Source organism: Pseudophryne corroboree, chromosome 10, assembly GCF_028390025.1.
Source record: "Pseudophryne corroboree isolate aPseCor3 chromosome 10, aPseCor3.hap2, whole genome shotgun sequence".
Classification (NCBI taxonomy): domain Eukaryota; kingdom Metazoa; phylum Chordata; class Amphibia; order Anura; family Myobatrachidae; genus Pseudophryne; species Pseudophryne corroboree.
Window position 1 is genome coordinate 199187326 of NC_086453.1, and position 72089 is coordinate 199259414.

At 47.3% G+C, this 72089-nt stretch overlaps 1 protein-coding gene and 1 non-coding gene across 2 annotated transcripts; both read right to left on the minus strand.

The window, feature by feature from the left end:
- Positions 1 to 10530: 10530 nt before the first annotated feature.
- Positions 10531 to 10649, minus strand: LOC134967963 (U5 spliceosomal RNA). Its single transcript, XR_010189282.1, has one exon. It is a non-coding gene; the product is annotated as a U5 spliceosomal RNA (small nuclear RNA).
- A 1947-nt stretch (positions 10650 to 12596) lies between these two features.
- Positions 12597 to 50970, minus strand: CCNL2 (cyclin L2). The gene is made up of 11 exons (XM_063943020.1): positions 50563 to 50970; positions 37273 to 37347; positions 36382 to 36491; positions 35637 to 35757; positions 34947 to 35011; positions 33147 to 33246; positions 32948 to 33052; positions 32730 to 32871; positions 27002 to 27107; positions 14278 to 14370; positions 12597 to 13706 (listed from the first exon to the last, which is right to left on the minus strand). The coding sequence occupies exons 1-11, from the start codon at positions 50779 to 50781 to the stop codon at positions 13355 to 13357; spliced, it is 1488 nt and encodes a 495-aa protein (XP_063799090.1). The 5' UTR covers positions 50782 to 50970; the 3' UTR covers positions 12597 to 13354.
- Between the last annotated feature and the right edge of the window lie 21119 nt (positions 50971 to 72089).

Below are 72089 nucleotides of genomic sequence, written 5' to 3' on the forward strand. Positions count from 1 at the left end.
ACCACCTTAGGGAGAAACTGAGGTCGAGTCCTCAATTCCGCCCTGTCCGAATGGAAAATCAGATAAGGGCTTTTACAGGATAAAGCCGCCAATTCTGACACGCGCCTGGCCCAGGCCAGGGCCAACAGCATGACCACTTTCCATGTGAGATATTTTTAACTCCACAGATTTAAGTGGTTCAAACCAATGTGACTTTTGGAACCCAAACTACATTGAGATCCCAAATTGCCACTGGAGGCACAAAAGGAGGCTGTATATGCAGTACCCCTTTTACAAACGTCTAAACTTCAGGGACTGAAGCTAGTTCTTTTTTGGAAGAAAATTGACACGGCCGAAATCTGAACCTTAATGGACCCCAATTTCAGGCCCATAGACACTCCTGTTTGCAGGAAATGTAGGAATCGACCCAGTTGAATTTCCTCCGTCGGGCCTTACTGGCCTCGCACTACGCAACATATTTTCGCCAATTGCGGTGATAATGTTTTTGCGGTTACATCCTTCCTGGCTTTAGATCAGGATATGGATGACTTCATCCGGAATGCCTTTTTTCCTTCAGGATCCGGTGTTCAACCGGCATGCCGTCAAACGCAGCCGCGGTAAGTCTTGGAACAGACAGGGTCCTTGCTGGAGCAGGTCCCTTCTTAGAGGTAGAGGCCACGGATCCTCCGTGAGCATCTCTTGAAGTTCCGGTTACCAAGTCCTTCTTGGCCAATCCGGAGCCACGAATATAGTGCTTTCTCCTCTCCATCTTATCAATCTCAGTACCTTGGGTATGAGAGGCAGAGGAGGGAACACATACACTGACTGGTACACCCACGGTGTTACCAGAGCGTCTACAACTATTGTCTGAGGGTCTCTTGACCTGGCGCAATACCTGTCGAGTTTTTTATCATGTGGAAGACTTCTGGGTGAAGTCCCCACTCTCCCGGGTGGAGGTCGTGCTGAGGAAGTCTGCTTCCCAGTTGTCCACTCCCGGAATGAATACTGTTGACAGTGCTATCACATGATTTTCCGCCCAGCGAAGAATCCCTGCAGCTTCTGCCATTGCCCTCCTGCTTCTTGTGCCACCCTGTCTGTTTACGTGGGTGACTGCCATGATGTTGTCCGACTGGATCAACACCGGCTGACCTTGAAGCAGAGGTCTTGCTAAGCTTAGAGCATTGTAAATGGCCCTTAGCTTCAGGATATTTATGTGAAGTGATGTATCCAGGCTTGACCCTAAGCCCTGGATATTCCTTCCCTGTGTGACTGCTCCCCAGCCTCGCAGGCTGGCATCCGTGGTCACCAGGACCCAGTCCTGAATGCCGAATCTGCGGCCCTCTAGAAGATGAGCACTCTGCAACCACCACAGGATGGATACCCTTGTCCTTGGTGACAGGGTTATCCGCTGATGCATCTGAAAATGCGACCCGGACCATTTGTCCAGTAGGTTTCACTGGAAAGTTCTTGCGTGGAATCTAACGAATGGGATTGCTTCGTAGGAAGCCACCATTTTTACCCAGAACCCTTGTGCATTGATGCACTGAGACTTGGTTCGGTTTTAGGAGGTTCCTGACTAGCTCGGATAACTCCCTGGCTTTCTCTTCCGGGAGAAACACCTTTTTTTTTTTTCTGGACTGTGTCCAGGAACATCCCTAGGAAACAGAAGACAAGTCGTCGGAACCAGCTGCGATTTTGGAATATTGAGAATCCAATCGTGCTGCCGCAACACTACCTGAGATAGTGCTACACCGACTTCCAACTGTTCCCTGGATCTTACCCTTATCAGGGAATCGTCCAAGTAAGGGATAACTAAAATTCCCTTCCTTCGAAGGGATATCATTTCGGCCATTACCTTGGTAAAGACCCGGGGTGCCGTGGACCATCCCTACGGCAGCGTCTGAACTGATAGTGACAGTTCTGTACCATAACCTGAGGTACCCTTGGTGAGAAGGGTAAATTTTGACATGAAGGTAAGCATCCTTGATGTCCCGAGACATCATGTAGTCCCCTTCTTCCAGGTTCGCAATCACTGCTCTGAGTGACTCAATCTTGAATTTGAACCTCTGTATGTAAGTGTTCAAAGATTTTAGATTTTAGAATCGGTCTCACCGAGCCGTCTGGCTTCGGTACCACAATAGTGTGGAATAATACCCCGTTCCCTGTTGCAGGAGGGGTACCTTGATTATCACCTGCTGGGAATACAGCTTGTGAATGGCTTCCAAAACTGCCTCCCTGTCAGAGGGAGACGTCGGTAAAGCCGACTTTTGGAAACGGTGAGGGGGAGACGTCTCGAATTCCAATATGTACCCTTGAGATATTACCTGAAGGATCCAGGGGTCTACTTGCGAGTGAGCCCACTGCGCACTGAAATTCATTGAGAACGGGCCCCCACCGTGCCTGAGCTTGTAAGGCCCTAGCGTCATACTGAGGGCTTTGCAGAGGCGGGAAAGGGTTTCTGTTCCTGGGAACTGGGTAATCTCTTCAGCCTTTTTCCTCTCCCTCTGTCACGAGCAGAAAAGAGGAACCTTTTGTCCGCTTGCCAACAAAGGACTGCGCCTGATAATACGGCGTCTTATTTTGAGAGGCGACCTGGGGTACAAACGTGGATTTCCCAGTTGTTGCCGTGGCCACCAGGTCTAAAAGACCGACCCCAAATGTCCCCTTTCAAAGGCAATACTTCCAAATGCCGTTTGGAATCCGCATCACCTGACCATTTTACTGGTAGAATTGGACAACGCACTTATACCTGATGCCAGTCGGCAAATATTCCGCTGTGCATCATGCATATATAGAAATGCATCTTTTAAATGCTCTATAGGCAATAATATACTATCCTTATCTAGGATATCAATATTTCCAGTCAGGGAATCCGACCATGCCAACCCAGCACTGCACCTCCAGGCTGAGGCGATTGCTGGTCGCAGTATAACACCAGTATGTGTGTGAATACATTTTTGGATACCCTCCTGCTTTCTATCAGCAGGATCCTTAAGGGCGGCCATCTCATGAGAGGGTAGAGCCCTTGTTCTTACAAGCGTGTGAGCGCCTTATCCCCCCTAGGGGGTGTTTCCCAACACACCCTAACCTCTGGCGGGAAAGGGTATACAGCCAATACTTTTTAAGAAATTATCAATTGTTATCGGGGGGAAACCCACGCATCATCACACACCTCATTTTATTTCTCAGATTCAGGAAAACTACAGGTAGTTTTTCCCTCACCGAACATAATACCCCTTTTTGGTGGTACTCGTATTATCAGAAATGTATAAAACATTTTCCATTGTCTCAATCATGTAACGTGTGGCCCTACTGGAAATCACGGTTGTCTCTTCACCGTCGACACAGGAGTCAGTATCCGTGTCGGCGTCTATATCTGCCATCTGAGGTAACGGGCGCTTTAGAGCCACTGACGGCCTATGAGACGTCTGGACAGGCACAAGCTGAGTAGCCGGCTGTCTCATGTCAACCACTGTTTTTTTATACAGAGCTGACACTGTCACGTAATTTTAGACAGTACATCCACTCAGGTGTCGACCCCCTAGGTGGTGACATCACTGTTACAGACACTCTGCTCCGTCTCCACATCATTTTTCTCCTCATACATGTCGACACAAACGTACCGACACAGCACACACACAGGGAATGCTCTGATAGAGGACAGGACCCCACTAGCCCTTTGGGGAGACAGAGGGAGAGTATGCCAGCACACACCAGAGCGCTATATATCTATATATATACATATATATACATATACATATATATATATATATATATATATATATACAGGGGTAACCTTATATATGTATGTATATGTATATATAAGTGTTTTTCCCCTTATAGCTGCTGTACGTTTTAATACTGCGCCTAATTAGTGCCCCCCTCTCTTTTTTTTTTTAACCCTTTCTGTAGTGTAGTGACTGCAGGGAAGAGCCAGGGAGCTTCCCTCCAACTGAGCTGTGAGGGAAAATGGCGCCAGTGTGCTGAGGAGATAGGCTCCGCCCCCTTTTCGGCGGCCTTATCTCCCGTTTTTCTGTATATTCTGGCAGTGGTTAAATGCATCCATATAGCCCAGGAGCTATATGTGATGTATTTTTTGCCATGTAAGGTATTTTTATCATGTTTTATTGCGTCTCAGGGCGCCCCCCCCAGCGCCCTGCACCCTCAGTGACCGGAGTATGAAGTGTGCTGAGAGCAATGGCGCACAGCTGCAGTGCTGTGCGCTACCTTATTGAAGACAGGAACGTCTTCTGCCGCCGATTTTTCCGGACCTCTTCGCTCTTCTGGCTCTGTAAGGGGGCCGGCGGCGCGGCTCCGGGACCCATCCAGGCTGGGCCTGTGATCGTCCCTCTGGAGCTAATGTCCAGTAGCCAAGAAGCCCAATCCACTCTGCACGCAGGTGAGTTCGCTTCTTCTCCCCTTAGTCCCTCGATGCAGTGAGCCTGTTGCCAGCAGGTCTCACTGAAAATAACAAACCTAAACTAAAACTTTCACTAAGAAGCTCAGGAGAGCCCCTAGTGTGCACCCTTCTCGTCGGGCACAGAAATCTGAGGCTTGGAGGAGGGTCATAGGGGGGAGGAGCCAGTGCACACCAGTTAGTCCTAAAGCTTTCTTTAGATGTGCCCAGTCTCCTGCGGAGCCGCTATTCCCCATGGTCCTTACGGAGTCCCCAGCATCCACTTAGGACGTTAGAGAAATTTATTTTTATGCCAAAGGTACAACAATTGCAGCCCAGGGTGCCCCCCCCCCCCCCCAGCGCCCGGAGTGTGTAAGTGTGCTGGGAGCAATGGCGCACAGCTGCGGTGCTGTGCGCTACCTTAATGAAGACAGGAGTCTTCAGCCGCCGATTTAGTAGTCTTCTAGCTTCTGTTCTTCTGGCTCTGCAAGGGGGACGGCGGCGCGGCTCCGGACGATCGAGGACAGGTGCCTGTGTTCGAACCCTCTGGAGCTAATGGTGTCCAGTAGCCTAAGAAGCACAAGCTAGCTGCAAGCAGGTAGGTTTGCTTCTCTCCCCTTAGTCCCACGTAGCAGTGAGTCTGTTGCCAGCAGAAGCTCACTGAAAATAAAAAACCTAATAAATACTTTCTTTACTAGTAAGCTCAGGAGAGCCCACTAGGAGCACCCAGCTCTGGCCAGGCGCAGATTCTAACTGAGGTCTGGAGGAGGGGCATAGAGGGAGGAGCCAGTGCACACCAGATAGTACCTAATCTTTTCTTTAGAGTGCCCAGTCTCCTGCGGAGCCCGTCTATTCCCCATGGTCTTTACAGAGTTCCCAGCATCCACTAGGATGTCAGAGAAAAAGTGTCGGTATGCAGGCGCCGGTATACTGTGCGCCGGGATCCCGACATTCGTCATACTGAAGACCACCCTTAATTTCCGACTTCTAAATTCACTACTTACTTTAATCCTGTAGTTGGGCTTTCGATTGTGGGCATTGTTTTGTGTCCATACCAGCGGCAGGTGGTGTGCATTTGTTGGAAAGGCTGCATCTCCTGATGTGTGTCTCCCTCAAGTGGCTGTCAGCAAATGCATGCTAGACACCCCATTCCTAGCGGATTGTGGCATCACGGAACACGCATCAGAATAGGCATGCTAGAGCACGGGTCTTCAACCTGCGGCCCTCCAGCTGCTGTGGAACTACACATCCCAGTTTTCCAAACTCCTCCATCATAGTCCAGGATTTAAGGATATTAGTGGTCACTCTAAGCTTCTTTCCCAGGGCGCTGCACCCTGCCCCTTTGAGTGACAGAATGCGCCCTGCACGTTTGTGCCCGCCCTGCTAAGGACTGCCTTCTCCCCGTCCCGCTGTCATTTCCACTCCTCCCCCTGCCTTACTGATTGGCTGCTCCTGCACGCTGACCCTATCAGAGCCTGCGGTGTCTCCGGCCAGTCCTCCAGCATGGTTTGATTCCCCCTCACCATGGCGCTGCGCGCTGACCTGGGCTCCGCCGTCAGCATCAAGAAACTGGCCCCACTGACCCGGCACAGCACCCTCCTCTGCAACGGTGAGTGCCACTCTGCATCTGTCCTGTGCCCATCCTTCCCTCCTAGTGCTCTCTCCCTGGTGCCGTGTGCCTCAGTGCTCTCTCCCTGGTGCAATGTGCATAACGTGCTCTGCCTAGCGCAGTGTGTATAGGAGGTTCTATCTGGTGCAATGTGTATAAGCGGCACTATTGTGGTATAACGTGATTTGGTACTATTATGTGATCACGCCCCTTCCCCACAAAACGCCCCTAAATTTTTGCTGCGCACTGTCCATGCTTTCACCTATAGGAATGGGAGCACCAAGCATTATAGTATGTACCTAATTTTGCCCTTCTAACGTAAAAATGTGCCCTCACGAATGAAAAATGTGCCCTGCCGTTAAAAAAATCCTAGAGTGAACACTAGATATTCATGCTGGAGTCTAGAGTTCAGTATACTTAACAGAGATACTAATTAAGGAACCTGTGCTTAAGCATTGGTATCCTTAAGACATGGACTGTTATGGCAGAGTTTTGGAAACTCTAGCTTAGAAGTCTGATGGACCAGGGCAATGGTGGATGCTCAGTTGTGCCAACATATACTTAGGTTTCAATTATTTAGAATTTTTAATGAAGGATTAATTATTATTCCTGTGACAGTCTGTGCATAGCTTCCATCAGCTCTTCTAGTGTCCACAGGACACAACTTAGGCTTTTCTAAACCACCACTTGATAAGATATGCTAACCCAGCCTATAATAATAGGATTTTGGTACTTACCAGGTAAATCCTTTTCTTTGAATCCATAGGGGGCACTGGAGTACTCTTGGGATATGGACGGGCGTAGCCGAACAAAGGCACTGAATATTCAAATTTAGGACTCTCCCCCCCTCCATATCCCCGAGTACCTCAGTGTACTTTGTCAGTGTTTTTTACTGAGCGAACAGGATATAGAGAGGTTGACAATGGAGAATACCTATAACATAACGGACAACAACAAAGTTGACCCATAACCTTATTGTCAACTAAACAGTTGACACCTTAACCGATAGAACCTTATAATTTGAACCAATCGGTGAAAATGTGTTACCACAAGCTCCTCTGAGCTTAATATAAACCAAGTAAAACTTGTGACCCTAAGCTCCCTTGAGCTTAAAACAACCCAGGTAAAACTGCTCTGGGTGGGCGTCCAGTGCCCCCTATGGATTCAAAGAAAAGGATTTACCTGGTAAGTACCAAAATCCTATTTTCTTTATCATCCACTAGGGGTCACTGGAGTACTCTTGGGACGTACCAAAGCTTCCCTCGTGGGCGGGAGAGCTGTTTGATACTTGTAACAGTAGGCAGACCAAAGCTAGATGCTGATGGCGCCACCATTATAACGTGTAAACGTGCACAAACGTGGTGCACTGAAGGCTATGTAGCCGCGTCGTAGACGCTCCCCGACCCGCTGGGTCTGACATTCCCACAGAACCTGTGGGATGAGCTATTACTGACGTAGGCGATTGTAACTTAGCCTTAAAGGAACCCTGACTTGTAGTCATTATTATTATTCAACTGGATAATGTCTGCTGAGAAACTGGTTAACCCCAGTTGGCAGTATCATAGAGAACAAACAACGTATTCATATCACGTACTGTAGACGTTCGGGACATATATAAACGCGTAATGCGTGTACCACATTCAGAATTCTAGAATAGAATGTGCTGTCCACACAGGAACCACTATTGGTATATAGATGTGAAGGATACGAAAGCGGAATTCGTCGGAAGATCTGCTTTGTCATGAGAAAACTCAAATACGGTGGCTTGGAATACAAAGCACCCAAATATGAAAACTAAACCCTTGCCGAAGCCAAGGCTAGAAGAAAAATGTTTTCCAAAGTGAGAAACTTAATCCCCATTTGTTGTAAGGGTTCAAAATATGAAAACTGTAAGAAATCTGAACTCAACCTCAAGTCGCCTGGCGCTGTAGGTGAGATAAATAGAGTCTGAACTTTGGTGACACCTTGTATAATGGTGTGTACAGACGCAATAAAGACAAACGTCTTTGAAGATAAGTTTACTACACAGATACCTGCACCCTCCGTGCAAGTAAACGCAGTTTTCCATACCACCCCGTTTAACAAAATACGGGTAACTTCGAAGGATGATGTCGGAAACTTCCGAGGTTTACGACTTATGTAAGCACACGAAATTTTGTAATAATGAGCTGCCTTAAGCGGTCTACTAGCTGGTAACATGGTTGGTATAACCGATATTTTAATGCTCTATTTCTTAAGAGGGCGGTTTGAACCCTCACCCCATCAACCGCAGCTGCGGTACATAGGTAATAGGCACCTAGGTAACTATGGGTAAAAGAACGTTCCCTGATGTAACAGGTTGGACGTATTATGAGCGCCCCAAGATCGTGTGCAAGTATTCCTTGGAATTTCGAGAAACAACTTCTCCGACACACATGAGATACCATCAGTATGACTGTGACGAACTGTCTTATGATCCGTTTTGACAACGGAGAGAGCAGCGGAAAATGGTGGAGCCAGATACACGATGCTGTCTTTTGTAATTGTGGCGAGATGCCATCATGTATACCTGAGGGTAACTCCCTTCTGTGGACTCACATATGAAACACCTCTGGATTTAATGTCCAGTTTTCAGGATCCCAATTCTGACGGGTGAGATCATCTGTCTAACAGATGTCCACTCACGGAATAATCTCTTGACATTTTCACATAATAGTGTTCTGAGCCATTGAGGATTGGAGTTACCTGCCGCATTGCCATGCGGCTTTTTTCTCTGTATGCAACTGCCGTTGCGTTGTTTGACTGCCCGTGGTCAGACTGAAAGCGAAGCATGTAGTGCATTGTAAAATTCACGTAGTTCCAGAACATTTATCGACAGCAATCTATCGTGTTTTAGAACCTCTGTCGCTGATCTTTTGTAAACTACAACTCCTGAACCTCTGCGACTCTCGTCCAGAGTATTATACACCCTCGGCCCTCTGTGGGAACGGCGAGTGAAGGGCGGCGACCTAAAGCGCTTTAAAACGCATTATTATCTTAACTAGGTGAATACACCAATGTACCGTTAGTGTGCGTGATTTGCACTAATTACTAGATGTACATTTGTTCTTGCTGGTGTAGTAGGTAAATGCTTTGATTTACTGTATTTATAATATTACCTAGGATTTGAGATCGTTTAGACGGAATTGTATTTTGAACGTGATCTGCCACCGCAGTATACCTTAGTAGCTCAAGTTAGAGGAACTTTGTTGAGACAGAGTTCTTATGAGCAGATCATCTAAGATAGAGAAACTCTGTTGCGACAGAGTTCTTATGTGAGATGAACTATCATCTTCCAACATCACTTTGGTAAATACCAGAGTATAAGAAACGGTAGACCTGAAATGGTTAATGGTTGTGGCGATCTGCAAACGCTAAACCTGTGATGAGCAAACCGGAATGGATATATATGCATTGTGAAGATCAAGTGCAAAATATGCAATTTTGTGGCTCCAATATGCCAATACTAACCGCAGCAAATCCATTTTCAACCTGCAGTAAGTGACTTGCTGATTGAAACTGCGACGGAGCTGTATGGTTTTGTTACCCCAAACAGAGGGGAATAAACAACCCTGACTCTGTTGTTGTACTACTGCCTGTATTATAAAGACAGCTGAAACCCAGCAGAGACCAAATGGCCACCTGCCAAACCGTTCGACTGAGGCAGTCATGTTCTTCATGAGTTGAAGTTTGGAAACCCCTCCAAAAGTAACATTTAAAGACACGCTTCCACAATTGGAAAAGAGGTCATGAAACTACTGGCTTGCTGACCGTAGCGTCCTGTCGTTACAAAGCGTGAGTGTTTTGTACCAACGCCTTGAAAAACTGAAGTCTAAAGGGATTAAATGCCGGGCCAAGTATTCTGTTTTGATACTGAATGCGGTAATGGCTGAATAACAAATTTAGGACCAACAAGCTGTGGCCTTGTCGTGCTGAACTAGCGACAATGAAAAGTGAGATTCGCAGTACCGTCGTTAAAAGAAGCTGCAGAGTATATCTGTAAAGCTTCTTCTAACAGAAATCTCATTGTTTCCATACATAGTCTAGTGACCCAAATGTTTCTTGGGCCTTTATAATGTTTGACACAGACGCATTTAGCAATGGCGTATGGCGTCATCTTGGAAACGATTAAATAGTGGTCAAAGTGTACTAAGTGTAAAAATGGAGACATTGACTCACTGTAATTTAGCAATGTATGTTGGCAACAACCCTGCACTATCTGAGTGCTGGTTTAATGTAGCCTTCTCACTCGTAGTTATCGGTGTGAGATTTGACATAGAATCGTGCATTATATTATAAGATCAGTTAAATAAACACTGTGATACCCAAAGGAAAATTGGCCCTTTGGAAAGACTGTCTTTTGTTAGAGCTGGCGGAATAACTTCCGAGACTCCTATGTTTATTTGAATTGCCAATGCTTAAAATAGGTTTAAAATTATTTTTGGTCTGCGCTAGAGCCTTACTCGCTATGCAGACAGACACCACAATAGGCAACGGACAGACATTGCACGCCTATGACGTTATTATGTCATATATATATATTTTATTGCTGAACAGCATATTTATATTAAACTCCTGGTTGTTTCTCTCTACGGAAATCTTTAGTAAAAAACGAAAGATTTATTCGCTGTGAAGAGAAACCAGTAATCTTTATGAAAAGCAGTTGATATTCATATGAAACCCGAACCAAATTCCTACTAACACCCCTGCGCCTTCTGGTGGCTTAGAGATGTAGGGCAGGAATGTTCTAGAATTATGTAGAAATACAGTTTACATGGCTAACTTATGCTGACCAAAAAATTCCTACTAACACCCCTGCGCCTCTGGTGGCTCAGAGATGTAGGGCAGGAATGTTCCAGAATTACAAACTGGAAAACAACAGGAAGAATGTTTAAAATGGCCCCTTTGCCATGCCGACTGTGATAATCACAGAACAAATTACAACTGTTCCCGTGTTAATCTAGACTATTATACAGTATAATCACAGGCCGGGTACAACACATGCTCTATGAATAAATAAATATATATATTCCAGATTAATATATTTATACAGCATGAATATAGGCTCAATAGCCTTTTTACAATGTTAATAACAGCCATTAATATATAGGCTCAAAAGCCTATTTCCATTATATATATGCTGAAAAGCCTATTACACTGCCCTCACAGACAGTAATATAGATACATTTATATATATTTAATATATATAGGCTCAAAAGCCTATTTACAACACACATAGGCTCTCAAAAACCTATTTCCATTATATATATATGCTCAAAAGCCTATTATACTGCCATCACAGACAGTAATATAGATTAATATATATATTTATTTAATATATCTATATATAGGCTCAAACCTATGTACAATATATATATATATATAGGCTCAAAAGCCTATTACTGTCAGGACTTCTTTTACCTGCCAGCTCTCTTCCCCCCACCGTCTCTGTACTGAGACTGCTGCGGCGGCCGACAGCCTCTGAGAAGAAATCATCCCTGCACTGAGGTCTGCTGTGGCCGTTGGGAGGGCTCCTGAGTAGGGAGATCAGCTGCGTGCCTGGAGCGCTTCTACCGCTGGCTAAACCCGGACAGAGCGGCTATAAGTATTATCCCCCTGCTCTGCTGCCTTTGAGTGAGGAGAGCAGCCACGTGTTGCCGAACGGAGCGCTCTGCGTAGCGGCTGGGCATAGCGCGTCTGAGCTCCCCCTGCTGTGCAGCCGGACGGAGCTCAGTATAAGCGCGAGGCACTTAACCCCCTCATAGCGGGGCGGCAGCCTGCGCTGACCGCCCCGTTCCCCAGCCTACCTTTGCGACGCTGTAACTCCTGGCTGTGACGGGGCTTCTTGTGTGTAAGCTCCGTTTCAGTGAAGTGAGTCATGGCTGTGACGGGCTTCTTCTGTGTAAGCTCCGTCCAGTCTTCATTGATGTGACTCATGCTGTTCCAGTGTGAGTCATTCTGTAGTCCTGGCTGCAACGGGGCTTCTTTGTGTAAGCTCCGTTCAGCTCTGTAGTCCTGGCTGTGACGGGGCTTCTATGTGTAAGCTCCGTTCCAGTCAGCGTCCCAGTGATCTATGGCTGCGACGGGCTTCTTCTGTGCAAGGCCGTCCAGCTCTCTAGTCCTGGCTGCTCTTTTAGAAGCAGTGGGCTGTCTGTGGCTGTGAGGGTGCTCTTTGTGAGGACCGACACGCCATGCTGTCTGTGGCTGTGAGGGTGCTCTTTGTGAGGACCGACACGCCATGCGCTGTCCCTGCAGCGGCACTATCCCGGACCCATGTTTTTCCAGAAACTGGGAAGGGATGTGTAAAATTAAAAATGAAAAATAAAAATGAAAAATAAAAATCCAAGTGTGGGTATACCACAAGCCTATGTTCGTGCTGTGAGCACCGAAAAAACACTGACAAAGTACACTGAGGTACTCGGGGATATGGAGGGGGGGAGAGTCCTAAATTTGAATATTCAGTGCCTTTGTTCGGCTACGCCCGTCCATATCCCAAGAGTACTCCAGTGACCCCTAGTGGATGATAAAGAAAACCTACCTGTCCCTGTAGTGTAAGGAAGAAACATGCAGGGGGAAAAAAAAAATATATAAAAATATACAAAATCCAATACTTTAATGAAATAAAGAATACAGCTCCGATATACCAATAAAACTGATACAGACTGGCTGTGGTTTGTTTTCATACATTTGTTAAACAGGCAGAATGACACTTTACTACCATTCTTTGAGTTATGAAATATCCTGAGTAGAATTGCATGTGTTGTAATTCATAATAGACAAAACATATGCAATACGAAATGTCTCGTGGTTGCTCGCGTCCAGCACGGGCAATGAAAAGATATAAAATTTATTGTACAGAACAGTCCAAACACATCACTAATTCTTACAGAACTTCCTGCACAAGTCTTCATTCTCCATATGTAACATGTAGCTATTTACAAGCCTCCACAATCCTAAGGCAATGTCCCAACAGGAAGAAAAAACAAACAAACAAAAAAAAAAAAAAACTATGTATAGTATGACCTAATATAGGCCTGCATTACATACAAGACTGATTTACATTTATAATGTACTGACTGAACCACTGTCATGCTGCAATGCGAGCAAACGCAAGTTTTTCTCCATAAAACCACATCTAGCAAATGTAGGTTGTGAACACTAGCGTTACTCAGATATTGCATCAGTCAACAAGTTCAAAAAAGAAAAGCTAAAATCTTTATTATTCGGTCTGGGAGCTGCAAATTCCGGGAATTAGCACCAAGCAATGTAATCTGACTGGTGGATGGGAGGGAAAAAAAAAAAACCCCGGCTGCTGAAGAGTGTCAAGTCCAAATTGTTATAGTAGTGCCACCTTATCGCCGGTGATGGCTATGCCCAGGGTAATCACGGTCATAGTTCCGATGCCTCACTCGGTCGTAAGATCGTGAGCGCTCTCTACGATGTTCCCGAGAGTAGTAGCGACTTTTCTTCTTGTATTTACCAGAGTCTGGACTCCCATGTGAGCGGCTGTGAGCTGGGGAAGAGCTCCTGCTATGGGACCTTCTTTTGTGTCCTGTATATTTATAGTCATTGCTCTTTCCGTACATGTGGCCTTTTGAGCTTTTGTACAAGCCATGATTTGGTTTTCGAGGCGGTGAATCACTGCGGCTTCTAGAGTGACTGCGGGATTTCGTTCCGCTAGATGTAGAGTAGCTTTCACTTTTTCTGAAATAAAAATAAAAATATATATTATAATATATATCTTACCTATTCACTTTATACATATGATGGTGGGGAGGGCAAGCACTGACACAATGGTCAACTCCCATAGATGGCCCAGATATAAAAGAAAGGTGAACACACTTATTTGAACCTATTTGCATTAAGTACAATGTCGCCAGTCTCACACCCCCCCTTTCACACACAGCCTTTCGACCCTGGTCTTTGCTGGGACTTGCAGCTCGACCCAGGGCTCAGCTATTTGTGAACAGACTTGACTCCCGGGTGACCTGTAATATGAATGGCATTACCAGGATTATGCTTAAAAAGGAACAGATTGGCATGGACAGTAGCGCTCAAAGATGACCTTATTTCCAAGTATCCACTGTAAGCCATAAGACCCGGGTTCGGTGGGAATGGTGACAACCTGGGAATAACGCAGTCCACAATCCATGTCTAAAAGGGGGTAAAGTACTAAAACCCCAGGGCCCGAGCAAGGGTTTGCGTGGAAGGGGTATTACGGTCAAGCCTCAATTTAACTGTTCAGGAATATACAGTTTCAATATATTAAACTCACCTCCTTTTTGGAGACACTGATCGAGAGTGGGAACGCGAATAGCTATGGTCCCTGCTTCCACTGCCACTTATGCTCTCCCTTCCTTTCTTAATTCTGAAATGAGAGCATCTATTTAACATCAAGTCAGTAATAATAATTAGATGTCACCACTTGACCCTGAAAAATTCAACTTTGCTAAGTTGGGGTCATGACACAAATTAAGGTCCAGATGTACTAAGCGTTAAAAAGTGATAAAGTGGAGTGTGATAAAGTACCAGCCAATCAGCTCCCAACTGCCATGTTACAAGCAGTGTTTGAAAAATGTGGTGCAGATTTATTAAGCCTGGTGAAGTGATAAAGTGGCATGTGAAAGTACCAGCCAATCAGCTTCTAACTTCCATGTCACAGGCTGGGTTTAAAAAATGACAGGAGCTGACTGGTTGGTGTGTTATCACCTTCCACTTTATCACTTCACCTGGCATAACCAATCTGCCCCTGAGTTAGGAGCTTGCTGGTTATCACTCTCCACTTTACCACTTTTCAAGGCTTCATCCATCTAGCCTACAGCATACAATGCTCCCAGGGCATACTCTGGAGTTTCATCAATGGTACACAGACAGACGAGTAGCAGTCTATTGAAGAACATACATACAGGATTACATTATAATGTGCTCTTAAAATGTGGAAAAACTCATATCACCTATGAGAAACCATATGTACATAGAATAATGAAAGATGAGAGGAGATTTATGGTAAGAATTTACCTTTGTTAAATCTTTCTGCGAGGTACACTGGATTCCACAAGGAATGACATTGGGGTGTAGAGTCAAATCTTGATCCGAGGCACCAACAGGCTAAAAGCTTTGACTGTTCCCAGGATGCATAGCGCCGCCTCATTTATATTCCCGTCTCCAGGCACTGGAGCTCAGTTTTGTTAACCAATCCAATGCAGTAGCAGGTAAAAGACAACAGTTAGTAGCCACATTCTCAAGACAGGAGAAGGTACCAGCGGCTAATGCCATACAAACCCAAAGAAGCCAAGTGCGTCAGGGTGGGCGCCCTGTGGAATCCAGTGTACCTTGCAGAAAGATTTAACAAAGGCAAGTTCTTACCTTAAATCTCCTTTTCGGCAGCAGGGTACACTGATTCCACAGGGAATTACATCGGGGATGTCTTAAAGCAGGTCCTTATGGGAGGGGATGCACTGTAGCGGGCACAAGAACCCGGCGTCCTGGGAGGCGGAAGTATCAAAGGCATAGAACCTTATGAAGGTGTTCACTGAGGACCACGTAGCCGCCTTGCACAATTGTTCAAGGGTCGCACCATGGTGGGCCGCCCAAGAAGGTCCGACAGTAGAATGGGCTTTGATGGAAGCAGGAACTGGAAGGCCAGCCTGTACATAAGCATGTGCAATCACCATTCTAATCCATCTGGCCAAAGTCTGCTTGTTAGCAGGCCAGCCATGTTTGTGGAAAAAAAAAAAAAAATCAGATCTCCTAAGCGATGCTGTTCTCTTCACATAAATACGGAGAGCCCGTACCACATCCAAAAGACCGCTCTTTGGAAGGTAACCAAGAGATTGTGGTTCCAGCCTTTACCTCTCCAGATTTAAGGTGGAAAGACGACGCCACCTTAGGCAGATAACCAGGGTGAGTTAAGAACCACCCGGTCACAGTGGGAAAAAATAAAATAAAATAAAATCGGACAAGGCAACCAAGTATGAAACCCGTCTAGCAGAGGAAAAAGCCAACAAAAACAAGACCTTAAGAGTAGGCCACGTAAGGTCCACAGACTCGAGATGTTCAAACAGAGACTCTAAGGCATCCAGAACAGACAAATACCAAGGAGCCACAGGAGGAACTACATAGGGAGGTTGAATCCGTAAAACACCCTGACTGCCTGATGTTCATACATTCAGAGTAGCAATTTTTCTCTGAAAGCATATCGACAAGGCAGAAATATGAACCTTGAGGGAGGCCAGACGAAGGCCTAAGTCCAGGCCCTGTTGCAGTACTGTACTTGTATGCATAATTCTTAGCTGCACACAGGTGAAGTAAGAATTCTAGACCCTATGATAAATCCAAGCAGAAGCCAGTTTACGGGCCTTCAACATAGTTTGAATGACCGCCTCAGAAAATCCTTTGGCCCTCAGAACTGAAGCTTCAAGAGCCACGCAGTCAAAGCCAGTCGGACCAGATCCTGGTAGACACAAGGGCCCTGAATGAGGTCTGGGCGTTGTGGAAGTAGAAGAGGACACTATCAAGAGACCCTGTAGGTCTGAGAACCAAAGCAGTCTGGGCCACGCTGGAGCGATGAGAAGTAGTATTCCTCCTTCTTGCTTGAACTTCCGTATTACCCTGGGCAGGAATGACACCGGAGGAAACACGTATGGCAGCCAAAAGTTCCATGGATTTGCCAGCGAGTCCACGAATGCTGCTTGTCCCTGCTTTGAAGACTGGAACCTTGTGATTGTGTCGAAATGCCATCAGGTCTACATCTGGTAGGCCCCACTTGTCCACTAGGAGTTTAAAGACTTCTGGATGAAGGCTCCACTCTCCAGCGTGTATGTCCTGTCGACTGAGGAAGTCCGCTTCCCAGTTGAGGACCCCCAGAATGAACACTGCTGATATGGCTGGCAGATGGCGTTCCGCCCAAAGTAGAATCTTTGACACTTCCATCATTGCCATGCGGCTTCGAGTACCGCCTTGATGATTTATGGACGCCACCGTGGTGGCGTTGTCCAACTGTACTTGAACAGGCCTGTTCTGTACCAGAGGCAGGGCCAGTTTCAGGCATTGAACACTGCCCGCAACTCCTGAATGTTTATCGGAAGAGGAGATTCCTCCCTGGTCCACCAACCCTGAATAGAGTGTTGCTCCAACACCACGCCCCAACCCCACAGACTGGCATCAGTCGTTACAAGGACCCAGTTGGAGATCCAGAAGGGATAACCCCTGCTCAATTGCTGGTCCTGTAGCCACCAGGTCAGTGACAGGCGAACCTCCGGAGTCAAGGAGATATTGCGAGTCCTGACCCAGTGAGGCAGGCCGTCACAATTGGAAAATAAGATTTTACTTACCGATAAATCTATTTCTCGGAGTCCGTAGTGGATGCTGGGGTTCCTGAAAGGACCATGGGGAATAGCGGCTCCGCAGGAGACAGGGCACAAAAAGTAAAGCTTTTCCGATCAGGTGGTGTGCACTGGCTCCTCCCCCTATGACCCTCCTCCAGACTCCAGTTAGGTACTGTGCCCGGACGAGCGTACACAATAAGGGAGGATTTTGAATCCCGGGTAAGACTCATACCAGCCACACCAATCACACCGTACAACTTGTGATCTAAACCCAGTTAACAGTATGATAACAGCGGAGCCTCTGAAAGATGGCTTCCTTTAACAATAACCCGAATTAGTTAACAATAACTATGTACAACTTATGCAGATAATCCGCACTTGGGATGGGCGCCCAGCATCCACTACGGACTCCGAGAAATAGATTTATCGGTAAGTAAAATCTTATTTTCTCTATCGTCCTAGTGGATGCTGGGGTTCCTGAAAGGACCATGGGGATTATACCAAAGCTCCCAAACGGGCGGGAGAGTGCGGATGACTCTGCAGCACCGAATGAGAGAACTCCAGGTCCTCCTTAGCCAGAGTATCAAATTTGTAAAATTTTACAAACGTGTTCTCCCCTGACCACGTAGCTGCTCGGCAAAGTTGTAATGCCGAGACCCCTCGGGCAGCCGCCCAAGATGAGCCCACCTTCCTTGTGGAGTGGGCCTTTACAGATTTAGGCTGTGGCAAGTCTGCCACAGAATGTGCAAGTTGGATTGTGCTACAGATCCAACGAGCAATCGTCTGCTTAGACGCAGGAGCACCCATCTTGTTGGGTGCATACAATATAAACAACGAGTCAGATTTTCTGACTCCAGCTGTCCTTGCAATATATATTTTTAATGCTCTGACAACGTCCAGTAACTTGGAGTCCTCCAAGTCACTTGTAGCCGCAGGCACTACAATAGGCTGGTTCAGATGAAATGCTGACACCACCTTAGGGAGAAAATGCGGACGAGTCCGCAGTTCTGCCCTGTCCGAATGGAAAATCAGATATGGGCTTTTGTAAGATAAAGCTGCCAATTCTGACACTCTCCTGGCAGAAGCCAGGGCTAGAAGCATGGTCACTTTCCATGTGAGATATTTCAAATCCACCTTTTTTAGTGGTTCAAACCAATGAGATTTTAGGAAGTCCAAAACCACATTTAGATCCCACGGTGCCACTGGAGGCACCACAGGAGGCTGAATATGCAGCACTCCCTTAACAAAGGTCTGGACTTCAGGGACTGAAGCCAATTCTTTTTGAAAGAAAATCGACAGGGCCGAAATTTGAACCTTAATAGATCCCAATTTGAGACCCATTGACAATCCTGATTGCAGGAAATGTAGGAATCGACCCAGTTGAAATTCCTCCGTCGGAGCACTCCGATCTTCGCACCACGCAACATATTTTCGCCAAATTCGGTGATAATGTTGCACGGTTACTTCCTTCCTTGCTTTAATCAAAGTAGGAATGACTTCTTCCGGCATGCCTCTTTCCTTTAGGATCCGGCGTTCAACCGCCATGCCGTCAAACGCAGCCGCGGTAAGTCTTGAAACAGACAGGGACCCTGCTGAAGCAAGTCCCTCCTTAGAGGTAGAGGCCACGGATCTTCCGTGATCATCTCTTGAAGTTCCGGGTACCAAGTCCTCCTTGGCCAATCCGGAACCACTAGTATCGTTCTTACGCCTCTTTGCCGTATAATTCTCAATACTTTTGGTATGAGAGGCAGAGGAGGAAACACATACACCGACTGGTACACCCAAGGCGTTACCAGCGCGTCCACAGCTATTGCCTGCGGATCTCTTGACCTGGCGCAATACCTGTCCAGTTTTTTGTTGAGGCGAGACGCCATCATGTCCACCATTGGTCTTTCCCAACGGGTTACCAGCATGTGGAAGACTTCTGGATGAAGTCCCCACTCTCCCGGGTGAAGATCGTGTCTGCTGAGGAAGTCTGCTTCCCAGTTGTCCACTCCCGGGATGAACACTGCTGACAGTGCTATCACATGATTCTCTGCCCAGCGAAGAATCCTTGCAGCTTCTGCCATTGCCCTCCTGCTTCTTGTGCCGCCCTGTCTGTTCACATGGGCGACTGCCGTGATGTTGTCCGACTGGATCAATACCGGTTTTCCCTGAAGCAGAGGTTCTGCCTGGTTTAGAGCATTGTATATTGCTCTTAGTTCCAGAATGTTTATGTGAAGAGACGTTTCCAGGCTCGTCCATACTCCCTGGAAGTTTCTTCCTTGTGTGACTGCTCCCCAGCCTCTCAGGCTGGCGTCCGTGGTCACCAGGATCCAATCCTGTATTCCGAATCTGCGGCCCTCCAATAGATGAGCACTCTGCAACCACCACAGAAGAGACACCCTTGTCCTTGGAGACAGGGTTATCCGTAGGTGCATCTGAAGATGCGACCCTGACCATTTGTCCAACAGATCCCTTTGGAAAATTCTTGCGTGGAATCTGCCGAATGGAATCGCTTCGTAAGAAGCCACCATTTTTCCCAGGACTCTTGTGCATTGATGTACAGACACCTTTCCTGGTTTTAGGAGGTTCCTGACAAGCTCGGATAACTCCTTGGCTTTTTCCTCCGGGAGAAAAACCTTTTTCTGAACCGTGTCCAGAATCATCCCTAGGAACAGCAGACGAGTTGTCGGCATTAACTGGGATTTTGGAATATTCAGAATCCACCCGTGCTGTTTTAGCACTTCTTGAGACAGTGCTAATCCCATCTCTAGCTGTTCTCTGGACCTCGCCCTTATTAGGAGATCGTCCAAGTATGGGATAATTAATACGCCTTTTCTTCGAAGAAGAATCATCATCTCGGCCATTACCTTTGTAAAGATCCGAGGTGCCGTGGACAATCCGAACGGCAGCGTCTGAAACTGATAGTGACAGTTTTGTACAACGAACCTGAGGTACCCCTGGTGTGAGGGGTAAATTGGAACGTGGAGATACGCATCCTTGATGTCCAAGGATACCATAAAGTCCCCCTCTTCCAGGTTCGCTATCACTGCTCTGAGTGACTCCATTTTGAACTTGAACTTCTTTATGTACAGGTTCAAGGACTTCAGATTTAGAATAGGCCTTACCGAGCCATCCGGCTTCGGTACCACAAAAAGAGTGGAATAATACCCCTTCCCTTGTTGCAGAAGAGGTACCTTGACTATCACCTGCTGAGAGTACAGCTTGTGAATGGCTTCCAACACCGTCTCCCTTTCGGAGGGGGACGTTGGTAAAGCAGACCTCAGGAAACGGCGAGGTGGATCTGTCTCTAATTCCAACCTGTATCCCTGAGATATTATCTGCAGGATCCAGGGATCTACTTGCGAGTGAGCCCACTGCGCGCTGTAATTTTTGAGACGACCGCCCACCGTCCCCGAGTCCGCTTGAGAAGCCCCAGCGTCATGCTGAGGCTTTTGTAGAAGCCGGGGAGGGCTTCTGATCCTGGGAAGGAGCTGTGTGTTGCTGTCTCTTCCCTCGACCTTTGCCTCGTGGCAAATATGAATAGCCCTTTGCTCTCTTATTTTTAAAGGAACGAAAGGGCTGCGGTTGAAAAGTCGGTGCCTTTTTCTGTTGGGGAGTGACTTGAGGTAGAAAGGTGGATTTCCCGGCTGTAGCCGTGGCCACCAAATCTGATAGACCGACTCCAAATAACTCCTCCCCCTTATACGGCAAAACTTCCATATGCCGTTTTGAATCCGCATCGCCTGTCCACTGTCGCGTCCATAAAGCTCTTCTGGCCGAAATGGACATAGCACTTACCCGTGATGCCAGTGTGCATATATCCCTCTGTGCATCACGCATATAAAGAAATGCATCCTTTATTTGTTCTAACGACAGTAAAATATTGTCCCTGTCCAGGGTATCAATATTTTCAATCAGGGATTCTGACCAAACTACCCCCGCACTGCCCATCCAGGCAGTTGCTACAGCTGGTCGTAGTATAACACCTGCATGTGTGTATATACTTTTTTGGATATTTTCCATCCTCCTATCTGATGGATCTTTAAGTGCGGCCGTCTCAGGAGAGGGTAACGCCACTTGTTTAGATAAGCGTGTTAGCGCCTTGTCCACCCTAGGAGGTGTTTCCCAGCGCTCCCTAACCTCTGGCGGGAAAGGGTATAATGCCAATAATTTCTTTGAAATTATCAGCTTTTTATCAGGGGCAACCCACGCTTCATTACACACGTCATTTAGTTCTTCTGATTCAGGAAAAACTATAGGTAGTTTTTTCATACCCCACATAATACCCTGTTTAGTGGTACCTGTAGTATCAGCTAAATGTAACGCCTCCTTCATTGCCAAAATCATATAACGTGTGGCCCTACTGGAAAATACGGTTGATTCGTCACCGTCACCACTGGAGTCATCGCCTGTGTCTGGGTCTGTGTCGACCGACTGAGGCAAAGGGCGTTTCACAGCCCCTGACGGTGTTTGAGTCGCCTGGACAGGCACTAATTGATTGTCCGGCCGTCTCATGTCGTCAAACGACTGCTTTAGCGTGTTGACACTATCCCGTAGTTCCATAAATAAAGGCATCCATTCTGGTGTCGACCCCCTAGGAGGTGACATCCCCATATTTGGCAATTGCTCCGCCTCCACACCAATATCGTCCTCATACATGTCGACACACACGTACCGACACACAGCAGACACACAGGGAATGCTCCTAATGAAGACAGGACCCACTAGCCCTTTGGGGAGACAGAGGGAGAGTTTGCCAGCACACACCAAAAGCGCTATATATATATCAGGGATAGCCTTATAATAAGTGCTCCCCTATAGCTGCTTTGTTATATAAAAATATCGCCATAAATTTGCCCCCCCTCTCTGTTTTACCCTGTTTCTGTAGTGCAGTGCAGGGGAGAGACCTGGGAGCCGTCCTGACCAGCGGAGCTGTGAGAGGAAATGGCGCCGTGTGCTGAGGAGATAGGACCCGCCCCTTTTCCGGCGGGCTCGTCTCCCGCTATTTTGAGAAATCAGGCAGGGGTTAAATATCTCCATATAGCCTCTAGGGCTATATGTGAGGTATTTTTAGCCTTTATAGGTACTATTTTGCCTCCCAGGGCGCCCCCCTCCCAGCGCCCTGCACCCTCAGTGACTGCCGTGTGAAGTGTGCTGAGAGGAAAATGGCGCACAGCTGCAGTGCTGTGCGCTACCTTTAGAAGACTGCAGGAGTCTTCAGCCGCCGATTCTGGACCTCTTCTGTCTTCAGCATCTGCAAGGGGGCCGGCGGCGCGGCTCCGGTGACCATCCAGGCTGTACCTGTGATCGTCCCTCTGGAGCTTGATGTCCAGTAGCCAAGAAGCCAATCCATCCTGCACGCAGGTGAGTTGACTCCTTCTCCCCTCAGTCCCTCGCTGCAGTGATCCTGTTGCCAGCAGGAATCACTGTAACCTAAAAAACCTAGCTAAACTTTCTCTAAGCAGCTCTTTAGGAGAGCCACCTAGATTGCACCCTTCTCGGCCGGGCACAAAAATCTAACTGGAGTCTGGAGGAGGGTCATAGGGGGAGGAGCCAGTGCACACCACCTGATCGGAAAAGCTTTACTTTTTGTGCCCTGTCTCCTGCGGAGCCGCTATTCCCCATGGTCCTTTCAGGAACCCCAGCATCCACTAGGACGATAGAGAAAAAGGATTAACCTCTGCAGAGGGCGGGAATGAAATTGAGCATACTCCATGTCGGAAGTGGGCAGGAGACCTAGTACTTGCATAGCAGAGTATCGACACACGTGGGTGAGACATGAAGCATCTTATCTTGTCCTGAAGTTTCCGGACCTTCTCCGGAGACCAGTACCACCGTTTGTTGTGGGTATCCAATAATGCCGCCAGGTGCACCATGCTCGGAGCAGGGACCAGTGAGGATTTCTTCCAGTTGATGAGCCACCCGTGGGCTTGCAGGAATTGGACTTTCCATTCCAGACGACGAAGGAGAACCTCTGGAGAGTTCGCCAGGATCGATAAGTCATCCAGATACGGCAGGATCCAGATACCCTGACGGCAGAGCTGTGGTCAGACCAAAAGGTAAGGCCTGGAATTGAAAATGTAGGTTACCAATAGCAAACCGCAGGTATTGCGACACTGCAATAGGTACATGCAGGTAAGCATCCTGTATGTCCAGGGATACCATATAGTCCATTGGCTCCAAGGCCAGAACAATAGAGAAGAGTTTCCATACGGAATTTGGACACCTTCACAAATTTGTTCAAAGACTGGAGGTTGAGAATGGGCCGGGAGTATCCATTCGGTTTCGGAACTAACAGCGTTGAATAGTACCTCCTGCCTCTCTGAGCCAGGGGCACCGACACTATCACTCCTGTGTCCAGGAGGGATTGTTCCACCGAATGAAGAGTTTTTGCTTTTATCGGATCCGAAGGGATGTTTGTTGAGCAAAACTGGCGAGGTGGACGTGTCTTGAAAGAGATGTCGCATCCGTGAGCAACGACTTCCCTTACCCAGGCGTCTGAAGTGGTCTGTAACAATACCTGGGCAAACTGTAGAAGTCAGCCTCAAACCCTGGTATCCCCCAGGGGGAGGAGGCCCACCCAGTCATGCAGCATGCTTGTCTGTTTTGGAAGCAGGCTGACAGGCAGGCCAAGAATGTTTAGGTGATTTGGAAATGCGAGCCTGTTTCAGCTACACCTGACTCTGTGCTTTACTTAGGAGGACGAAAGGAACGATAGGAGGTACTTTTAGCCTTTGGAGCCGAAGGATTAGTACTAGGCAGATAGGCTCTTTGGGGACGCTAAGTCAGCAACAATTCTGTTGATCTTCCCCAAAAAGGATGTTTCCCTTAAAGGGGGATCACCTCCAAGGTCTTTTTATAGTGCAGATCTACAGACCAGGACCGCAACCAGAGAATCCGGCGATCCAGAATGGACGTAGTAGACGCTTTGGCCGCCAGGACACCGGCATCAGACGCCGGCTCCTGAATATAATGACAGGCTGTAATAATGTGTGAGAGACACTGTTTGGCATTATCAGGAAAATCAGAAGGTAGCTCCGCTTCAGTTTCCTGAACCCAGGCCTCAATAGCTTTTGCAGCCACTATAGTTGGTCTATGCACAGCTCCTGCAAGAGTGTAAATAGACTTCAAGCAACCCTCCACACGCTTATCAGTCAGTTCCTTCAGAGAGGTGACGGTAGTGACAGGCAGAGCAGAGGACACCACCAGACGTGCGACCTGTGAGTCCACCGGCAGCAGGGTTTCCCAATTTTTACTTAACTCCGCAGCGAGGGGATACAGAGCTAGCATCTTCTTAGACAGAATCTCTTTCCTGGATACTCCCAGGATTCCCTACGTATGTCAACTAAGTGGTCAGAATGGGGTAAAACCAATTTAGTAACCTTCTGACGCTTGAACTTATCAGGTTTCTTAGAGGTATCTGGAGGTTCTGCATAATCATCAATTTGAAAAAACAGCCTGATAGCCTCCAAGAGGTCAGGAACATCCACCTGTGTCAGAAGCATCCGCATCAGAGTCTGAGGAGTCAGTATATGCGCCATCTTCATCGGATGAAGTATCCGAAACGTGTGGATTGTGAGGAAGTAATGGCCCTCTTAGATGACGCCTTGGTCCTAGGAGGGAGAGGATTAGGTTTTTGTTTAGCCAAAGACTGATTTAATTGCTGTAACAGTGTTCAGATTATCTGCAGGGACAGTATGTGGCTGTACTGGCACAGGAGGTCAAACAGGGGGCACAAGTCTAATTACTAGTGTAGTCCGTAAATTAGAAAAAGCAGCCCAAGGTGGGTCTTGGTGTAACACCGGTGCCTGAACCCTCAGCTGCAATGTTTTCCTCAGAGAAATCTAGGGCGTCAGCACTGCATGAAGCAGGATCAGCCATGGATCTACCGCCCTGTTCAGCAGACAATTGGAAGTGTAGCCTTAGGGTGTAACAGTACAATATAGCAGACAAAGTACCTGACAAAAAACCCCTGTACAGTGTGCCTGCAAAGCAGAGCACAAACAGAATTTAAGAGGTATATGGTGACAAATACAGAGAAAAATACCAAAACAGTATATCCTGTGAAACACTATTATAGGAGAACCCCGATGCACTTACCCCCCTTCACGGTACAGAATATAGGGATAGCAATGTGTGTGTGAGAGATACACGGAATGGACATTACAGCAGCTATTGGTACACACACAGTCACATGTACAATGCAGAAAAGAGGATTTTGGTACTTACCAGGTAAATCCTTTTCTTTGAATCCATAGGGAGCACTGGAGTACTCTTGGGATATGGACGGGGCGTTAGCAGGGACAGGCACATTTAAATATTTAAATTAGTAACCCTCCACACTCCCCAGATGCCTCAGTGTTTTTTGTGCCTTGACAATGGATGGGTACACTCTGGATCTATTCCAGAATTTTATTACTACAAACAATAAAACTGCACTGGACTAACAATACTAAGTAACTGTACTACTATGTAAAGCTATTTAGTTATATAGATATAACAATGCACAGTAAAGACTGGATGTATATCACAGGGTACTTGTACTAAATATCCCTGTAGTAATGTACTTGTTCTTAACGAACACTGTCTAAATGACATGTAGAATACTTAAGTGTCCTGTAAATGCACAGCGCTGACGAGGCAGGCGTCTTTACAGAGGAGGTATTGCCTAGCAGTCCCAGAATCAGCGCAGCTGTGTGTAATGGCGCCCAAACGCTGACAGGGAGTGAGGGAGAAGAGAGATGCAGCTCCAGGGCAGGAATATTTGCAGTAAATGGCACCTAGGGCTGGAGGAAGGGGCTACAGGTCAGAGCCTTATCCCCTCTGCTGGACTTCACCACCGGGTACTGCGGGGCCTATAGCAAACCGATTAGAAATCCGACCTGTGCCCCTTGCTCTGGTGGTCTAGTGGGGTCCCTGTATGGCCGTTTCCTGGAGACCGCGCCGGATCGCGATTTCAGCGGGTCCTGCCTGGGGGACCCTCTTACCGCCACTCTCTGATGCGGCCACGCGATCCTGGAGCGCAGCTGCAGCAAGTGTATCTGATGTGGACCGGCCCGCTTCCGCTGTAAGTACCCGGCAACCAGGGCACGGAAGTATACAGCGCCGCGGGGGAAGGTGAGGGAGTGAAGTCCTTGAAGTCTTCTTTCTTCAAAAAGCTATTTTCAGGGCTGCCTAGCGCAGCCCTGTTAGCTGTCTGCGCTGCAGGCACCAACTTACAAACTGAGCTCCAGTGCCTGGAGGTGGGGATATAGAGGAGGCGGCGCTATGCATCCTGGGAACAGTCAAAGCTTTTAGCCGGTTGGTGGCTTGGATCAAGATCCAACACTACACCCCGATGTAATTCCCTGTGGAATCACAGTGTACCCCGCTGCAGAAATATACTTCTAGCTCCCTACCACACAGCCACTGTAAGCGCCAAGGGCTCTATACCACTTTTCTGCTGTTACAGATGGTATTATGGTCACCTCAACTAATAGATCCCCAGGCTGCTTTCCTGGTTGAACCTGGGTTCTTGCATCCGTCTTCACACAAAGAGAAACATTTGCACTGAAAAGTTCATCATTCAACTGTTACTCTCCTCTATAAAATTGATGTAAAAGACCAGTTCTAATAGATCAACATTTTGCTTCTAGAAGCCACTGAACATATTGGAGTGTTATGCAAGATCTGTAAGCCATAGCTCACCCATTTACGGGACTTGCTGACGCGATTCTTTTTGCGGCATCGCCTTTTCTTTTGGAGGTTTTTAGTGTAGGTGAAAGCTTGCTTGCCTTTCCTTCTTTTGGAGATTCTGCAACAACAAAATAAGAATTTACTTACCGATAATTCTATTTCTCGGAGTCCGTAGTGGATGCTGGGGTTCCTGAAAGGACCATGGGGAATAGCGGCTCCGCAGGAGACAGGGCACAAAAAGTAAAGCTTTCCGATCAGGTGGTGTGCACTGGCTCCTCCCCCTATGACCCTCCTCCAGACTCCAGTTAGGTACTGTGCCCGGACGAGCGTACACAATAAGGGAGGAATTTTGAATCCCGGGTAAGACTCATACCAGCCACACCAATCACACTGTACAACCTGTGATCTGAACCCAGTTAACAGTATGATAACAGCGGAGCCTCTGAAAAGATGGCTCACAACAACAATAACCCGATTTAGTTAGCAATAACTATGTACAAGTATTGCAGATAATCCGCACTTGGGATGGGCGCCCAGCATCCACTACGGACTCCGAGAAATAGAATTATCGGTAAGTAAATTCTTATTTTCTCTATCGTCCTTGTGGATGCTGGGGTTCCTGAAAGGACCATGGGGATTATACCAAAGCTCCCAAACGGGCGGGAGAGTGCGGATGACTCTGCAGCACCGAATGAGAGAACTCCAGGTCCTCTTTTGCCAGGGTATCAAATTTGTAGAATTTTACAAACGTGTTCTCCCCCGACCACGTAGCTGCTCGGCAAAGTTGTAATGCCGAGACCCCTCGGGCAGCCGCCCAAGATGAGCCCACCTTCCTTGTGGAATGGGCCTTAACAGATTTAGACTGTGGCAGGCCTGCCACAGAATGTGCAAGTTGAATTGTGCTACCAATCCCACGAGCAATCGACTGCTTAGAAGCAGAAGCACCCAGCATTGTTGGGTGCATACAGGATAAACAGCAAGTCAGATTTCCTGACTCCAGCCAACCTGGAAACTATATTTTCAGGGCCCTGATAACATCCAGCAACTTGGAGTCCTCCAAGTCCCTAGTAGCCGCAGGTACCACAATAAGCTGGTTCAGGTGAAACGCTGACACCACCTTAAGGAGAAACTGGGGACGAGTCCGCAGCTTTGCTCTGTCCGAATGGACAATCAGATATGGCTTTGTGAGATAAAGCCGCCAATTCTGACACTCGCCTGGCCGAGGCCAGGACCAACAGCATGGTCATTTTCCATGTGAGATATATCAAATCCACAGATTTGAGTTGTTTAAACCAATGTGATTTTTTAGGAATCCCAAAACTACGTTGAGATCGCCCAGTGCCACTGGAGACATCAAAGGGGCTGTATATGCAGTACTCCCTTAACAACTTCTGGACTTCAGGAACTGAAGCCAATTTCTTTCTGGAAGAAAATCAACAGGCCGAAATTTGAACCTTAATGGACCCAATTTGAGACCCATAGACACTCCTGTTTGCAGGAAATGTAGAAATTAACCTAGTTGAAATTCTTCCATGGAGCCTTCCTGGACTCACACCCTGGCACATATTTTCACCTAAGCGGTGATAATGTTGTGCGGTCACCTCCTTCCTGGCTCTGACCAGGGTAGGGATGACCTCTTCCGGAATGCCTCTTTCCCTTAGGATCCGGCGTTCACCCGCCTTGGCGTCAACGCAGCTGCGGTAAGTCCCGGAACAGACACGGTTCTTGCCGAATCAAGACCCTTCTTAGTATCTCTTGAAGTTCCGGGAACCAAGTCCTTCTTGGCCAAACCGGAGCCACGAGTATAGTTCTTACTCCTCTCCTTCCTATCATTTTCAATACATTGGGTATGAAAAGCAGAGGATGGAACACATACACCGACTGGTACACCGACGGTGTTACCAGAGCGTCCCAGCTATTGCCTGAGTGTCTCTTGACCTGGCGCTTCAGGTGGGACGCCATCATAACCACCTTTGGTCTTTCCCAACGGTTTACAATCATGTGGAAACTTCCAGATTAAGTTTCCACTTTTCCGGGTGGAATTCATTTATGCTGAGGAAATCTTCCCAGTTGCCCACTCCCGGAATGAACACTGCTGACAGTGTTATCACATGATTTTCCGCCCAGCGAAGAATCCTTGCTGTCATTGCCCTCCTGCTTCTTGTGTCGCCCCGTCTGATAACGTGGGCGACCGCCATGATGATGTCCTACTGGATCAGCACCGGTTGACTTTGAAGCAGGAGTCTTCCTAGGCTCAGAGCATTGTAAATTGCCCTTAGCTCCAGTATATTCATGTGGAGAGAAGTCTCCAGACTTGACCACACTTCCTTGGAAATTTTTTCCCTGTGTGACTACTCCCCAGCCTCTCAGGCTGGTATCCGTGGTCCCCAGAACACAGTCCTGAATGCTGAGTGTGCTGCCCTCTAAAAGATGAGCACTCTGCAGCCCCCACAGAAGAGACACCCTTGTCCTTGGAGACAGGATTATCCGCTGATGCATCTGAAAATGCGATCCGGACCATTCGTCCAGCAAATCCCCTGAGATCTGCCGAATGGAATCGCTTCGTAAGAAGCCACCATTTTTCCCAGGACTCCTGTGCATTGATGCACTGATACTTGGCCTGGTTTTAGGAGGTTTCTGACTAGGTCGAATAACTCCTTGGCTTTTTCCTCCCGGAGGAACACCTTTTTCTGGACTATGCCCAGAATCATTCCTAGGAACAGCAGACGTATCGTCGGAAAACAGCTGCGATTCTTGGAATATTTAGAATCCAGTCGTGCTGTCGTAGAACTACTTTAGATAGTGCTCTTCCGACCTCCAACTGTTCTCTGGAACTTGCCCTTTTCAGGATATCGTCCAAGTAAGGGATAATTTAGATGCCTTTTTTCTTTGAAGAAACATCTTTTCGGCCATTACCTTGGTAAAAGGCCCGGGGTGCCGTGGATAATTCAAACGGCATCGTCTGAAACTGATATTGACAGTTCTGTACCACGAACCAGAGGTACCCTTGTTGAGAAGGGCAAATTTGGACATGGAGGTAATCCTTGATGTCCAGGGACACCATATAGTCCCCTTTTTTCCGGTTCGCTATCACTGCTCTGAGTGACTCCATCTCGATTTGAACCTTTTATGTAAGTGTTCAAAGATTTCAGTTTAGACTATGTCTCACCAAGCCGTCTGGCGTCAGTACCACAATATAGTGTGGAAAAATAATACCCTTTTCCTTGTTGTAGGAGGGGTACTTTGATTTATCACCTGCTGGATATACAGCTTGTGAATTGTTTCCAATGCTGCCTCCCTGTCGGAGGGAGCCGTTGGTAAAGCAGACTTCAGAAACCTGCGAGGAGAAGATGTCTCGACTCTCCAATCTGTACCCCTGGGATAATACTTGTACTATCTAGGGGTCAACCTGCGAGTGATCCCACTGCGCGCTGAGACTCTTGAGACTACCCCCCCACCTTGAGTCCGCTTGCATGGCCCCAGCGTCATGCTGAGGACTTGGCAGACACGGTGGAGGGCTTCTTTTCCTGGGAAGGGGCTGCCTGCTGCAGTCTACTTCCCTTACCTCTATGTCTGGGCAGATATGACTGGCCTTTTGCCTGCATGCCCTCATGGGAAAGGAAGGATTGAGGCTGAAAAGACGGTGTCTTTTTCAGCTGAGATGTAACTTGGGGTAAAAAGGTTGGATTTCCCAGCTGTTGCCGTGGTCCCCAGGTCCGATGGACCGACCCCAACTAACTCCTTCCCTTTATACGGCAATACTTCCATGTGCCGTATGGGATCTGTATCACCTGACCACTGTCGTGTCCATGACATCTTCTGGGTGATATGGACAACGTACTTATCTTGATGCCAGAGAGCAAATATCCCTCTGTGCATCTCACGTACATATATATAGAATGCATCCTATTAAATGCTCTATATGAATAAAATATTTTCAGTCAGGGAATCCGACCAAGCCAACCCAGCACTGCATCTCCAGGCTGATGGCGATCGCTGGTCGCAGTATAACCACCGTATGTGTGTATATACTTTTTAGGATATCTTTCCAGCTTCCTATCAGCTGGCTCCTTGAGGGCGGCCGTATCTGGAGACGGTAACGCCACTTGATAAGCGTGTGAGCGCCTTATCACCCTAAGGGGTGTTTCCCAACGCGCCCTAATTTCTGGCGGGAAAGGGTATAACGCCAATATTTGCTATCGGGGTAACCCCACGCATCATCACACACTTCATTTTATTTTATCTGATTCAGGAAAAACTACAGGTAGTTTTTTCACTCCCACATAATACCCTTTTTTGTGGTACTTGTAGTATCAGAAATATGCAACACCTCCTTCATTGCCCTTAACGTGTGGCCCTAATGAGAAATACGTTTGTTTATTCACCGTCGACACTGGATTCAGTGTCCGTGTCTGTGTCGACCGACTGAGGTAAATGGGCGTTTTTAACGCCCCTGACGGTGTTTCTGAGACGCCTGGACCGGTACTAATAGTTTGTCGGCCGTCTCACGTCGTCAACCGACCTTGCAGCGTGTTGACATTCTCACGTAATTCCCTAAATAAGCCATCCATTCCGGTGTCGACTCCCTAGAGAGTGACATCACCATTACAGGCAATTTCTCCGCCTCCTCACCAACATCGTCCTCATACATGTCGACACACACGTACCGACACACAGCACACACACCGGGAATGCTCTGACAGAGGACAGGACCCACACTAGCCCTTTGGGGAGACAGAGGGAGAGTTTGCCAGCACACACCAAAACGCTATAATTATATAGGGACAACCTTATATAAGTGTTTTCCCTTATAGCATCTTTATATATATCTCAATATCGCCAAAATCAGTGCCCCCCCTCTCTGTTTTAACCCTGTTTCTGTAGTGCAGTGCAGGGGAGAGCCTGGGAGCCTTCTCTCCAGGCTTTCTGTGAGAGAAAATGGCGCTGTGTGCTGAGGAGATAGGCCCCGCCCCTTTTTCGGCGGGCTCGTCTCCCGCTATTTAGTGAATCTTGGCAGGGGTTAAATATCTCCATATAGCCTCTGGGGGCTATATGTGAGGTATTTTTCGCCAAAAAAGGTTTTCATTTGCCTCCCAGGGCGCCCCCCTCCCAGCGCCCTGCACCCTCAGTGACTGCCGTGTGAAGTGTGCTGAGAGGAAAATGGCGCACAGCTGCAGTGCTGTGCGCTACCTTTAGAAGACTGCAGGAGTCTTCAGCCGCCGATTCTGGACCTCTTCTTACTTCAGCATCTGCAAGGGGGCCGGCGGCGCGGCTCCGGTGACCATCCAGGCTGTACCTGTGATCGTCCCTCTGGAGCTGATGTCCAGTAGCCAAGAAGCCAATCCATCCTGCACGCAGGTGAGTTCACTCCTTCTCCCCTAAGTCCCTCGTTGCAGTGATCCTGTTGCCAGCAGGACTCACTGTAAAATAAAAAACCTAAGCTAAACTTTCTCTAAGCAGCTCTTTAGGAGAGCCACCTAGATTGCACCCTTCTCGGCCGGGCACAAAAATCTAACTGGAGTCTGGAGGAGGGTCATAGGGGGAGGAGCCAGTGCACACCACCTGATCGGAAAGCTTTACTTTTTGTGCCCTGTCTCCTGCGGAGCCGCTATTCCCCATGGTCCTTTCAGGAACCCCAGCATCCACAAGGACGATAGAGAAATTGTGTTAACCGCAGTATCAAAAAAACACCACAAACCAATTGTACAAACAAACCCCAGAGCATTATGGAGGAACATACCATTTTTCATATTGGGCGAAAACTCTTGAGCATTGTCCAAGCGTGGCGTTCCATCAGGCAGTAGCCCTTTTGCCTTAGCTTTAGCCTCTTCCATCAGCAGCTTCTTCTTCTCTACTCTACTTTCTAGGACAGACACATCCACCTGGAATTTAACACAATGGCAGGTTACTAAAATACATATGCAGCTGGAGACATTTTCCTTTTAAACCAACACCTACCTTCTTTTGTGTATACAGCCTTAAAATCTGAAGACAGACCTCCTTAATATCGTCTTCAGAAACACCAAACAGAAGGAACCAGTGTGGACGAGTCGGGAGACTGATCTATAATGAAAGAAACATTGAGACCAAGCATAAAGAAAGGAAGTGACAGTTCATTGTGCTGCTAGAAATAAGACAAGGTAATAGTAATACTGACCTCCAGTATCCTTGCAGCCAAATAAATGCAAGCACATGCTATTGTTTCTGGATCGAACCGCACAAATACATCAGTGCGAAGACTGTCATTCATGTAGTTCCTGCAATGATAAAAGAAAAGCCATTCTAGACTTATGACCCCCAGAAGAAACAGTGACCCATTGTTACAAGAGGCTAAAGTGTTCATTTCTGCCCAGTCTGTTTTGGAGAGAGCTTACAAGAGTTGAACTGAGGAGGATGGAGAACCAATTTTAATCTTTGTAGTTATGCCTATAATTAAGACATATGTCCTAATGAATGTCTGGGCCATTAAAGCCAGCATCTCAGATAGTTTCCTTTAAGATGTTCAAGTGGAGAGGTCTATATCATAGAAGTAAAGTTCTTGGTAGCTATGTGGTTCCAGTAGGCTTAAAAAGGATGCCAGCAAACTTTTATAGAATCTCCTTATGACATTTCAAGGCTCATATTCCCATTCTGCTGCAAAATATTGCACATGTTCTAAGTCAGTCAGTGAGATTTATAAAATGTGTAGCAATAAGAAAAGATCTAGATAGACATTTTCCTTAAAGTGAAAACAAGAACAAATTACATATTAAACTTAACATTTACAATTATACTTGTTATAAGCTTATAGACATTAACATACAATTGCACTTTGTATTGAAAGATTACATTTAAAGACTATTAACTATATAATGAAAAATAAAAAGCACAAGAACAAAGTAAAAGGAAAATAGAAAACAAAACTACTTTTCATCGTAAAGAAAAGGTCATGAAAAGAAAGGAAACCACAAGGAGCGGTGAGCCCGGTTACTCCGCTGGATGTATACCACCTGACCAGAGGCAGCCTTCTTTTCTGGGGAACCTGCTTGGGATTGACTGAAGACGGCAGCTATCCCTGCACCAAAGCGCTTGGACAGCAGAGGAGAAGTCTTAGTCACTTACCCTCAGAGGCTAGCCTTTGATCAAAAGAGTACAGAAAACAAAAGTTAAAATAGGCTCTCCATCCATTTAATAATAAAGTACCAGACAGTTCAGTCAGAATTACCCCCAACCCCTCTTTCCCTTAAGTAGATCTCCCACCTTCCCAGCAATAAGACAAATTAAATAGACAAAAAACATAAGCAGTCTTAAATGGTCACTTTAGCTAAAATACAAGTTACAGTTTTAAAAAACAAACCAAAACTATGACATTCACAACATAATAAATCGGTTGGACACTAGAATGAGCTTGACAATTGTCAATTACAAACTTCAATTCCTCTACACCTTAAGGACTGGAGTCTGGAAGGAAGTCTGTTGTGCACAAACAAATATCACCCCCATCCCACACTTCCTGGAATCAAAGTATTAAGTCAAGTGTTTATTCAGACTAGGTCAACATACATCATGTCCGACTTATTTTATACAAAGCAACTTGTATTTTAGGCCATGTGATCACTTAAGGGAATGCTGGTCATTTACAGGTCTGAATACTTTGGGGGGTTTCAACTTGCTCTTCAAAACCATGAGATGAGCCTTGAAAATGTGCCAAGACTGGTAGAAGCACACTTCAAATCTCTCCCTGCTCTTCACTCCAAATATGGGAAAGCTGAAGCGGTTCTCATGCATTCCCCCTTCAGTCAATGGCAATCAGATCTTCTACAGTCAGCAATAGAAAACAGCTGGAGTTGAGTGAACTATTAATTCCTTTGATGCTCACAGGGTGTGTGAAGCACTGCTATGAACTGCCCTACAGATCCTGCAAGTCATGAAAGCGTTAACTGTAAACTTTAGAAGTATACAAGAACAAGTGACTCACCATGAAGTCTGGACAAGATGGTTATTAAGATGACAATCCAAAACCTGCAGGTACATCACAATAACCTGGAAGACAAAGGATTTTTTATCACTGCAAAAGCAGCACATACTGTACTCAGTATTCATTTATTCTACTTGTACATATTGTAGAGAAAACACATTCATATATTCTTAAACGCTGAACAGTATCTGCCTAAAATGACAGTATGTGAATCTGCAGTCACAGGAACCACAATTGTGATGACCAAACGTTAAATACATACTCCATGTCTGAATCTCATAGGAGGGAAGGGGGGGTATTCAATTGTATTCGGTGTCTAATTTTCTGTCTCACAGTATAGTTTACATACCCAAACAATTGTCGCGTGTGCCTAACTGTTAGGCACATGTCGCGCCTAAACAGAGGGTTTAGCAGCATAAAATTGCTAAACCCATCTAAAGTCCTGCTTTGGGTGTCCAAACTACTGTTTGGACGCCTGAAGTGCCAGAGTTTTCACACATTTTTTCCCCCTCACCTGAGAAGGCTGCAAGGAAAAAAAAAAAAAAAAAGGGACCTCTGTGGCTGCTGGATGCCTGAACAACTGAATATCCACCAGTGTGCTCCATCTAGTGGCAGCCATGATAAAAACAAATTCCCCCCTCAATAGTATGACAGCCCTACACCCCCCCCCCCCCCCCCAAATAGACTCACTTTATGAGGGTGCTTCACATGAACACAAAAGCCCAATTCCTTCAGGACCCTCCTCTCAGCTTTTATTATTTGGTTCTTCAGAGCAACATATTCCGGGTCCAACACTAATGGTAATGGTTTCCTGCAAAAAGGGGAAAAGAATTGTTATGGTCAAAATATCCACTTGGGCTTTTACGTTATTTCAGAGCATATGTATCAATAATCATGGAACTGCCGCCATTAGTAACACTACGCATCGCTGCGGTTATTCAGTTTTAATGAAAATACCCCGCTATGTACATAGGAAAATCCGCAGAGGTAGCAATAACCACTGTCTCTGCAAGTTACTTCCCCAGCATTTGGGAGGAGTTTCTCATATGCAAAAAACTTTTCCGGGAATTTGATATTGCGCATGCCATCTGAAGATGGTGTAAACGTATGTGACCAAACTCTGAAAAGCTTTGCAGGGTTTAGTACATAGGGGTCAGATTGTAACATTCTGCAAGAGATTTCTGTGAAACCTTTTGCATTATATTAGTACATAACCACAAAACAAATTTATGCAGATCTTCAGTTTCTACATAATTGGGTATACAAATAATGAAACTCCACCTTTAGCCAATCACTGCCACACTTAGAAGAGGCATACACTCTTTTGCAATAACAAGTAGGGGGGGGTGAATACAGTTAAAAGATTACTGCTCAGCCCCCTTGCCGATTACTCTAACAGCATGCAACAGAAAAGATGCTTTAAATGAAGACTTACTGTTTTTCTCTCAGCTGTCGAAGACGATGAAACACATTAATAACATCCCTGATACGTCTTGGAGCCTCCTCGATTTTGGACGCCAGATGGACACAGGCCATCGAAACATGCTAAAAAGAGAAAGGATTGTTTAATATTTTGGGGAATCACAGCCTTCAGCGCGCACATCAGAAATATGTCCTATTCAAAATCAGGTCTTCTATCATAGCTTTACCAACAATAGTTAAACGCAAGCAAGAAAGCCTGCAATATTATACAGGTTGAGTATCCCATATCCAAATATCCGAAATACGGAATAGTCCGAAATACAGACTTTTTTGAGTGAGAGTGAGATAGTGAAACTTTTGTTTTTTGATGGCTCAATGTACACAAACCTTGTTTAATACACAAAGTTATTAAAAGTATTGTATTAAATGACCTTCAGGTTGTGTGTATAAGGTGTATAAGAAACATAAATGAATTGTGTGAATGTACACACACTTTGTTTAATGCACAAAGTTATAAAAAATATTGGCTAAAATGACATTCAGGCTGTGTGTATAAGGTGTATATGAAACAAATGCATTCTGTGCTTAGACTTGGGTCCCATCACCATGATCTCATTATGGTATGCAATTATTCCAAAATACGGAAAAATCCCATATCCAAAATACCTCTGGTCCCAAGCATTTTGGATAAGGGATACTCAACCTGTACACCTGAACTGCTAACTGCTTAATAACACGTTACACCTGTGTGGAAGCCCTTGCTTGCAATATGCTTGGCATCTCTCATTTAATATAATCCATTTTCTGCCTACTACTTACATTTTAAGAGACAACTGCATTTTAAGTACTGGAATTTTATTCTGCATAAATGTGCAGAGAACAATAAGTGTAGTCCAACACTCACCTCCATTGAATGCTTAACAAAAGATTTTGTATAGAAGAAACGCTGAAACAAAACTTGACCTGTAGCCATCGCCACCTGGAAAGAGAGCACAAGGGATTTTCTTTAGTGTGCTACAAGCAACTCACAGAATATTGAACGTAGAGACCACACACTACGGGGTATTTATCAAAATCAATAAAATTGAGAGAAAAAAAGTACCAGCCAATTAGTCTTACATTTTACAGGCTGTGTTTGAAATAATCATTATGGTAGACTTACTGGTGATAACGCTATTTCTCCTAAGTCCACAGGATAACAGTGGGATATGAGGTAGCGACAGCGATTGGCACCAAACGATCAAAGCTTTTGGCCGCCCAGCATGCAATGGGCCCGTCCCTATATCCCCGCCTCCTGGCTCAGGCAAATCAGTTGTATACCAAAGCACAAGGCAGAAGCATCATGTAGAGCCCTAAGCAGGTGAGAAGAACACACATGCACACCCTTCCGTACAAGGAGGAAGAGGTTAGTGAGTAAAAGGATCCTCAGATCAGGTGCGTTAGGGTGGGATCCCTGTGGACTTAGGAGAAAATAAGAATTTACATACCGATAATTCTATTTCTCATAGTCCGTAGTGGATGCTGGGGACTCCGTAAGGACCATGGGGAATAGCGGCTCCGCAGGAGACTGGGCACATCTAAAGAAAGCTTTAGGACTATCTGGTGTGCACTGGCTCCTCCCCCTATGACCCTCCTCCAAGCCTCAGTTAGGATACTGTGCCCGGACGAGCGTACACAATAAGGAAGGATTTTGAATCCCGGGTAAGACTCATACCAGCCACACCAATCACACCGTATAACCTGTGATCTGAACCCAGTTAACAGCATGATAACAGAGGAGCCTCTGAAAGATGGCTCACAACAATAATAACCCGATTTTTGTAACAATAACTATGTACAAGTATTGCAGACAATCCGCACTTGGGATGGGCGCCCAGCATCCACTACGGACTATGAGAAATAGAATTATCGGTAAGTAAATTCTTATATTCTCTAACGTCCTAAGTGGATGCTGGGGACTCCGTAAGGACCATGGGGATTATACCAAAGCTCCCAAACGGGCGGGAGAGTGCGGATGACTCTGCAGCACCAAATGAGAGAACTCCAGGTCCTCCTCAGCCAGGATATCAATTTTGTAGAATTTTACAAACGTATTTGCTCCTGACCAAGTAGCTGCTCTGCAAAGTTGTAAAGCCGAGACCCCTCGGGCAGCCGCCCAAGATGAGCCCACCTTCCTTGTGGAGTGGGCATTTACAGATTTTTGGCTGTGGCAGGCCTGCCACAGAATGTGCCAGCTGAATTGTACTACAAATCCAACGAGCAATAGTCTGCTTAGAAGCAGGAGCACCCAGCTTGTTGGGTGCATACAGGATAAACAGCAAGTCAGATTTCCTGACTCCAGCCGTCCTGGAAACATATTTTCAGGGCACTGACAACGTCTAGCAACTTGGAGGCCTCCAAGTCCCTAGTAGCCGCAGGCACCACCAATAGGTTGGTTCAGGTGAAACGCTGAAACCACCTTGGGGAGAAACTGAGGACGAGTCCTCAATTCCGCCCTGTCCGAATGGAAAATCAGATAAGGGCTTTTTCAGGATAAAGCCGCCCATTCTGACACGCGCCTGGCCCAGGCCAGGGCCAACAGCATGACCACTTTTCATGTGAGATATTTTAACTCTACAGATTTAAGTGGTTCAAACCAATGTGACTTTTGGAACCCAAAACTACATTGAGATCCCAAAGTGCCAATGGAGGCACAAAAGGAGGCTGTATATGCAGTACCCCTTTTACAAACGTCTGAACTTCAGGGACTGAAGCTAGTTCTTTTTGGAAGAAAATTGACAGGGCCGAAATTTGAACCTTAATGGACCCCAATTTCAGGCCCATAGACACTCCTGTTTGCAGGAAATGTAGGAATCGACCCAGTTGAATTTCCTCCGTCGGGCCTTACTGGCCTCGCACCACGCAACATATTTTCGCCAATTGCGGTGATAATGTTTTTGCTGTTACATCCTTCCTGGCTTTGATCAGGATAGGGATGACTTCATCTGGAATGCCTTTTTTCCTTCAGGATCCGGCGTTCAACCGCCATGCCGTCAAACGCAGCCACGGTAAGTCTTGGAACAGACAGGGTCCTTGCTGGAGCAGGTCCCTTCTTAGAGGTAGAGGCCACGGATCTTCCGTGAGCATCTCTTGAAGTTCCGGTTACCAAGTTCTTCTTGGCCAATCCGGAACCACGAATATAGAGCTTACTCCTCTCCATCTTATCAATCTCAGTACCTTGGGTATGAGAGGCAGAGGAGGGAACACATACCCTGACTGGTACACCCACGGTGTTACCAGAGCGTCTACAGCTTATTGCCTGAGGGTCCCTGGACCTGGCGCAATACCTGTCGAGTTTTTAATCATGTGGAAGACTTCTGGGTGAAGTCCCCACTCTCCCGGGTGGAGGTCGTGCTGAGGAAGTCTGCTTCCCAGTTGTCCACTCCCGGAATGAATACTGCTGACAGTGCTATCCCATGATTTTCAGCCCAGCGAAGAATCCTTGCAGCTTCTGCCATTGCCCTCCTGCTTCTTGTGCCACCCTGTCTGTTTACGTGGGTGACTGCCGTGATGTTGTCCGACTGGATCAACACCGGCTGACCTTGAAGCAGAGGTCTTGCTAAGCTTAGAGCATTGTAAATGTCCCTTAGCTTCAGGATATTTATGTGAAGTGATGTCTCCAGGCTTGACCATAAGCCCTGGATATTCCTTCCCTGTGTGACTGCTCCCCAGCCTCGCAGGCTGGCATCCGTGGTCACCAGGACCCAGTCCTGAATGCCTAATCTGCGGCCCTCTAGAAGATGAGCACTCTGCAACCACCACAGGAGGGACACCCTTGTCCTTGGTGACAGGGTTATCCGCTGATGCATCTGAAGATGCGACCCGGACCATTTGTCCAGCAGGTCCCACTGGTGTGTGGAATCTGTCGAATGGGATTGCTTCGTAGGAAGCCACCATTTTACCCAGAACCCTTGTGCATTGATGCACTGAGACTTGGCTCGGTTTTAGGAGGTTCCTGACTAGCTCGGATAACTCCCTGGCTTTCTCCTCCGGGAGAAACACCTTTTTCTGGACTGTGTCCAGGATCATCCCTAGGAACAGAAGACACGTAGTCGGAACCAGGTGCGATTTTGGAATATTGAGAATCCAATCGTGCTGCCGCAACACTACCTGAGATAGTGCTACACCGACTTCCAACTGTTCCCTGGATCTTACCCTTATCAGGGAATTGTCCAAGTAAGGGATAACTAAAATTCACTTCCTTCGAAGGAATATCATCATTTCGGCCATTACCTTGGTAAAGACCCGGGGTGCCGTGGACCATCCATACGGCAGCGTCTGAACTGATAGTGACAGTTCTGTACCATAAACCTGAGGTACCCTTGGTGAGAAGGGTAAATTTTGACATGAAGGTAAGCATCCTTGATGTCCCGAGACATCATGAAGTCCCCTTCTTCCAGGTTCGCAATCACTGCTCTGAGTGACTCAATCTTGAATTTGAACCTCTGTATGTAAGTGTTCAAAGATTTTAGATTTAGAATCGGTCTCACCGAGCCGTCCGGCTTCGGTACCACAACAGTGTGGAATAATACCCCGTTCCCTGTTGCAGGAGGGGTATCTTGATTATCACCTGCTGGGAATACAGCTTGTGAATGGCTTCCAAAACTGTCTCCCTGTCAGAAGGAAACATCGGTAAAGCCGACTTTAGGAAACGGCGAGGGGGAGACGTCTCGAATTCTAATTTGTACCCCTGAGATATCACCTGAAGGATCCAGGGGTCTACTTGCGAGTGAGCCCACTGCGCGCTGAAATTCATTGAGACGGGCCCCCCACCGTGCCCGATTCTGCTTGTAAAGCCCCAGCGTATACTGAGGGCTTGGCAGAGGCGGGAAAGGGTTTCTGTTCCTGGGAACTGGCTGATTTCTGCAGCCTTTTTCCTCTCCCTCTGTCACGGGGCAGAAATAAGGAACCTTTTGCCCGCTTGTCCACGAAAAGACTGCGCCTGATAATACGGCGTCTTCTCATGTTGAGAGGCGACCTGGGGTACAAACGTGGAATTCCCAGCTGTTGCCGTGGCCACCAGGTCTGAAAGATCGACCCCAAATAACTCCTCCCTTAATAAAGCAATACTTCCAAATGCCGTTTGGAATACGCATCACCTGACCACTGACGTGTCCATAACCCTCTACTGGTAGAAATGGACAACGCGCTTAGACTTGATGCCAGTCGGCAAATATTCCGCTGTGCATCACGCATATATAAAAATGCATCTTTTAAATGCTCTATAGGCAAAAATATACTGTCCCTATCTAGGGTATCAATATTTTCAGTCAGGGAATCCGACCACGCCAACCCAGCACTGCACATCCAGGCTGAGGCGATTGCTGGTCGCAGTATAACACCAGTATGTGTGTAAATACCTTTTAGGATACCCTCCTGCTTTCTATCAGCAGGATCCTTAAGGGCGGCCATCTCAGGCGAAGGTAGAGCCCTTACAAGCGTGTGAGCGCTTTATCCCTCCTAGGGGGTGTTTCCCAACACACCCTAACCTCTGGCGGGAAAGGATATAATGCCAATAACATTTTAGAAATTATCAGTTGTTATCGGGGGAAACCCACGCATCATCACACACCTCATTTAATTTCTCAGATTCAGGAAAACTACAGGTAGTTTTTCCTCACCGAACATAATACCCCTTTTTTTGGTGGTACTCGTATTATCAGAAGTGTGTAAAACATTTTTCATTGCCTCAATCATGTAACGTGTGGCCCTACTGGAAGTCACATTCGTCTCTTCACCGTCGACACTGGAGTCAGTATCCGTGTCGGCGTCTATATCTGCCATCTGAGGTAACGGGCGCTTTAGAGCCCCTGACGGCCTATGAGACGTCTGGACAGGCACAAGCTGAGTAGCCGGCTGTCTCATGTCAACCACTGTCTTTTATACAGAGCTGACACTGTCACGTAATTCCTTCCAACAGTTCATCCACTCAGGTGTCGACCCCCTAGGGGGTGACATCACTATTACAGGCAATCTGCTCCGTCTCCACATCATTTTTCTCCTCATACATGTCGACACAAAAGCACCGACATACAGCACACACACAGGGAATGCTCTGATAGAGGACAGGACCCCACTAGCCCTTTGGGGAGACAGAGGGAGAGTTTGCCAGCACACACCAGAGCGCTATATATATATATATATACAGGGATAACCTTATATAAGTGTTTTTCCCCTTATAGCTGCTGTATAGTTAATACTGCGCCTAATTAGTGCCCCCCTCTCTTTTTTTAACCCTTTCTGTAGTGTAGTGACTGCAGGGGAGAGACAGGGAGCTTCACTCCAACGGAGCTGTGAGGGAAAATGGCGCCAGTGTGCTGAGATAGGCTCCGCCCCTTTTTCGCGGACTTCTCTCCTGCTTTTTTATGGATTCTGGCAGGGGTTAAATGCATCCATATAGCCCAGGAGCTATATGTGATGCATTTTTTTTGCCATCCAAGGTGTTTTTATTGCGTCTCAGGGCGCCCCCCCCCCCAGCGCCCTGCACCCTCAGTGACCGAAGTGTGAAGTGTGCTGAGAGCAATGGCGCACAGCTGCAGTGCTGTGCGCTACCTTGTTGAAGACAGGACGTCTTCTGCCGCCGATTTTCCGGACCTCTTCTGCCTTCTGGCTCTGTAAGGGGGCCGGCGGCGCGGCTCTGGGACCCATCCTAGCTGGGCCTGTGATCGTCCCTCTGGAGCTAATGTCCAGTAGCCTAAGAAGCCCAATCCACTCTGCACGCAGGTGAGTTCGCTTCTTCTCCCCTTAGTCCCTCGATGCAGTGAGCCTGTTGCCAGCAGGTCTCACTGAAAATAAAAAACCTAATCTAAAACTTTCACTAAGAAGCTCAGGAGAGCCCCTAGTGTGCACCCTTCTCGTTCGGGCACAGAGATCTAACTGAGGCTTGGAGGAGGGTCATAGGGGGAGGAGCCAGTGCACACCAGATAGTCCTAAAGCTTTCTTTAGATGTGCCCAGTCTCCTGCGGAGCCGCTATTCCCCATGGTCCTTACGGAGTCCCCAGCATCCACTTAGGACGTTAGAGAAATACCATTATCAACGGTAAGTTCATAACGTATATTTCTCTGGCAGGGTCCACAGGCTAACAATGGGATTTCCCAAAGCAATTTAGTGGTGGGGACGCCCCTGATTGGACAGGAGAACCCTTCGCCCGAATTCAGCGTCATGAGAGGCAAAGGTATGCGAGGCATAATGTCTAATGAATGTGTTAATGGAAGACCATGTGGCTGCCTTACATATCTGTTCTGCTGAAGCATCACGCTGTGCTGCCCATGAGGGACCTACCATACGAGTAGAGTGAGCAGGAGACATTAGCCGGAACAGGGAGATCAGCCTGAGAATATGCTTCTGAAATAGTCATCCGAAGCCATCTTGCCAGCGTTTGTTTACTAGCAGGCTATCCTCTTATGAAATCCGTAGAGAATGAAGAGAATCTGTCTTTCTGATAGCACTGGTACGATCCACGTAGATTCTTAATGCATGGACCACGTCCAGCGATGCATCTCCCGCAGAAAGTCCCGGTACCTGAAAAGCCGGGACTACAATTTCCTCATTAAGGTGGAATTTAGATACCACCTTAGGAAGATACCCAGATCTAGTTCTGAGAACTGCTCTAACTGGATGAAAAAAAAAAAAAAAAAAAAAAAACAGAAATGGGGAATGACATGACAATGCCCCTAAATCTGATACTCTTCTAGACGACACCATAGTCAGCAGAAAGAGCTCTTTAGCTGTTAACCATTTAAGATCCACTTTATGAAGTGGTTCAAAAGGGGCAACCTGAAGGGCTTTGAGAACTAAACATAAGTCCCACGGCACTGTAGGAGGAACAAACAGAGGTTGAACGCGCAGCATTCCTTAGAAAAAAGTATGCACATCCTGTAAGTTGGCAATTTTTTTTTGGAACCATACAGTCAATGCAGACACTCTCAAGGAAGCCACCTTCAAACCTTTATCCATTCCTGCCTGTAGGAATGCCAAGACCCTGGAAACCCAAAGATTTAGGGTCCACCTTTCTTTCACTGCACCAATGATTATAGGTTTGCCATATTTGGCGATGAATACGAGTTGAGGAAGGTTTTCTTGCTCCGAGCATAGTTTGAATTACCTGTTGCTAGAATCCTCTTGCCTTCAGGATAGAGGTTTCAAAAGCCACATCGTCAAAGACAGTCGATCCAGATGTCTGTGATAACAAGGACCCTGCGTCAGTAGGTCTGGACGTTGAGGGAGCAGAAATGGAGCATCCATCGACATTCTCTGCAGATTCGTATACCAATGTCTTCTGGGCCAAGCCGGAGCTATTAGTATCACGGCACCCTTTCCTTGCATTATCTTTCTCACCACCCTGGGTAATAGAGTAGTTGGAGGGAACACATAAGCCAGATGAAAGTCCCATTTCACCAACAAGGCGTCCACAAAGACCGCTCTGGGATCCTTTGTTCTTGACCCGTATGCGAGCACTTTGTTGTTCAGATGGGATGTCGTGAGATCTCTCTCTGGTAACCCCCACTTGTCTACTAGAGTCTGGAAGACCTCCGGGTGTAGAGCCCATTTTCTTGCTTGATTGGCGTGTCGACTGAAAAAGTACGCTTCCCAGTTTAGAACTCCCGGAACGAACACTGCGGACAAGGCTGGATGATGACGTTCTGCCCACTTTAGTATGTGACTTACCTCCTTCATTGCTTTTTGGCTGCACGTTCCTCCCTGATGGTTGAGGTACACAACTGCCGTTGCATTATCCGAGCGGATCTGGACTGGTTTTCCTAAGACCTAGCGCTGGTGCACCCGTGGTGGCAGCCGCGTCAGCTACTGTTTGGTAGTCTCCTCCCAAAACAGTGCTGAAGCCATGCTTGGTCTTATGACTGCCCCAGACAAAGAAAATTGTTTTTAGAAAACCATCTATTTTCCCATCCGTGACATTGAATGATGTTGAAGGCAGAGGTAATGTAGATTTTCGCACCAAACGAATGACATGCGTATCTACTTTGGGAGCCACCTCCCTTTTTAAACAGTTCCCAGCCGAAAGAGGATAATGGGAATTCCATTTCTTTGGAATCCTAAACTACTTACTGGGAGTAACCCAGGCCCCTTGCACAATTTTCATCAGCTGTTCTGATCCAGGAAACTCAATCCTCTTTTGGGACGTTTAAACACAGGTGCCTTAGATTTTAACAAAGGCTCTGCAGCCTCCTCTAAGGCTAGAATGGCTTTCATAGCACCAATTAGCTCAGGTACGTCCACTGAACTGAGGCCTTCCTCCTCGTCTCTGTATGCAGACCCGAAGTGCGAGGAGTCCTCATCTGAAGCATGTGTAGACTGAAGATGTTTCATGTGTATGTGATTTACTTACCACTGGCCTTTCAGCCTGTCTTTGTTGAGAGGATGCCGATTCCTGTGCTGGATGTGATAAACCCCAGGTGGAATGTTGCATGTAAGGGTTAATAGGGTAACCTATCCCTGGCATAGGAGCTGGCATTATCTGCTCTGCTATTCTGGATAATGTCTGTGCAAAGGTAGCCCATGGGGGTTCAACTTGAACCTGTGCCTACCTCAATTTATTTAAGAGGCTTTGGTGAAAGCTAAAACAATTTGCACATAATCCATTTTGAACCAGATCCTGAGACAGTAACCCAGCTTTGCAAGACCAACATGAAATGAGTATTGGTGCTGCTGTGGAGAGTGTATCCTCCTCACCCTTGCCTCTCAGACATAAATAACACACCTGTACAGTGCTAACTACACAATTTGTGACTGCAATCACTTAAAAATTTGTTAAAGTGACATACAATCCGATCCCTCCCTGCTTTGCACCAGAATTGAGGATCGGAATACATAGAAACTGACAGAAAATAGTAAAGTCAGCAATCACACTAACAATCAGTTACAGGTTATACATTAGTATAATAAGCAATATGAGCACAATCAACTACAGATACATTTCAAGTATGTAGGAGAAACATTACTGCATTACCTTATATAGGAGTTTAAACATATTCAGTCGCACAGCAAAAGAAACAGTAATAGTTTACAGACTCCCATGCATCAGGAACTTGTAAACCCAACTATTCGTACCAAATGTAGATAGAGACTCAGTGCTGTATTACCCGGCTCAGGAGAGTGGGATACAGGGAGACTTCACCCCACTTCCAGGATTGATCAATACGTTAGTGAACGGCGAGTGGATCCAAACGCCCCATGAACCTACAGTGAACACAGATGCACCAGTCACACAGCCGCCTATGCTGCAACTGGGTCCATTTAGATACATAGCGTTTCAGACAGAAGCAGGAACTTAGTTCATGGCGGGAAACTTGGAGGAAACTGGTCATGAATCGGGGGTATGGGCAACCAAGGGAGCATCTTACTCCCCACTGCTGACATCAACTCTAGGGATCGCGGCCTCATACTACCCCTGGAGCCTATGATCCCTGAGGCCTAGCGCTGGTGCACCCAAGATGGCAGCCACATCAGCGACTGTTCGGTAGTCTCCATTTCGAAACCGTACGGCTGTGTCTCGCATTTCCCCTACTAAGCGGAAAGGATGCCTTACCTTCTCCCCGTGCTCCGCCCACAGCCTGGTAACATCTGCTGGACTTGCTAGTACATCGTACACAGACGCCCACCGAAACAGCACTGTACACATGGGTAAGCGGTGTCACAACCCAGCAGGGAGTTGTTGGAGCTACTTCCCAAGGTTGGTGTAAGACTCTTTTTAGAAAGAACGCTCAAAAAAAATAGGAAGATTATAAAAATAAAAAGCTTATGGCTGCTAAAAAAACATCAGCCCATTGAGTATGGTCCGGCTCCTGCCGCACCAAACAAACTGATTTGCCTGAGCCAGGAGGTGGTGATATAGGGATGGGACCGTTGCACGCTGGGAGGCCTAAAGCTTTGATAGTTTGGTGCCAATACGCTGTCACTACCTCATATCCCAATGTTATCCTGTGGTTAACCTGTGGACCCTGCCGAAAGGACCGTAATGAGCTGATTGGTCGTAACTCTCGCAATTTTATCTCTCCAAGCTTTGGTAAATACACCCCCCCCACAGTATCTATATAATAGATTGACTAGTTCAATCTAACGGCAAAATGCATAATTGGTTACAATTTTTTGTTACTGCTGAGGTATGGGCCCCATTAGTGCAGTTATTGTGTTTAGGGGCAACAGACTTTCAGCCATTAAGTCATAAAAGCTTACAGAACGGAGACGCTGACATCAAATGATCATGGTGTATGCCCGACCATGGCATACAGCAAATCAGTTGAAGCCTCTTTCATTCCCCACAGGTGCGCTAACCTGTTTTCATTCGAAAAACACATGGATCCAGGATAAGCTCTCGAATAAGTGTATTTCACATTGGTGGCCACAAAAACAGGTTAGTTATCTGCAATTGTTTGTCTGCTGCCACTAGCAGGTGAAACAAAATCCCCGAAGCTGCTGTCTAAAAAAAAATAAAAAAAAATAAAAAAAAAATGTATATCTTTTTTTTAAATGCCCTCAGCTGCATCATTTAGGTTTGGAAGGAAAAAAATAATGGTCTGGCGTGAGCCCGTTAGTTGTAGTTAAGAAAAATTTTATGCTACGATATACAATGACATTCGAGAATTGCTGTAAGTCTGGGGAATGCCTGTTCCAGCATGACAATGACCTAATGCAGAAATCAGTCCATGAAAAAAAATAAAAAGAATTGTTCTTAGTTTAGTGTGAAAGAAGTTACAAAGTGCACAAAGCACTGGCATCAACCCAATTGAACACCTTTGGGATGAATTAGCTCATCAACTATAAATCAGTCCTTATAATCCTTCTGTGAATGACCTCACTAACACCATGTGGCAAGATGGATATAAATCTTGTGGCATCTCCTTTCCAGAGTAGTGGAAGCAGTCACAATAGCAAATGGAAGATCAACTCAAAATTAAAGCCTATGGCTTGGAATGTGTTTAACAAACACATATGGATGTGATGTTAAGGTGCGAACATAAGGTTGACCATTTAGTATGTCATTAAGGCTCTTTTTTTTCCCAGTGCAATTGACTCATCAAAATTCTTACCACCAGGCCTTTAAGCTCCAGGTTCCAAAAACAGTTTGAGTTTAAAGTTAAGACTTTCTGTCCACCTGTCCCTGTAAGATCTCATCCGTCACCAATAAGCTACCATCATCTCCTACCCACTGGTTACAATGGTTCTGCTGCCCTGTTGCTTATTTGGGTATTACAACTGCTGCTGCAGTGCGTTTATAGACGTAACCCATGCCCAGCCATGTTCTGCACTCTGCGTCCTTTTTGTGTTTTGGTCATACTGTTTCTGTACTTTAAGGCACTACTGACCCCATGAGTCATAAATAAAAAATAAAAAAATGTTTTTGTACAAGAGACCGACACAACAAAAATAAAATAGCAGTTAATTATGGATCATCACTACCAACTCTGCCCCATGCATTCACTGACACTATCTGCTTTCTGTCATAAAGCAAAAAAATAAGACTAAACATGTGAGCAGGCAGGTTCTTCATCAAAAGATCTCCACTACACACCCCAGTGAGGTCACATGTAACTGGATTAGGAGATTGCTGTGCAGGCTGCATTACTTTCCACCAGCCACATGGGGCTCCAGACCAAGTGACAAGTTACCTGAGAAGTACAAGTGATGTGGGGTTATTTAAAGAAACATAAGAAGTCCGAGGACCAGGACTGATTTCCGGGAACTTAGGAACGTCTGTAGAGAATTAAAACCTGTATTTATTATGCTGTCCAATTTATTTACTAAATTTTTGACTATACGAAACCAATTTACCATTATGAGGAATTACATGTTTTGAACTTGAGTCAGTACACTTTTCTGTGGATAGAATCACAACCCCTGGGATGAACACTATAAGGAGGATGCTAGCGTCACTGAAATCTGATGTTTTTCATTACTGGAAAAAGGGGTTTCAAATGGATTGGGTACGTGTGAACGGCGGGCAGGTACTTCGAGATGCTCGGCAAGATGTGTGTGTGTGGGGGGGGGGGGGGGGGGGGGAGAAGAGTGCAACAAAGCCCCTTGCGGCCTTGCCACACTGTGGGCTTGATTTTATTCCCACCCTGTGGGTGTCATGGATACGGGATTGATAAGGGGCGGGATGTCGGCGTCTGTATTGTGATCGGCAGTGGCCGCTGGTCACACAACTACATCCAGTTTCAAATGAACCAGGCATGTAACCTTTGTTATTGTGACAGCTAGACCAGTTGTACAATAAACTGCCTTGTAGTGATAGCCAATGCTAAGCACAGGTTCTGGACCATTCAAAAACTACAAAAAAAAAAAACCTTTGAGAAAATGCACTGTAGGTAGTATGTGTGTAAGATCACAAAATCAGTTTCCTAATACTATATGGAAGAAAATGTAAAAATCTATATCCCGAAACAAGAGTACAGATCATGACGCACTGCATGTTCCTGTTGAACAGGGTAGTTTCCCAGAAACAAAGGAGCAGCTGGGCGAGAGATTACGTCAAATCCCTATCATAGTAAGCCAGCCTCTTCCTGCATTGGGAAATGATCCCTAGTAAGTTACACAACAGGCCAACAGCATACTCTAAGCACATCCCATATAATTGCGTGCATCGGTCTGAGCCGCCTACCGTGTTCTAGGTAGAGAAAACATCATTTCCACCACTATATAAATGTACATACAATGACTTCTCGACGGTGGTTAAACACTATAAAAACCCAATTACGAGAACATAGAAGTTCTATAAAAAATAACTAGGATAGCCGGGGCTATACCCCCACACATTACCGCAGCAGGCAAGTGACCACCAGTATACATTGTGTTAGTTACAGAGCAGAGAGTACGCCAGAGGGAAGAGGGCGAATAGAAACCCGCAGCCTGCATAGGGCCGGTCCCCATATCCCTGGGCGCATGGTAGGTCTGGCTGGGGGTAGTGAGGGGGCAACGGGCGGTCGCTTGGGGAGGTGGGGGATGAGGGCCTATGATCTGGTGTCGCCTCCGGCCCCCCCGTGCCCATTGTCCTCCCAGCAGCGCTCACGCTCCGGCACAGGCCTCAGCGCCCGCCGCGGGTATACACGCCGCATCAGGCACACACCCAGACCCCCGGATACACAACACATCTCCCCCGCTCATAGCAATGCCAGCACCGGCATCATCGGTCCTTACCTGAGGCAGCCGCAGCAGAATGCCGGCTGACTGGATGAGCTCGCAGCCCACACAGCGCAGATCGGTCTCCGTCTGCATATCCAACCCGTCCACGACGGACGGAGTGACGGTGCACTTCTCCTCAGGCAGCAAGCAGTTCTCCAGCGAGATGAGGACCCCGGAGTACATCTTGTCCCCAATCAGGACGCCGCTAGCGGGAACAGTAGACGCGGCAGCCATCTTCCCGTCTTCTTCACCGAGCTGCCAGGCCGGCACTGCCTGTCTCTTCACACCTCATCCACGCCTATCCCTAGCGTGCTGATTGGCCGTCATTGGCTCAATCTCCTCTCTGAGTGGTTATAATGGCTGTCCATTACAAAATGGGGAGAATCTTGGATACACGTCACACTGCGTGCCACAACGGCTTTCTAGCCCCGCCCATTTCCGCCCGGATGACTCAACCCTGGGGTATCTCGCACAAGCAGCGATGACGTCCTCTCCCATCATGCACAGGGCGGTGCGGTCAGTTTAATTCACGCAACATACCGGGAAAAAACATCAAAAAAGTATCAGCGCCTCCAGCATGACCCCTTCCAGTTCCACCAGATACAAAATGCTCCACGCCTGGACTTCCATCTTAATTTATGATTGCAGCTACCTGTGAGGAACTGGTTATTGACGAGAAAGTTGTTTTATTATAAATTACTGCTCTCCAAAGTTAAGGAGGAAGTAAAGGAGTAGAGCATTTTGTACTAGGTACAAGAGGTCATGTTGAATGGTCTGAAATAACAGTAGTAGTGTTAATCAGATCTTTCCCCAATCTCAGCTTCTCCCCATGCAATAGGATTAAATATACACAGAGCCGTGTCTAGACATTTTTGTGCCCTGTGCCAGAAAGAACGCTGGCTGAAACTGCACTGACCTCTACACGCCGCAGTAGCGCTTCTGCCACCTACCGCCCTGCACGCCATTTCCCTACCACCTCTGATTCATGTAGGCTCTCCAGTAGCATCTGAGCATACCCTCCAACTGTACCTTTTTGGCAGCTACAGTACCTTTTCTCTATCGTCCTAAGTGGATGCTGGGGTTCCTGAAAGGACCATGGGGAATAGCGGCTCCGCAGGAGACAGGGCACAAAAAAGTAAAGCTTTACTAGGTCAGGTGGTGTGCACTGGCTCCTCCCCCTATGACCCTCCTCCAGACTCCAGTTAGATTTTGTGCCCGAACGAGAAGGGTGCAATCTAGGTGGCTCTCCTAAAGAGCTGCTTAGAGAAAGTTTAGTTTAGGTTTTTTTCTTTACAGTGAGTCCTGCTGGCAACAGGATCACTGCAACGTGGGACTTAGGGGGAAAGTAGTAAACTCACCTGCATGCAGAGTGGATTTGCTGCTTGGCTACTGGACACCATTAGCTCCAGAGGGATCGAACACAGGCCCAGCCGTGGAGTCCGGTCCCGGAGCCGCGCCGCCGACCCCCTTGCAGATGCTGAAGCGTGAAGAGGTCCGGAAACCGGCGGCTGAAGACTCCTCAGTCTTCATAAGGTAGCGCACAGCACTGCAGCTGTGCGCCATTTTCCTCTCAGCACACTTCACTGGGCAGTCACTGAGGGTGCAGAGCGCTGGGGGGGGGCGCTCTGAGAGGCAAATATAAACCTTATACAAGGCTAAAAATACCTCACATATAGCCCATAGGGGCTATATGGAGATATTTAACCCCTGCCTGACTGGAAAAATAGCGGGAGAAGAACCCGCCGAAAAAGGGGCGGGGCCTATCTCCTCAGCACACGGCGCCATTTTCTGTCACAGCTCCGCTGGTCAGAACGGCTCCCAGGTCTCTCCCCTGCACTGCACTACAGAAACAGGGTAAAACAGAGAGGGGGGGCACATTAATGGCTATATATATATATATTAAAGCAGCTATAAGGGAGCACTTAATATAAGGATATCCCTTGTATATATAGCGCTTTGTGGTGTGTGCTGGCAGACTCTCCCTCTGTCTCCCCAAAAGGGCTAGTGGGTCCTGTCTTCATTAGAGCATTCCCTGTGAGTTTGCGGTGTGTGTCGGTACGTGGTGTCGACATGTATGAGGACGATATTGGTGTGGAGGCGGAGCAATTGCCAAATATGCAGATGTCACCCCCCAGGGGGTCGACACCAGAATGGATGCCTTTATTTGTGGAATTACGTGATGGTTTATCTTCCCTTAAACAGTCAGTTGAGGACATGAGGCGGCCGGACAATCAATTAATGCCTGTCCAGGCGCCTCAAACACCGTCAGGGGCTGTAAAACGCCCTTTGCCTCAGTCGGTCGACACAGACCCAGACACGGGCACTGATTCCAGTGACGACGGTAGAAATTCAAACGTATTTTCCAGTAGGGCCACACGTTATATGATTTTGGCAATGAAGGAGACGTTACATTTAGCTGATACTACAGATACCGTAAAACAGGGTATTATGTATGGTGTGAAAAAACTACAAACAGTTTTTCCTGAATCAGAAGAATTAAATGACGTGTGTGATGAAGCGTGGGTTGCTCCTGATAAAAAGTTGATAATTTCAAAAAAAGTTATTGGCATTATACCCTTTCCCGCCAGAGGTTAGGGCGCGCTGGGAAACACCCCCTAAGGTGGACAAGGCGCTCACACGCTTATCCAAACAAGTGGCGTTACCCTCTCCTGAGACGGCCGCACTTAAGGATCCATCAGATAGAAAGATGGAAGTTATTCAAAAGAATATATACACACATGCAGGTGTTATACTACGACCAGCTATAGCAACTGCCTGGATGTGCAGTGCTGGAGTAGTTTGGTCAGAATCCCTGATTGAAAATATTGATACCCTAGATAGGGACAATGTTTTACTGTCGTTAGAACAAATAAAGGATGCATTTATCTATATGCGTGATGCACAGAGGGATATTTGCACACTGGCATCTCGGGTGAGTGCTATGTCCATTTCAGCCAGAAGAGCCTTATGGACACGACAGTGGACAGGCGATGCGGATTCAAAACGTCACATGGAGGTTTTGCCGTATAAAGGGGAGGAGTTATTTGGAGTTGGTCTATCAGACTTGGTGGCCACGGCTACTGCCGGGAAATCCACTTTTTTACCTCAAGTCACTCCCCAACAGAGAAAGGCACCGACCTTTCAACCGCAGCCTTTTCGCTCCTACAAAAATAAGAGAGCAAAGGGCTTGTCGTACCTGCCACGAGGCAGAGGAAGAGGGAAGAGACACCAACAGGCAGCTCCTTCCCAGGAACAGAAGCCCTCCCCGGCTCCTGCAAAAACCTCAGCATGACGCTGGGGCCTCTCAAGCGGACTCGGGGACAGTGGGGGGCCGTCTCAAAAATTACAGCGCGCAGTGGGCTCACTCGCAGGTAGACCCCTGGATCCTGCAGATAATATCTCAGGGGTACAGGTTGGAATTAGAGACGGATCCTCCTCATCGTTTCCTGAAGTCTGCCTTACCAACCGTCTCTTCCGAAAGGGAGAGGGTGTTGGAAGCCATTCACAAGCTGTACGCTCAGCAGGTGATAGTCAAAGTACCCCTATTACAACAAGGAAAGGGGTATTATTCCACTCTATTTGTGGTACCGAAGCCGGATGGCTCGGTAAGGCCTATTCTAAATCTGAAGTCCTTGAACCTCTACATAAAAAAGTTCAAGTTCAAGATGGAGTCACTCAGAGCAGTGATAGCGAACCTGGAAGAAGGGGACTTTATGGTATCCTTGGACATCAAGGATGCGTATCTACACGTTCCGATTTACCCCGCACACCAGGGGTACCTCAGGTTCATTGTTCAAAACTGTCACTATCAGTTTCAGACGCTGCCGTTCGGATTGTCCACGGCGCCTCGGGTCTTTACCAAGGTAATGGCCGAGATGATGATTCTTCTTCGAAGAAAAGGCGTATTAGTTATCCCATACTTGGACGATCTCCTAATAAGGGCAAGGTCCAGAGAACAGCTGGAGACAGCTTTAGCACTATCTCAAGAGGTGCTAAGACAACACGGGTGGATTCTGAATATTCCAAAATCCCATTTAATCCCGACAACTCGTCTGCTGTTCCTAGGAATGATTCTGGACACGGTTCAGAAAAAGGTTTTCCTTCCAGAGGAAAAAGCCAAGGAGTTATCCGATCTGGTCAGGAACCTCCTAAAACCAGGAAAAGTGTCAGTACATCAATGCACAAGAGTCCTGGGAAAAATGGTGGCTTCTTACGAAGCAATTCCATTCGGCAGATTCCATGCAAGAATATTCCAAAGGGATCTGTTGGACAAATGGTCAGGGTCGCATCTGCAGATGCACCTGCGAATAACCCTGTCACCAAAGACAAGGGTGTCACTTCTGTGGTGGTTGCAGAAGGCTCACCTATTAGAAGGCCGCAGATTCGGCATTCAGGATTGGATCCTGGTGACCACGGACGCCAGCCTGAGAGGCTGGGGAGCAGTCACACAAGGAAGAAACTTCCAGGGAGTATGGACGAGTCTGGAAAAGTCTCTTCACATAAACATTCTGGAACTAAGAGCAATCTACAATGCTCTAAGCCAGGCGGAACTTCTCCTGCAAGGAAAGCCGGTGTTGATTCAGTCGGACAACATCACGGCGGTCGCCCATGTAAACAGGCAGGGCGGCACAAGAAGCAGGAGTGCAATGGCAGAAGCTGCCAAGATTCTTCGCTGGGCGGAGAATCACGTGATAGCACTGTCAGCAGTGTTCATCCCGGGCGTGGACAACTGGGAAGCAGACTTCCTCAGCAGACACGATCTTCATCCGGGAGAGTGGGGTCTACATCCAGAAGTCTTCAACATGTTAATAGACCGTTGGGAAAGACCAATTGTAGACATGATGGCGTCTCGCCTCAACAAAAAAACTGGACAAATATTGCGCCAGGTCAAGAGATCCACAGGCAATAGCTGTGGACGCACTGGTAACTCCTTGGGTGTACCAGTCAGTGTATGTGTTTCCTCCTCTGCCGCTCATACCAAAGGTATTGAAGATCATACGGCAAAGAAGAGTAAGAACAATACTAGTGGTTCCGGATTGGCCGAGAAGGACTTGGTATCCGGAACTTCAAGAGATGCTCACGGACGAACCGTGGCCTCTACCTCTGAGAAGGGACCTGCTACAGCAGGGTCCCTGTCTTTTTCAAGACTTACCGCGGCTGCGTTTGACGGCATGGCGGTTGAACGCCAGATCCTAAAAGGGAAAGGCATTCCAGAAGAAGTCATTCCTACCTTGATTAAGGCACGGAAGGAAGTCACCGTGAAACATTATCACCGCATTTGGCGAAAATATGTAGCGTGGTGCGAGGATCGGAGGGTTCCGACGGAGGAATTCCAACTGGGTCGTTTCCTACATTTCCTGCAATCAGGATTATCTATGGGTCTCAAATTGGGATCCATTAAGGTTCAAATTTCGGCCCTGTCAATATTCTTCCAAAAAGAATTGGCCTCTGTCCCTGAGGTCCAGACTTTTGTCAAGGGAGTACTGCATATACAGCCTCCTGTGGTGCCTCCGGTGGCACCGTGGGATCTAAATGTAGTTTTAGATTTCCTCAAATCCCATTGGTTTGAACCATTGAAAAAGGTGGATTTGAAATATCTCACATTGAAAGTGACTATGTTACTAGCCCTGGCCTCTGCCAGGAGAGTATCTGAATTGGCGGCTTTATCTTATAAAAGTCCTTATCTAATCTTCCATTCGGATAGGGCAGAACTGCGGACTCGTCCGCATTTTCTCCCTAAAGTGGTATCAGCATTTCATCTGAACCAACCTATTGTGGTGCCTGCGGCCACTAGCGACTTGGAGGACTCCAAGTTGTTGGACGTTGTCAGAGCCTTAAAAATATACATTGCAAGGACGGCTGGAGTCAGAAAATCTGACTCGCTGTTTATATTGTATGCACCCAACAAGTTGGGCGCACCTGCTTCTAAGCAGTCGATTGCTCGTTGGATTTGTAACACAATTCAACTTGCACATTCTGTGGCAGGCCTGCCACAGCCTAAAACTGTAAAAGCCCACTCCACAAGGAAGGTGGGCTCATCTTGGGCGGCTGCCCGAGGGGTCTCGGCATTACAACTCTGCCGAGCAGCTACGTGGTCGGGGGAGAACACGTTTGTAAAATTTTACAAATTTGATACCCTGGCAAAGGAGGACCTGGAGTTCTCTCATTCGGTGCTGCAGAGTCATCCGCACTCTCCCGCCCGTTTGGGAGCTTTGGTATAATCCCCATGGTCCTTTCAGGAACCCCAGCATCCACTTAGGACGATAGAGAAAATAAGAATTTACTTACCGATAATTCTATTTCTCGGAGTCCGTAGTGGATGCTGGGCGCCCATCCCAAGTGCGGATTATCTGCAATACTTGTACATAGTTATTGTTAACTAATTCGGGTTATTGTTAAGGAGCCATCTTTAAGAGGCCCTTTCTGTTGTCATACTGTTAACTGGGTTTAGATCACAAGTTGTACGGTGTGATTGGTGTGGCTGGTATGAGTCTTACCCGGGATTCAAAATGCCTCCCTTATTGTGTATGCTCGTCCGGGCACAGTACCTAACTGGAGTCTGGAGGAGGGTCATAGGGGGAGGAGCCAGTGCACACCACCTGACCTAGTAAAGCTTTACTTTTTTGTGCCCTGTCTCCTGCGGAGCCGCTATTCCCCATGGTCCTTTCAGGAACCCCAGCATCCACTACGGACTCCGAGAAATAGAATTATCGGTAAGTAAATTCTTATTTTTTCTCTATCGTCCTAAGTGGATGCTGGGGTTCCTGAAAGGACCATGGGGAATAGCGGCTCCGCAGGAGACAGGGCACAAAAGTAAAGCTTTTACAGGTCAGGTGGTGTGTACTGGCTCCTCCCCCTATGACCCTCCTCCAGACTCCAGTTAGATTTTTGTGCCCGGCCGAGAAGGGTGCAATTCTAGGTGGCTCTCATAAAGAGCTGCTTAGAGAGTTTAGCTTAGGTTTTTTATTTTACAGTGATTCCTGCTGGCAACAGGATCACTGCAACGAGGGACAGAGGGGAGAAGAAGTGAACTCACCTGCGTGCAGGATGGATTGGCTTCTTGGCTACTGGACATGAAGCTCCAGAGGGACGATCACAGGTACAGCCTGGATGGTCACCGGAGCCACGCCGCCGGCCCCCTCACAGATGCTGAAGCAAGAAGAGGTCCAGAATCGGCGGCTGAAGACTCCTGCAGTCTTCTTAAGGTAGCGCACAGCACTGCAGCTGTGCGCCATTTTCCTCTCAGCACACTTCACACGGCAGTCACTGAGGGTGCAGGGCGCTGGGAGGGGGGCGCCCTGGGAGGCAAATGAAAACCTTTAAAAAGGCTAAAAATACCTCACATATAGCCCCAGAGGCTATATGGAGATATTTACCCCTGCCTAAATGTACTAAATAGCGGGAGACGAGCCCGCCGAAAAAGGGGCGGGGCCTATCTCCTCAGCACACGGCGCCATTTTCTGTCACAGCTCCGCTGGTCAGGAAGGCTCCCAGGTCTCTCCCCTGCACTGCACTACAGAAACAGGGTATAACAGAGAGGGGGGGCAAAATAAATGGCAATATATATATTAATATAAAAGCAGCTATAAGGGAGCACTTAATCATAAGGCTATCCCTGTCATATATAGCGCTTTTCTCTATCGTCCTAAGTGGATGCTGGGGTTCCTGAAAGGACCATGGGGAATAGCGGCTCCGCAGGAGACAGGGCACAAAAAAGTAAAGCTTTACTAGGTCAGGTGGTGTGCACTGGCTCCTCCCCCTATGACCCTCCTCCAGACTCCAGTTGGATTTTGTGCCCGAACGAGAAGGGTGCAATCTAGGTGGCTCTCCTAAAGAGCTGCTTAGAGAAAGTTTAGTTTAGGTTTTTTTCTTTACAGTGAGTCCTGCTGGCAACAGGATCACTGCAACGTGGGACTTAGGGGGAAAGTAGTAAACTCACCTGCATGCAGAGTGGATTTGCTGCTTGGCTACTGGACACCATTAGCTCCAGAGGGATCGAACACAGGCCCAGCCGTGGAGTCCGGTCCCGGAGCCGCGCCGCCGACCCCCTTGCAGATGCTGAAGCGTGAAGAGGTCCGGAAACCGGCGGCTGAAGACTCCTCAGTCTTCATAAGGTAGCGCACAGCACTGCAGCTGTGCGCCATTTTCCTCTCAGCACACTTCACTGGGCAGTCACTGAGGGTGCAGAGCGCTGGGGGGGGGCGCTCTGAGAGGCAAATATAAACCTTATACAAGGCTAAAAATACCTCACATATAGCCCATAGGGGCTATATGGAGATATTTAACCCCTGCCTGACTGGAAAAATAGCGGGAGAAGAACCCGCCGAAAAAGGGGCGGGGCCTATCTCCTCAGCACACGGCGCCATTTTCTGTCACAGCTCCGCTGGTCAGAACGGCTCCCAGGTCTCTCCCCTGCACTGCACTACAGAAACAGGGTAAAACAGAGAGGGGGGGCACATTAATGGCTATATATATATATATTAAAGCAGCTATAAGGGAGCACTTAATATAAGGATATCCCTTGTATATATAGCGCTTTGTGGTGTGTGCTGGCAGACTCTCCCTCTGTCTCCCCAAAAGGGCTAGTGGGTCCTGTCTTCATTAGAGCATTCCCTGTGAGTTTGCGGTGTGTGTCGGTACGTGGTGTCGACATGTATGAGGACGATATTGGTGTGGAGGCGGAGCAATTGCCAAATATGCAGATGTCACCCCCCAGGGGGTCGACACCAGAATGGATGCCTTTATTTGTGGAATTACGTGATGGTTTATCTTCCCTTAAACAGTCAGTTGAGGACATGAGGCGGCCGGACAATCAATTAATGCCTGTCCAGGCGCCTCAAACACCGTCAGGGGCTGTAAAACGCCCTTTGCCTCAGTCGGTCGACACAGACCCAGACACGGGCACTGATTCCAGTGACGACGGTAGAAATTCAAACGTATTTTCCAGTAGGGCCACACGTTATATGATTTTGGCAATGAAGGAGACGTTACATTTAGCTGATACTACAGATACCGTAAAACAGGGTATTATGTATGGTGTGAAAAAACTACAAACAGTTTTTCCTGAATCAGAAGAATTAAATGACGTGTGTGATGAAGCGTGGGTTGCTCCTGATAAAAAGTTGATAATTTCAAAAAAGTTATTGGCATTATACCCTTTCCCGCCAGAGGTTAGGGCGCGCTGGGAAACACCCCCTAAGGTGGACAAGGCGCTCACACGCTTATCCAAACAAGTGGCGTTACCCTCTCCTGAGACGGCCGCACTTAAGGATCCATCAGATAGAAAGATGGAAGTTATTCAAAAGAATATATACACACATGCAGGTGTTATACTACGACCAGCTATAGCAACTGCCTGGATGTGCAGTGCTGGAGTAGTTTGGTCAGAATCCCTGATTGAAAATATTGATACCCTAGATAGGGACAATGTTTTACTGTCGTTAGAACAAATAAAGGATGCATTTATCTATATGCGTGATGCACAGAGGGATATTTGCACACTGGCATCTCGGGTGAGTGCTATGTCCATTTCAGCCAGAAGAGCCTTATGGACACGACAGTGGACAGGCGATGCGGATTCAAAACGTCACATGGAGGTTTTGCCGTATAAAGGGGAGGAGTTATTTGGAGTTGGTCTATCAGACTTGGTGGCCACGGCTACTGCCGGGAAATCCACTTTTTTACCTCAAGTCACTCCCCAACAGAGAAAGGCACCGACCTTTCAACCGCAGCCTTTTCGCTCCTACAAAAATAAGAGAGCAAAGGGCTTGTCGTACCTGCCACGAGGCAGAGGAAGAGGGAAGAGACACCAACAGGCAGCTCCTTCCCAGGAACAGAAGCCCTCCCCGGCTCCTGCAAAAACCTCAGCATGACGCTGGGGCCTCTCAAGCGGACTCGGGGACAGTGGGGGGCCGTCTCAAAAATTACAGCGCGCAGTGGGCTCACTCGCAGGTAGACCCCTGGATCCTGCAGATAATATCTCAGGGGTACAGGTTGGAATTAGAGACGGATCCTCCTCATCGTTTCCTGAAGTCTGCCTTACCAACCGTCTCTTCCGAAAGGGAGAGGGTGTTGGAAGCCATTCACAAGCTGTACGCTCAGCAGGTGATAGTCAAAGTACCCCTATTACAACAAGGAAAGGGGTATTATTCCACTCTATTTGTGGTACCGAAGCCGGATGGCTCGGTAAGGCCTATTCTAAATCTGAAGTCCTTGAACCTCTACATAAAAAAGTTCAAGTTCAAGATGGAGTCACTCAGAGCAGTGATAGCGAACCTGGAAGAAGGGGACTTTATGGTATCCTTGGACATCAAGGATGCGTATCTACACGTTCCGATTTACCCCGCACACCAGGGGTACCTCAGGTTCATTGTTCAAAACTGTCACTATCAGTTTCAGACGCTGCCGTTCGGATTGTCCACGGCGCCTCGGGTCTTTACCAAGGTAATGGCCGAGATGATGATTCTTCTTCGAAGAAAAGGCGTATTAGTTATCCCATACTTGGACGATCTCCTAATAAGGGCAAGGTCCAGAGAACAGCTGGAGACAGCTTTAGCACTATCTCAAGAGGTGCTAAGACAACACGGGTGGATTCTGAATATTCCAAAATCCCATTTAATCCCGACAACTCGTCTGCTGTTCCTAGGAATGATTCTGGACACGGTTCAGAAAAAGGTTTTCCTTCCAGAGGAAAAAGCCAAGGAGTTATCCGATCTGGTCAGGAACCTCCTAAAACCAGGAAAAGTGTCAGTACATCAATGCACAAGAGTCCTGGGAAAAATGGTGGCTTCTTACGAAGCAATTCCATTCGGCAGATTCCATGCAAGAATATTCCAAAGGGATCTGTTGGACAAATGGTCAGGGTCGCATCTGCAGATGCACCTGCGAATAACCCTGTCACCAAAGACAAGGGTGTCACTTCTGTGGTGGTTGCAGAAGGCTCACCTATTAGAAGGCCGCAGATTCGGCATTCAGGATTGGATCCTGGTGACCACGGACTCCAGCCTGAGAGGCTGGGGAGCAGTCACACAAGGAAGAAACTTCCAGGGAGTATGGACGAGTCTGGAAAAGTCTCTTCACATAAACATTCTGGAACTAAGAGCAATCTACAATGCTCTAAGCCAGGCGGAACTTCTCCTGCAAGGAAAGCCGGTGTTGATTCAGTCGGACAACATCACGGCGGTCGCCCATGTAAACAGGCAGGGCGGCACAAGAAGCAGGAGTGCAATGGCAGAAGCTGCCAAGATTCTTCGCTGGGCGGAGAATCACGTGATAGCACTGTCAGCAGTGTTCATCCCGGGCGTGGACAACTGGGAAGCAGACTTCCTCAGCAGACACGATCTTCATCCGGGAGAGTGGGGTCTACATCCAGAAGTCTTCAACATGTTAATAGACCGTTGGGAAAGACCAATTGTAGACATGATGGCGTCTCGCCTCAACAAGAAACTGGACAAATATTGCGCCAGGTCAAGAGATCCACAGGCAATAGCTGTGGACGCACTGGTAACTCCTTGGGTGTACCAGTCAGTGTATGTGTTTCCTCCTCTGCCGCTCATACCAAAGGTATTGAAGATCATACGGCAAAGAAGAGTAAGAACAATACTAGTGGTTCCGGATTGGCCGAGAAGGACTTGGTATCCGGAACTTCAAGAGATGCTCACGGACGAACCGTGGCCTCTACCTCTGAGAAGGGACCTGCTACAGCAGGGTCCCTGTCTTTTTCAAGACTTACCGCGGCTGCGTTTGACGGCATGGCGGTTGAACGCCAGATCCTAAAAGGGAAAGGCATTCCAGAAGAAGTCATTCCTACCTTGATTAAGGCACGGAAGGAAGTCACCGTGAAACATTATCACCGCATTTGGCGAAAATATGTAGCGTGGTGCGAGGATCGGAGGGTTCCGACGGAGGAATTCCAACTGGGTCGTTTCCTACATTTCCTGCAATCAGGATTATCTATGGGTCTCAAATTGGGATCCATTAAGGTTCAAATTTCGGCCCTGTCAATATTCTTCCAAAAAGAATTGGCCTCTGTCCCTGAGGTCCAGACTTTTGTCAAGGGAGTACTGCATATACAGCCTCCTGTGGTGCCTCCGGTGGCACCGTGGGATCTAAATGTAGTTTTAGATTTCCTCAAATCCCATTGGTTTGAACCATTGAAAAAGGTGGATTTGAAATATCTCACATTGAAAGTGACTATGTTACTAGCCCTGGCCTCTGCCAGGAGAGTATCTGAATTGGCGGCTTTATCTTATAAAAGTCCTTATCTAATCTTCCATTCGGATAGGGCAGAACTGCGGACTCGTCCGCATTTTCTCCCTAAAGTGGTATCAGCATTTCATCTGAACCAACCTATTGTGGTGCCTGCGGCCACTAGCGACTTGGAGGACTCCAAGTTGTTGGACGTTGTCAGAGCCTTAAAAATATACATTGCAAGGACGGCTGGAGTCAGAAAATCTGACTCGCTGTTTATATTGTATGCACCCAACAAGTTGGGCGCACCTGCTTCTAAGCAGTCGATTGCTCGTTGGATTTGTAACACAATTCAACTTGCACATTCTGTGGCAGGCCTGCCACAGCCTAAAACTGTAAAAGCCCACTCCACAAGGAAGGTGGGCTCATCTTGGGCGGCTGCCCGAGGGGTCTCGGCATTACAACTCTGCCGAGCAGCTACGTGGTCGGGGGAGAACACGTTTGTAAAATTTTACAAATTTGATACCCTGGCAAAGGAGGACCTGGAGTTCTCTCATTCGGTGCTGCAGAGTCATCCGCACTCTCCCGCCCGTTTGGGAGCTTTGGTATAATCCCCATGGTCCTTTCAGGAACCCCAGCATCCACTTAGGACGATAGAGAAAATAAGAATTTACTTACCGATAATTCTATTTCTCGGAGTCCGTAGTGGATGCTGGGCGCCCATCCCAAGTGCGGATTATCTGCAATACTTGTACATAGTTATTGTTAACTAATTCGGGTTATTGTTAAGGAGCCATCTTTAAGAGGCCCTTTCTGTTGTCATACTGTTAACTGGGTTTAGATCACAAGTTGTACGGTGTGATTGGTGTGGCTGGTATGAGTCTTACCCGGGATTCAAAATGCCTCCCTTATTGTGTATGCTCGTCCGGGCACAGTACCTAACTGGAGTCTGGAGGAGGGTCATAGGGGGAGGAGCCAGTGCACACCACCTGACCTAGTAAAGCTTTACTTTTTTGTGCCCTGTCTCCTGCGGAGCCGCTATTCCCCATGGTCCTTTCAGGAACCCCAGCATCCACTACGGACTCCGAGAAATAGAATTATCGGTAAGTAAATTCTTATTTTTGGTGTGTGCTGGCAGACTCTCCCTCTGTCTCCCCAAAGGGCTAGTGGGTCCTGTCTTCGTATAGAGCATTCCCTGTGTGTCTGCTGTGTGTCGGTACGTGTGTGTCGACATGTATGAGGACGTTATTGGTGTGGAGGCGGAGCAATTGCCAAATATGAGGATGTCACCTCCTAGGGGGTCGACACCAGAATGGATGCCTTTATTTGTGGAATTACGGGATAGCGTCAACTCGCTTAAGCAGTCGTTTGCCGACATGAGGCGGCCGGACACTCAATTAGTGCCTGTCCAGGCGCCTCAAACACCGTCAGGGGCTGTAAAACGCCCCTTGCCTCAGTCGGTCGACACAGACCCAGACACAGGCACTGATTCCGGTGGTGAAGGTGACGAATCAACCGTATTTTCCAGTAGGGCCACACGTTATATGATTTTGGCAATAAAGGAGATGTTACATTTAGCTGATACTACAGGTACCACTAAACAGGGTATTATGTGGGGTGTGAAAAAACTACCAGTAGTTTTTACCGAATCAGAAGAATTAAATGACGTGTGTGATGAAGCGTGGGGTGCCCCGATAAAAAACTGCTAATTTCAAAGAAGTTATTGGCTTTATACCCTTTCCCGCCAGAGGTTAGGGAGCGCTGGGAAACACCTCCTAGGGTGGACAAAGCGCTAACACGCTTATCAAAACAAGTGGCGTTACCCTCTCCTGAGACGGCCGCACTTAAAGATCCATCAGATAGGAGGATGGAAAATATCCAAAAAGGTATATACACACATGCAGGTGTTATACTACGACCAGCTATTGCGACTGCCTGGATGTGCAGTGCTGGGGTAGTTTGGTCAGAGTCCCTGATCGAAAATATTGATACCCTGGACAGGGACAATATTTTACTGTCGTTAGAACAAATAAAGGATGCATTTCTTTATATGCGTGATGCACAGGGAGATATCTGCACACTGGCATCACGGGTAAGTGCTATGTCCATTTCGGCCAGAAGAGCTTTATGGACACGACAGTGGACAGGCGATGCGTAGAGGAGTTATTTGGGGTCGGTCTATCGGATTTGGTGGCCACGGCTACGGCCGGGAAATCCACCTTTCTACCTCAAGTCACTCCCCAACAGAAAAAGGCACCGACCTTTCAACCGCAGCCCTTTCGTTCCTTTAAAAATAAGAGAGCAAAGGGCTATTCATATCTGCCACGAGGCAGAGGACGAGGGAAGAGACAGCAACAGGCAGCTCCTTCCCAGGAACAGAAGCCCTCCCCGGCTTCTACAAAAGCCTCAGCATGACGCTGGGGCTTCGCAAGCGGACTCGGGGGCGGTAGGCGGTCGTCTCAAGAATTACAGCGCGCAGTGGGCTCACTCGCAGGTAAATCCCTGGATCCTGCAGATAATATCTCAGGGGTACAGGTTGAAATTAGAGACAGAGCCACCTCGCCGTTTCCTGAAGTCTGCTTTACCAACGTCCCCCTCAGAAAGGGAGACGGTTTTGGAAGCCATTCACAAGCTGTATTCTCAGCAGGTGATAGTCAAGGTACCTCTTCTACAACAAGGGAAGGGGTATTATTCCACTCTTTTTGTGGTACCGAAGCCGGATGGCTCGGTAAGGCCTATTCTAAATCTGAAGTCCTTGAACCTGTACATAAAGAAGTTCAAGTTCAAGATGGAGTCACTCAGAGCAGTGATAGCGAACCTGGAAGAAGGGGACTTTATGGTATCCTTGGACATCAAGGATGCGTATCTCCACGTTCCAATTACCCCTCACACCAGGGGTACCTCAGGTTCGTTGTACAAAACTGTCACTATCAGTTTCAGACGCTGCCGTTTGGTTTGTCCACGGCACCTCGGGTCTTTACAAAGGTAATGGCCGAGATAATATTTCTTCTTCGAAGAAAAGGCGTATTAATTATCCCATACTTGGACGATCTCCTAATAAGGGCAAGGTCCAGAGAACAGCTAGAGATGGGTTTAGCACTATCTCAAGAGGTGCTAAAGCAGCACGGATGGATTCTGAATATTCCAAAATCCCAATTAATGCCGACAACTCGTCTGCTGTTCCTGGGGATGATTCTGGACACAGTTCAGAAAAAGGTTTTTCTTCCCGAAGAAAAAGCCAAGGAGTTATCTGACCTGGTCAGGAACCTCCTAAAACCAGGAAAGGTGTCTGTACATCAATGCACAAGAGTCCTGGGAAAAAAAAAAAAAAAAAATGGTAGCTTCTTACGAAGAAATCCCTTTCGGCAGATTCCATGCAAAGGGATCTGTTGGACAAATGGTCAGGGTCGCATCTTCAGATGCACCTGCGGATAACCCTGTCGCCGAGGACAAGGGTATCCCTTCTGTGGTGGTTGCAGGAGGCTCATCTATTGGAGGGCCGCAGATTCGGCATGCAGGATTGGATCCTGGTGACCACGGATGCCAGCCTGAGAGGCTGGGGAGCAGTCACACAGGGAAGAAATTTCCAGGGAGTGTGGTCGAGCCTGAAAAAGTCTCTTCACATAAGCATTCTGGAACTAAGAGCAATCTACAATGCTCTAAGCCAGGCGGAACCTCTGCTTCAAGGAAGACCGTTGTTGATCCAGTCGGACAACATCACGGCAGTCGCCCATGTAAACAGACAGGGCGGCACAAGAAGCAGGAGGGCAATGGCAGAAGCTGCCAGGATCCTTCGCTGGGCGGAGAATCACGTGATAGCACTGTCAGCAGTATTCATCCCGGGCGTGGACAACTGGGCAGCAGACTTCCTCAGCAGACACGACCTTCACCCGGGAGAGTGGGGACTTCATCCAGAAGTTTTCCACATGCTATTAAACCGTTGGGTAAAACCAATGGTGGACATGATGGCGTCTCGCCTCAACAAAACACTGGACAGATATTGCGCCAGGTCAAGAGATCCGCAGGCAATAGCTGTGGACGCGCTGGTAACACCTTGGGTGTACCAGTCGGTATATGTGTTTCCTCCTCTGCCTCTCATACCAAAGGTATTGAGGATTATACGGCAAAGAGGAGTAAGACTAGTGGCTCCGGATTGGCCAAGAAGGACTTGGTACCCGGAACTTCAAGAGATGGTCACGGACGATCCGTGGCCTCTACTTCTGAGAAGGGACCTGCTTCAGCAGGGTCCTTGTCTTTTTAAAGACTTACCGCGGCTGCGTTTGACGGCATGGCGTTTGAATGCCAGATCCTAAAAGGAAAAGGCATTCCGGAAGAAGTCATTCCTACCTTGATAAAGGCAAGGAAGGAAGTCACCGCGAAGCATTATCGCCGTATTTGGCGAAAATATGTTGCGTGGTGCGAGCAGCGGAGTGCTCCGATGGAGGAATTTCAACTGGGTCGTTTTCCTACATTTCCTGCAATCAGGATTGTCTATGGGTCTCAAATTGGGATCTATTAAGGTTCAAATTTCGGCCATATCAATATTCTTCCAAAAAGAATTGGCCTCAGTCCCTGAGGTCCAGATTTTTATCAAAGGAGTACTGCATATACAGCCTCCTGTGGTGCCTAAGGTGGCACCGTGGGTTCTAAATGTAGTTTTAGATTTCCTCAAATCCAATTGGTTTGAACCACTAAAGAATGTGGATTTGAAATATCTCACATGGAAAGTGACTATGTTACTGGCCCTGGCTTCGGCCGGGAGAGTATCTGAACTGGCGGCTTTGTTTTATAAAAGCCCTTATTTAATTTTCCATTCGACATAGGGCAGAGCGGCGGACGCGTCCGCATTTTCTCCCTAAGGTGGTATCAGCGTTTCACCTGAACCAGCCTATTGTAGTGCCTGCGGCTACAGACGACTTGAAGGACTCCAAGTTGTTGGACGTTGTCAGAGCCTTAAAAATATACATTTAAAGGACGGCTGGAGTCAGAAAATCTGACTCGCTGTTTATACTGTATGCACCCAACAAGTTGGGTGCACCTGCTTCTAAGCAGTCGATTGCTCGTTGGATTTGTAACAAAATTCAACTTGTACATTCTGTGGCAGGCCTGCCACAGCCTAAATCTGTTAAGGCCCATTCCGCAAGGAAGGTGGGCTCATCTTGGGCGCCTGCCCGAGGGGTCTCGGCATTACAACTCTGCCGAGCAGCTACGTGGTCAGGGGAGAACACGTTTGTAAATTTTTACAAATTTGATACCCTGGCAAAGGAGGACCTGGAGTTCTCTCATTCGGTGCTGCAGAGTCATCCGCACTCTCCCGCCCGTTTGGGAGCTTTGGTATAATCCCCATGGTCCTTTCAGGAACCCCAGCATCCACTTAGGACGATAGAGAAAATAAGAATTTACTTACCGATAATTCTATTTCTCGGAGTCCGTAGTGGATGCTGGGCGCCCATCCCAAGTGCGGATTATCTGCAATACTTGTACATAGTTATTGTTAACTAATTCGGGTTATTGTTTAGGAAGCCATCTTTCAGAGGCTCCTCTGTTATCATACTGTTAACTGGGTTTAGATCACAAGTTGTACGGTGTGATTGGTGTGGCTGGTATGAGTCTTACCCGGGATTCAAAATCCTCCCTTATTGTGTACGCTCGTCCGGGCACAGTACCTAACTGGAGTCTGGAGGAGGGTCATAGGGGGAGGAGCCAGTACACACCACCTGACCTGTAAAAGCTTTACTTTTGTGCCCTGTCTCCTGCGGAGCCGCTATTCCCCATGGTCCTTTCAGGAACCCCAGCATCCACTACGGACTCCGAGAAATAGAATTATCGGTAAGTAAATTCTTATTTTTTATGGTCTGTAATGATTTTTGTCTCTCCAAACTTCCACTGAATGTATAGGAAAAGGGACGTGGCTACGCCTCCTTTACCAGTGGCCACAACACCTTTTCGAATTTGTACCGATTTTTATTTGTACAATGGGGGTCATTCCGAGTTGATCGTAGCTGTGCTAAATTTAGCACAGCTACAATCATGTTCCCAGACATGCCCCGGATGTCCGTCCGGCCTCACTCGCACAAGTACAAAAGCATCGCACAGCGGCGATGCTTTTGTACTTGAGTATCTCTCGGCCAGCACACCTTCTGCGGCTGACCGGGAGTTGCTCGTCGCAGCGGCTGCGTGTGACATCACGAAGCCGCTGCGGCCCGCCCCTCGCACGGTCCGGCCACGCCTGCGTTGGCCGGACATCGCCCCCAAAACGGCGGCCAAACGCCGCTGTGCCACCCAGTGACCGCCTCTGCCTGTCAATCAGGCAGAGGCGATCGCTAGGGAACGACGGCCGTCCGGCATGCGCCGGCGCACTGCGACGCATGCGCAGTTCTGACCCAATCGCTGCGCTGCTAACAACTGCAGGGAGCAATCGGGTCGGAATGACCCCCAATGTTGGAGGGTATGATCTGAGCCATAGCCACAGTCCCGGCAGAGGCTCTCTGTCTCCTGGCTGAGGCTCTCCAGTCACCACAGCATACAAATAGAAGGGATTGCGGGTGGATACAGACGGATCTGCCCACAGGACTACTGTGCTATGTACTGACTGTATCACCTCAGTGATGGCCCTGGATATCCATCTGCCTTCCTTCTGCTCTTCAGATACCAATGGTTAAGAATGGATGGTCTCCATCGATGGTGCCATTGGTTCTTAGTATCAATGGCATGAAATAATCAAGAAACCACTGATTGTTTCACCATCCGATATACATTCCAGCTTGTGCTACAGAGCAGGTCAAATCAAGAAGTCAAACGTATCCAGAAGCGGGCTATTGCTGCACTCACTGTCATCTATGGCTGAGAAGCATTGGATAGCAAACCATCTGTGAGGGAGATGTGACATTTACACACAGCAGTATCAGCATTGTATCTTATATAAGAGTAAGTAAAGATATTTTTTTTCAATTCCCCCTAGATGGATCAATAGCATGTGTCATATATATATATATATATATATATATATATATATATATATATATACACACAGGTTGAGTATCCCATATCCAAATATTCCGAAATACGGAATATTCCGAAATACGGACTTTTTTGAATGAGAGTGAGATAGTGAAACCTTTGTTTTTTGATGACTCAATGTACACAAACTTTGTTTACTACACAAAGTTATTAAAAATATTGTATTAAATTACCTTTAGGCTGTGTGTATAAGGTGTATATGAAACATAAATGAATTGTGTAAATGTAGACACACTTTGTTTAATGCACAAAGTTATAAAAAATATTGGCTAAAATGACCTTCAGGCTGTGTGTATAAGGTGTATATGTAACATAAATGCATTCTGTGCTTAGATTTAGGTCCCATCGCCATGATATCTCATTATGGTATGCAATTATTCCAAAATACGGAAAAATCCGATATCCAAAATACCTCTGGTCCCAAGCATTTTGGATAAGGGATACTCAACCTGTATATATATATATATATATATATATATATATATATATATATATGAACCCATGTAGAACAGTCCTGGGAGAAAGGAATTGATGTCTCTTGGAGTCAGAATGATAGATAAGGATTTCTTATCCAGACCCCAATAAAACTGGAGGATACTTTCAGTCTCCAACAACCAGGCCAGGTCAGTTGATTGTAAACAAGGTTATGAGAGTTTCAACTTCAGGGAGGGGTGGAATATCTGTAATCATTGAGCTACTTCCCCCTCCCCTATTTACTGAGTTACAGACTTGGGAGAGTATGATCCCTTAACATGTCCAATTTCCAGCAGTGAGCTAGTTAAAAAAACATAAAATGGGAGAGAGGAGCGCAGCTGTGAAAGTGTAACTTCATTTCTCTCTCAATGCTCAGTGCTCATTTCTCTGACGTCCTAGTGGATGCTGGGAACTCCGTAAGGACCATGGGGAATAGCGGCTCCGCAGGAGACTGGGCACAAAAGTAAAGCTTTAGGACTACCTGGTGTGCACTGGCTCCTCCCCCTATGACCCTCCTCCAAGCCTCAGTTAGATTTTTGTGCCCGGCCGAGAAGGGTGCACAATAGGGGCTCTCCTGAGCTTCTTAGTGAAAGTTTAGTTTTAGGTTTTTTATTTTCAGTGAGACCTGCTGGCAACAGGCTCACTGCATCGAGGGACTAAGGGGAGAAGAAGCGAACTCACCTGCGTGCAGAGTGGATTGGGCTTCTTAGGCTACTGGACACCATTAGCTCCAGAGGGACCGAACACAGGCCCAGCCTCGGAGCTCGGTCCCAGAGCCGCGCCGCCGGCCCCCTTACAGAGCCAGAAGCAAGAAGAGGTCCGGAAAAATCGGCGGCAGAAGACATCAGTCTTCAACAAGGTAGCACACAGCACTGCAGCTGTGCGCCATTGTTACTCAGGCACACTTCACACTTCGGTCACTGCGGGTGCAGGGCGCTAGGGGGGGGCGCCCTGAGCAGCAATGTAAACACCTTGGCTGGCATAAATACACCACATATAACCCCCAGGGCTATATGGATGTATTTTAACCCCTGCCAGAACTCACCAAAAAGCGGGAGAAAAGGCCGCCGAGAAGGGGGCGGAGCCTATCTCCTCAGCACACGGGCGCCATTTTCCATCACAGCTCCGCTGGAAGGACGTCTCCCTGACTCTCCCCTGCAGTCCTGCACTACAGAAAAGGGTAAAAAAGAGAGGGGGGCACTAATTTGGCGCAGTTTTGATACTAACAGCAGCTATAAAGGGAAAAGCACATTTTATAGTGGTATTCCTGTCTATATATAGCGCTCTGGTGTGTGCTGGCATACTCTCCCTCTGTCTCCCCAAAGGGCTAGTGGGGTCCTGTCCTCTATCAGAGCATTCCCTGTGTGTGTGCGGTGTGTCGGTACGATTGTGTCGACATGTTTGAGGAGGAAAATGAGATGGAGGCGGAGCAATTGCCTATTATAGAGTTGTCACCCCCTAGGGAGTCGACACCTGAGTGGATGAGCTTATGGAAGGAATTGCGTGACAGTGTCAGCTCTTTACGACAGTTGACGACATGAGACAGCCGGCTACTCAACTTGTGCCTGTCCAGGGGTCTCAAACGCCATCAGGGGCTTTAAAACGCCCGTTACCTCAAATGGCAGACACAGACACGGATACTGACTCCAGTGTCGATGATGAGGAGACAAACGTGACTTCCACTAGGGCCACACGTTACATGATTGAAGCAATGAAAAATGTATTGCATATCTCTGATAATACAAGTACCACTAAAAAGGGTATTATGTTTGGTGAGAAAAAACTGCCTGTAGTTTTTCCTGTATCCGAGGAATTAAATGAAGTGTGTGATGAGGCGTGGGTTTCCCCCGATAAAAAAC

Coding starts and splice junctions, on each gene's coding strand:
- CCNL2 (XM_063943020.1), bottom strand. CDS start 50,781: ATGGCTGCCGCGTCTACTGTTCCCGCTAGCGGCGTCCTGATTGGGGAC. Junction 35,758..36,381: donor CGACAGCTGAGAGAAAAACA/GTAAGTCTTCAT, acceptor CCCTTTTTGCAG/GAAACCATTACCATTAGTGT. Junction 27,108..32,729: donor TTCGCCCAATATGAAAAATG/GTATGTTCCTCC, acceptor TTGTTGTTGCAG/AATCTCCAAAAGAAGGAAAG.